The sequence below is a fragment of the Pagrus pagrus genome (genome assembly GCF_965226575.1).
Source record: "Pagrus pagrus genome assembly, chromosome: 15".
In the NCBI taxonomy this organism is placed as follows: Eukaryota; Metazoa; Chordata; class Actinopteri; order Spariformes; family Sparidae; genus Pagrus; species Pagrus pagrus.
Window position 1 is genome coordinate 22,507,588 of NC_140199.1, and position 72,013 is coordinate 22,579,600.

General features: G+C 40.3%; 3 protein-coding genes and 1 long non-coding RNA gene across 4 annotated transcripts; 2 read left to right on the forward strand and 2 right to left on the reverse strand.

The window, feature by feature from the left end:
• Nucleotides 1-9,551: 9,551 nt before the first annotated feature.
• On the reverse strand, nt 9,552-32,366 carry rassf4a (Ras association domain family member 4a). Its single transcript, XM_084376218.1, has 11 exons — nt 32,189-32,366; nt 24,588-24,656; nt 24,384-24,459; nt 15,009-15,115; nt 13,582-13,652; nt 12,588-12,757; nt 12,080-12,181; nt 11,942-11,993; nt 11,727-11,848; nt 11,150-11,247; nt 9,552-10,127 (listed from the first exon to the last, which is right to left on the reverse strand). Exons 2-11 carry the CDS (start codon nt 24,638-24,640, stop codon nt 10,058-10,060), a joined length of 921 nt encoding a protein of 306 aa, XP_084232344.1. The 5' UTR covers nt 24,641-24,656; nt 32,189-32,366; the 3' UTR covers nt 9,552-10,057.
• On the forward strand, nt 17,243-18,339 carry LOC311270944. The gene is made up of 2 exons (XR_014624324.1): nt 17,243-17,415; nt 17,687-18,339. It is a non-coding gene; the product is annotated as an uncharacterized lncRNA (long non-coding RNA).
• Nucleotides 25,545-27,347, forward strand: LOC311270517 (C-X-C motif chemokine 10-like). Its single transcript, XM_084375437.1, has 4 exons — nt 25,545-25,652; nt 25,842-25,971; nt 26,146-26,229; nt 26,786-27,347. The coding sequence occupies exons 1-4, from the start codon at nt 25,586-25,588 to the stop codon at nt 26,913-26,915; spliced, it is 411 nt and encodes a 136-aa protein (XP_084231563.1). The 5' UTR covers nt 25,545-25,585; the 3' UTR covers nt 26,916-27,347.
• A 2,128-nt stretch (nt 32,367-34,494) lies between the features above and the next one.
• tmem72 (transmembrane protein 72) lies at nt 34,495-40,923 on the reverse strand. Its single transcript, XM_084375160.1, has 5 exons — nt 40,605-40,923; nt 37,594-37,660; nt 36,679-36,750; nt 35,426-35,565; nt 34,495-35,204 (listed from the first exon to the last, which is right to left on the reverse strand). The coding sequence occupies exons 1-5, from the start codon at nt 40,678-40,680 to the stop codon at nt 34,771-34,773; spliced, it is 789 nt and encodes a 262-aa protein (XP_084231286.1). The 5' UTR covers nt 40,681-40,923; the 3' UTR covers nt 34,495-34,770.
• Between the last annotated feature and the right edge of the window lie 31,090 nt (nt 40,924-72,013).

A 72,013-nucleotide genomic window follows, 5' to 3' on the forward strand; every position in this document is an offset into this window, starting at 1 on the left:
AACGGAAGTTGTTGCATGAACAAGCCCCGACGGCAGCATGCCCCGACACGCGTGGACTGCGAGGGCCCGTACATCACTGCTCGCAGTTTTAATTATTATTATTAGGGCCCGAGCACGAATCTCGTGCGAGGACCTATTGGATTCGCTCGGATTATTATTATTATTATTGTTCCATCCCCAAAATCGCATTTTTCACTGCCTGAACATACCCCAAAACTCGCCAAACTTGGAATATAGATCAGACCTGGCGAAAAATTTTATAATCTATTGTTGTTGTGAATTTTCACCACTAGGTGGCGCTATACTCAAGGAAAGTGCGTTTTGGCTAATAACTCCCGCATAATTTATCACACATTCAAAAACCTTATATCCCTGCCTTCAGTGAATTGTGCTGAATCCCCTGATATAGGCCACGCCCACTTCCGCCTAACGTTTTTTTTCGCTAGCTCGCCAAATGTCGCAAACCTACTTTTTCGAACTCCTCCCAGGCATTTTCACCGATGTGCACCAAATTTTGCACAGAGCATCTGTGGATCCTCCTGACAAAAAGTTATTAAAAGAATTTTGATATACCAAAGAATACTCGAGTTATTACATTATAACTTCCTGCAGATTTTGCTCCAGACAGGAAGTGTTGCATATCTCCACGTCGGTGTGTCCGAATGACTTCAAACTCAGGATCCTACTTCCACATGAGGCCCTAAGGCTCTGTTCAAAATTTGGGATGATGACCACCAGGTGGCGCTGTTTAAATTCAACTATTTTATATCTCAACATCGGTTGGTCGGATTAACACAAAACTTGGTACACTCATTGCCAATGCCCTCCTGAGGATACCTGACGAATGTGTTACCGATCTGACACTAGGTGGCGTTCTGGTGGCAGTTTCATCTTAGATTTGGCACTGTGCCAACACCATAACACTTATGGATATGAAACTCATTGGGGTGGTATAGACTGGCCCCTGTAACTCACACACCAAAAATGACCAGCAGGTGGCGCTGTTATGAAGCCAAAGTCTTTTTTGGCTAGTAACTCCCACATAATATGTCGCACAGTTTAAAACCCTATGTCAGCGTATTCCCTGAATCCAGATGAATTGATTGATGTAGGCCACGCCCACGTTCACCCCAAATTTCCATTCGCTAAATCGCGCAAACTGAAAAACCTACTTTTTCGAACTCCTCCCAGGCAATTTCACCGATTTGCACCAAACTATGCACACAGCATCTGTACATGCTCACGACAAAAAGTTATTAAAACAATTTTGATACTCCAATAAACACCCAAAATATAGAATTACAATTTCCTGCAAATTCTGTTCAAACAGACAGTCTTCCATATCTTGACCAAATGCAGTCCCATTAACACACGGACAGTTAAGACATACATACACAATAATCGGGCAATGCGGCCGGGTAACTGGCAGGCCCCGACCGCAGCACACCCCGACACGCGTGGACTGCGAGGGCCCGTTCATCACTGCTTGCAGTTTTAATTATTATTGTTCCATCCCCAAAATCGCATTTTTCACTGCCTGAACATACCCCAAAACTCGCCAAACTTGGAATATAGATCAGACCTGGCGAAAAATTTTATAATCTATTGTTGTTGTGAATTTTCACCACTAGGTGGCGCTATACTCAAGGAAAGTGCGTTTTGGCTAATAACTCCCGCATAATTTATCACACATTCAAAAACCTTATATCCCTGCCTTCAGTGAATTGTGCTGAATCCCCTGATATAGGCCACGCCCACTTCCGCCTAACGTTTTTTTTCGCTAGCTCGCCAAATGTCGCAAACCTACTTTTTCGAACTCCTCCCAGGCATTTTCACCGATGTGCACCAAATTTTGCACACAGCATCTGTGGATCCTCCTGACAAAAAGTTATTAAAAGAATTTTGATATACCAAAGAATACTCGAGTTATTAAATTATAACTTCCTGCAGATTTCGCTCCAGACAGGAAGTGTTGCATATCTCCACGTCGGTGTGTCCGAATGACTTCAAACTCAGGATCCTACTTCAACATGAGGCCCTAAGGCTCTGGTCAAAATTTGGGATGATGACCACCAGGTGGCGCTGTTTAAATTCAACTATTTTATATCTCAACATCGGTTGGTCGGATTAACACAAAACTTGGTACACTTGTTGCCAATGCCCTCTTGAGGATACCTGACGAATGTGTTACCGATCTGACACTAGGTGGCGCTCTGGTGGCAGTTTCATCTTAGATTTGGCACTGTGCCAACACCATAACACTTATGGATATGAAACTCATTGGGGTGGTATAGACTGGCCCCTGTAACTCACACACCAAAAATGACCAGCAGGTGGCGCTGTTATCAAGACAAAACCGTTTTTGGCTAATAACGCCCACATAATATGTCGCACAGTTTAAAACCCTATGTCTACATGTTCCCTGAATCCAGATGAATTGATTGATGTAGGCCACGCCCACTTTCGCGACAGAATTCCATTCGCAAATTCGCTAAATACCGCTAACCCATTTTTTCGAACTCCTCCTAGGCAATTTATCCCATTTCCACAAAACTTTGCACACAGCATCTATGGACCCTCCTGACAAAAAGTTATTAAAAGAATTGTGATAGTCCAAAGAACGCCCAAAATATAAAACAACAATTTCCTGCACATTGTGGCCAAACACACAGTCTTGCCTATCTTGATGAAATACAGTCCAATTAACACTAAACTTTTTGTAATTGTGTTGGATGGCCTGATGAGAGTTTGTACAAAATTTGGTGCAAATCAACCAATAGGTGGCGCTTTTATTGCTAAATGATGAAAGAACAGCTAGTTTGAAGGAGTTTTAGCTCCTCTTCTGGGTTTATAATGGGTGTGTATTGCGTGAGCTAGAGTGGGTGACATCATCGCTAGAGTGCAGAGGAGCTGCAAAAACTTTAGAAAAAACTCTCTTCCGCTTGATTTGGGTCCCACAGCTTTTACTTCACATAGACAATATATACATAGAAATGTAGGAAATCTTGTTGGCTTTCATATGATCGTCTTATTTCAGATGTGCGACTTAAGCTTTTGGCTGTGGAAGCCCTAGAGTGACGAGAACTCCAGCAACTCCGCCATAAGCCGCAGTGTTAACTTTGAGCCTAAATCTCCGGAGTGGAGCAGACGGTACCGGTTTTGTCTCTCGCTCTTGTGCCCTCATTTTTCACTCTACAGAAATTAAAAACACATCACATGGTTCAGCAATGTCTCCTGTTACTCACTGTATACATATTTTGGCCATAACCATTACACTTTTTTCTAAACCTGCAGGTGTTTGGGAGGTGTTTTCCCATTCATTCTTATGGGGACATTTTCACCTTTGGTTCTGCTACTGCTCCAGCATATGTGCAGCTACAGAAACTGTTTGGCTGTCAAACTGTTCAGCTTTTTAAGCTCTTTCAGCCTATTACTTTCAGCTTTTCAACCTTTTCAGCTTTTTCAAAAATTCTGCTTTATGTTCAGCTATAGAAACCATTCAACTATCAAAACATTCAGCTTCATGTTCAGCTAGAGAAACCGTTCAACTATCAAAATGTTCAGCTTTTTAAGCTCTTTCAACCTATTACTTTTCAGCCTTTCTTCCTTTTCAGCTTTTGAAAAAATCTGCTTTTTCTGCAAATTCTTCACCCAAAATACGTCTCTGCATCAATACTACGTCGTATCTATAGTGCCACCCACTGGACTCAGGAAGTCACTGAAGGTGTCACTGTTGTGTTTTGTGTGACACGAATCCCATTTAGGTAGGACATTTCCACAGGCAAGGGGCAAGCACACATCTGGGCGTGCGGCTTCTGACGGCGCCACAGCCCAACGTACGTGGGGGGGCGAGGGCCCGTTCATCACTGCTTGCAGTTTTAATGTTTATTATTATTTTTATTTATCCCAAATGATCGCATTTTTCACTGCCTTAACATACCCCAAAACTCGCCAAACTTGGAATATACGTCACACCTGGCGAAAAATTTTATAATCTGTCGTCGTTGTGAATTTTCACCACTAGGTGGCGCTGTTATCAAGGAAAGTGCGTTTTGCCTAATAACTCCCACATACTTTGTCGCACATTCTAAATCCTTATATCCACGCGTTCAGTGAATCCTCCTGAATCTCTGGGTATAGGCCACGCCCATATCCGCCTACCGTTTTTTTTCGCTAGCTCGCAAAATGTCGCAAACCTACTTTTTCGAACTCCTCCCAGGCAATTTCACCGATTTGCACGAAACTTTGCACACAGCATCTGTGGACCCTCCTGACAAAAAGTTATTAAAAGAATTTTGATATACCAAAAAATACTCAACTTATTAAATTACAAATTCCTGCAGATTTCGCTCATAACAGGAAGTTTTGCATATCTCCACATTGGTGTGTCCGAATGACTTCAAACTCAGGATCCTACTTCCCTATGAGGCCCTAAGGCTCTGTTCAAAATTTTGCCCGATGACCACTAGGTGGCGCTCTTTAAATTGGAGTAATTTATATCTCCACATTGGTTTGTCGGATTAACATGAAACTTGGTACACTCATTGCCAATGCCCTCCTGAGGATAGCTGACGAAGGTCTTACCGATCCAACACTAGGTGGCGCTCTGGTGGCAGTTTCATTTTTTATTTGCCACTGTGCCCACACCATAACACTTATGGATATGAAACTCATAGGGGTGTTAGACACTGGCCCCTGCAACTCACACACCAAAAATGACGAGCAGGTGGCGCTAAATGGCTCCATAGCGCCCCCTGGAATATTTCAAAATTGAAGCCCTGCCTCCTACATGCACGTACATGAACCAAATTCGGTAGGATTATGTATCATGACCAGACGCACAAAAAACCCTCTTGGACACATACCCTCAGTCCAACAGGAAGTCCGCCATTTTCCTTCAAATTCAATCTTTTGCCATCAATCAGGAAGTCCTGATAACTTCAACATACAATTTCCCATCGGCATCAAATTGCTCACACATGTAGAGGGGCTCGCCCTGAACACGTCTCTGCATCAATACTATGTCATATCTATAGCGCCACCCACTGGACACAGGAAGTCAATGAAGATGTCACTGTTGTGTTTTGTGTGACACGAATCCCATTTAGGTAGGACATTTCCACAGGCAACGGGCAAGCACACAACTGGGCGCACAGGCCTCCGACGGCGCCACAGCCCAACGTACGTGGACTGCGAGGGCCCGTACATCACTGCTCGCAGTTTTAATTATTAGGGCCCGAGCAGGGAACCTGCGAGGACCCTATTGTAATTGTATTGTTTCTTATTATTTTAGTTATTTTTATTTTTCCCAAATGATCGCATTTTTCACTGCCTGAACATACCCCAAAACTCACCAAACTTGGAATATAGATCAGACCTGGTGAAAAATTTTCTAATCTGTTGTCGTTGTGAATTTTCACCAGTAGGTGGCGCTGTAATTAAGGAAAGTGCGTTTTGCCTAATAACTCACACATACTTTGTCGCACATTCAAAAGCCTTATATCCACGCCTTCAGTGAATCCTCTTGAATCTCTGGGTATAGGCCACGCCCATATCCGCCTACCGTTTTTTTTCGCTAGCTCGCAAAATGTCGCAAACCTACTTTTTCGAACTCCTCCCAGGCAATTTCACCAATTTGCACAAAACTTTGCACACAGCATCTCTGGACCCTCCTGACAAAAAGTTATTAAAAGAATTTTGATATACCAAAAAATACTCAAGTTATTAAATTACAAATTCCTGAAGATTTCGCGCAAAACAGGAAGTTTTGCATATCTCCACATTGGTGTGTCCAAATGACTTCAAACTCAGGATAGTACTTCCCCATGAGCCCCTAAGGCTCTGTGCAAAATTTTGGCTGATGACGACTAGGTGGCGCTCTTTAAATTGAAGTAATTTATATCTCCACATCCGTTTGTCGGATTGACATGAAACTTGGTACACTCATTGCCAGTGCCCTCCTGAGGACAGCTCATGAAGGACTTACCGATCCGACACTAGGTGGCGCTCTGGTGGCAGTTTCATTTTAGATTTGGCACTGTGCCCACACCATAACACTTATGGATATGAAACTCATTGGGGTGGTATAGACTGGCCCCTGTAACTCACACACAAAAAATGACCAGCAGGTGGCGCTGTTATCAAGAGAAAAGCGTTTTCGGTGAATAACTCCCACATAATATGTCGCACAGTTCAAAGCCTTATATCTTCGTGTTCCCTGAATCCAAATGAATTGATTGATGTAGGCCACGCCCACTTTCGAGGTACATTCCATTTGCACATTCCCGAATGTCTCAAACCTACTTTTTCGAACTCCTCCCAGGCAATTTCACCGATATGCACCAAATTTTGCACACACCATCTGTGGATGCTGACCACAAAAAGTTATTAAAAGAATTTTGATAGTCCAATAAACACCCAAAATATAGAATTACAATTTCCTGCACATTGTGGTCAAACAGTCAATCTTGCGTATATTGATGAAATACAGTCCGATTAACACAACACTTTAACTTATTGTGTTCCATGGCCAACTGACGGTTTGTGCTAAATTTGGTGCAAATCGCCCAATAGATGGCGCTGTTATTGCTAAATGATGAAAGAACAGCTTGACTGCCTTCACTTTTCATTCCTCAATGGAAGTTGTTGCATGAAGAAGCCCCGACAGCTGCATGCCCCGACAGCAGCATGCCTCGACAGCAGCATGCCCCGACGGGAGCATACCCTGCGAGGGCCCGATCATCACTGCTTGCAGTTTTAATTATTATTTTTATTTATCCCAAATGATCGCATTTTTCACTGCCTTAACATACCCCAAAACTCGCCAAACTTGGAATATACGTCACACCTGGCGAAAAATTTTATAATCTGTCGTCGTTGTGAATTTTCACCACTAGGTGGCGCTGTTATCAAGGAAAGTGCGTTTTGCCTAATAACTCCCACATACTTTGTCGCACATTCTAAATCCTTATATCCACGCGTTCAGTGAATCCTCCTGAATCTCTGGGTATAGGCCACGCCCATATCCGCCTACCGTTTTTTTTCGCTAGCTCGCAAAATGTCGCAAACCTACTTTTTCGAACTCCTCCCAGGGAATTTCACCAATTTGCACAAAACTTTGCACACAGCATCTGTGGACCCTCCTGACAAAAAGTTATTAAAAGAATTTTGATATTCCAAAGAATACTCAAGTTATTAAATTACTACTTCCTGCAGATTTCGCTCCAAACAGGAAGTGTTGCATGTCTCCACATTGGTGTGTCCGAATGACTTCAAACTCAGGATTGTACCTCCCCATGAGCCCCTAAGGCTCTGTGCAAATTTTAGACCGACGACCACTAGGTGGCGCTCTTTAAATTGAAGTAATTTATATCTCCACATCCGTTTGTCGGATTGACATGAAACTTGGTACACTCATTGCCAGTGCCCTCCTGAGGACAGCTCATGAAGGATTTACCGATCCGACACTAGGTGGCGCTCTGGTGGCAGTTTCATTTTAGATTTGGCACTGTGCCCACACCATAACACTTATGGATATGAAATTCATACGGGTGTTTTAGACTGGCCCTGGTAACTCACACACCAAAAATGACCAGCAGGTGGCGCTGTTATCAAGACAAAACCGTTTTTGGCTAATAACTCCCACATAATATGTCGCACAGTTTAAAACCCTATGTCTACGTGTTCCCTGAATCCAGATGAATTGATTGATGTAGGCCACGCCTACTTGCGCGCCAGAATTCCATTCGCAAATTCGCTAAATGCCGATAACCTATTTTTTCGAACTCCTCCTAGGCAAATTGTCCCATTTCCACAAAACTTTGCACACAGCATCTATGGACCCTCCTGACAAAAAGTTATTAAAAGAATTGTGATAGTCCAAAGAACGCCCAAAATATAAAACAACAATTTCCTGCACATTGTGGCCAAACACACAGTCTTGCCTATCTTGATGAAATACAGTCCAATTAACACTAAACTTTTTGTAATTGTGTTGGATGGCCTGATGAGGGTTTGTACAAAATTTGGTGCAAATCAACCAATAGGTGGCGCTTTTATTGCTAAATGATGAAAGAACAGCTAGTTTGAAGGATTTTTAGCTCCTCTTCTGGGTTTATAATGGGTGTGTATTGCGTGAGCTAGAGTGGGTGACATCATCGCTAGAGTGCAGAGCAGCTGCAGAAACTTTAGAAAAAAACTCTCTTCTGCTTGATTTGGGTCCCACAGCTTTTACTTCACATAGACAATATATACATAGAAATGTAGGAAATCTTGTTGGCTTTCATATGATCATCTTATTTCAGATGTGCGACTTAAAGTTTTGGCTGTGGAAGCCCTAGAGTGACAAGAACTCCAGCAACTCCGCCATAAGCCGCAGTGTTAACTTTGAGCCTAAATCTCTGGAGTGGAGCAGACGGTACCGGTTTTGTCTCTCGCTGTTGTGCCCTCATTTTTCACTCTACAGAAATAAAAAATACATCACATGGTTCAGCAATGTCTCCTGTTACTCACTGTATACATATTTTGGCCATAACCATTACACTTTTTTCTAAACCTGCAGGTGTTTGGGAGGTGTTTTCCCATTCATTCTTATGGGGACATTTTCACCTTTGGTTCTGCTACTGCTCCAGCATCTGTGCAGCTACAGAAACTGTCTGGCTGTCAAACTGTTCAGCTTTTTAAGCTCTTTCAGCCTATTACTTTCAGCTTTTCAACCTTTTCAGCTTTTTCAAAAATTCTGCTTTATGTTCAGCTATAGAAACCATTCAACTATCAAAACATTCAGCTTCATGTTCAGCTAGAGAAACTGTTCAACTATCAAAATGTTCAGCTTTTTAAGCTCTTTCAACCTATTACTTTTCAGCCTTTCTTCCTTTTCAGCTTTTGAAAAAATCTGCTTTTTCTGCAAATTCTTCACCCAAAATACGTCGTATCTATAGTGCCACCCACTGGACACAGGAAGTCACTGAAGGTGTCACTGTTGTGTTTTGTGTGACACAAATCCCATTTAGGTAGGACATTTCCACAGGCAAGGGGCAAGCACACATCTGGGCGTGCGGCTTCTGACGGCGCCACAGCTCAACGTACGTGGGGGGGCGAGGGCCCGTTCATCACTGCTTGCAGTTTTAATTATTACTGTTATCTGATTAATCAAATAACAATAATGGTCAACTGGCTGTCGGTCAGTGTTTAAGGCTCCACCAAATATTACAACAGCCTTGCTGTTTCTTGAATCTGTGGGAAAGAGGAACAGCACTCCTATCTCAGGATACCCCCATTGTGTAATGTTGATAGGTTCTCACACACACACACACTCACACACACACACACACACACACACACACACACACACACACACACACACACACCCTAACACACACGCACAAAGCTCATGGGAACAAGCTGGCAAACAGGGTCACTCAGGAGAACAATGCTAATCTTTGCTCCAGTCACAGTGGAAGTACAGGAAATAATAAAGATGACTGTTTTCTTTGTGGGAAGTCCGAGCTGATTATTATTTTTTGGTGTCAGCAGAGATCCAACAGCAGTTATAAAGGCCACACTAAAATTGATTTATTACGTAAAAAGGTCAGAGAAAACATTAGCAAAAACAGCTTGTATAAATATCCACATTTGCAGTAAGAATTGAGTTGTCATACAAAATGCAAAGATATGAAAGCAGTGATACAAATCCTGGTAATAATAACATTGAAAAAACAGATCATACAAACTGTTGAGATATGTAATTCTAGTAGAAGCACATTGGTGTACGATGTTCTATGGTTCTATCGCAGCCTTTACTTTTACTCTTCAACCTTTACCTCCACATTCACTACAGCATCTGGAAAAGTTCCCATCGTAAATCAACAATCATTAGTGTTGTACCCAACCCTTCCCCTTGCACACACACACACACACTTTCTCTCTCTCTCTCTCTCTCTCATGCAGACACAGACACACACACACACACACACACACACACACACACACACACAAACACAAACACACACACACACACACACACACACTACACAGGTTCACGTGTATACAGTAACCCTCATTCTCGGTCGCTGGTGTTAGCTTTGCATTCGAGCTGATGCTGAATCATAGACCTCAGAGCACTGAACCTGCAGAGGGGAGAAAACACACTTGGTTAATGACTCTTCAGACACTCACACACAGGCACTCAAATACAACTCATAATATTTATTTACATAAAAATAGAAAAAAACATTTCAAATGACTAATCACAACCTTCAGAACAACAGCTGCATTTATTACTTTAAAGCATAAGGTTGATTCTATTTTTCTTATTGCCGACAAATTAAAGACAAAAAACAACAGTGTGTTACTTGGTCTCCTGTTTGAAAACCTGTCTGTGGATATCAGCCAAGCCCGTGCAAACAGTGCTGAGCATTGAGGCCAATTTGACATAGTGGCTAAACCATGTAATTACATCTCTGCATGAAGCATACTGGCGCCACAACACTTTTCCCCTTAAGCTTACACTGGTAAAGATGCAGTGATAAAACGTTACATACATTTCTGGAGTATCACAACCCCTGTGAAATGACCCATTCTACTATCAGAATTTGATGTATTCACTTCACTTCCAACACTGTATCCAGATTTTCATTTGACAGATACATGATCTCAGCCCCAGACACCCACTTTTATAGATATTTAAGTTCCTGCTTACTGTAAGACGTAAAAACGTAAAAGATGGTCAACTGGGAATTGTAACTTTTAGTACACGTTACTCAGATAGGAGTATGTGAGCGTAGCAGGCTCAATTTGCTGTTGGTTGTCAATAAGAACAATATATAAAAAAAAAATCACTAGGCATATCTTTCAATGCCAGCTGTTACAGTGAGTGTGTGGGTGGTAGATTGTAAAATATGCCAGCGTGTGTACAAACAAATAGAGCCATATATCTAAAGGGCACAAACAGAGTAAGGGTTACAGGGCTGAAATCTCAGTCATATGAGGTGACGATAACACAGTTGTGCAAACAGTGAGTAATGAATGTGTCAGACAAACACTGTCCTCATTGAAATGTTGGACGCTGTAGTGCCTGGAGGAATCGGCTGCACATAATGTCATTAAAGAGGATGCCGTGGAACAAGTATCGTAACTCTTGTTGACTTACTTTTTGGTTAGTTTGTTTATCTCACGTTCCTCTTCCTCTTTGAGTTTCTCTACAAAGCTGTCTAATACAGGGATCTCAAACTTTATGTACTGGGCGACCTGGGGAGAAAGAAAGATTAAAACATATCAGCATGAGCGAACAAACAACAAACAAATAAATTGACAGATTTTTTCACAACTGGAACATCTTTTAATGCTCTGAGCAATACAAACAAAAGTCCGTTCACCTCTGCTGTATTGAGGCAGCAATATTAGGTGGATAGTTCAAGATCTGGACAATAAAAACAAAACTGTGGCTAGATAGCACTAAAGGTAAACCATCTAGAAAAGTCCTCCAGCAACAATCAGGTTTTATTTATATCCCACAGTGCAGTCACAACACACTGTCGGTCATCTTAGCCTATTGTTACATCAGTCCTGGAACAGGATATCATTCCTCAGCTCGCTAAATTTAACCCAACTGTCTGGTCCATTGTGCGTCTATGCTAAGGACTACACCAAAAAATTAAAAACGGACCACGTATTGTGAACAAGATGTCAGAACAGAGAGAGAGTGGTGGCAGCAGGCCCAGACTCACATCATATGTGACTTCCTCTCCCAGGTCGGCCTCTGTGATGAGGATCTTGGAAATTTTCTCACAGGGTCCGTACAGCACACGGGCCACCAGCGGGTATTCACCATCCCTCAGTCGGGTCCTCTCTACAAAATCACAGACAAAGAAAATAAATGATCACAAACACACTAATACACAATGTTTTTAGCCACACAATCACAATGAAAGTTACGACTTACCACCAGACTCGTGCACCAAGTAAAGGACAAACTCTTCAGATTTATTCTCCACCTTTATAAGACACATATACAGATTATTTATAGCTTTATAGCTTTAGATTTTAAGACATAACACTGGAGGTGTAACCAGTGTCTTACCCTAAACTTGTGTAGCAGCAGGTTGAGGACTTGTATAGTTGTCATGGAGCTGTTTACTCGCACGTTAGTGACCGAACCATAGCCTGGAGTAAACACAGATGTCTGGAGGCGAGACAAAGCAAACATGGAGAAATCTTTAACAGAGAGGACACAAAGTACCGGGGACTTTGCTTCATCAACACCTGTGGCTTGACATTATTTGAGTAGGGAGTCCTGGACATGAGAACCTTGTACATTTTGAGCAGGAAATCTAAAACAGAAAGGAAATCTGTGCAGCTGGAATCCGTTCAATGGCAACACACACACATACTGTACTCTGGAGAAACTGATGAAGGAACTCATTGTACTCTGTGGAACATTAATGAAATCAGCTCAAGGCAGGCAGGCTGTTGTGAAACTCAAAGTACAGGCTCACCCGCACAGGAAACTTCTGCCTCTGCACCTGGAGATGTGTCAACAACGGGATACACTAATGTGTGTGCGCGTATGTGTGCTCTGTTTATTGAACCTTGTGGTTGTAGAAGTGTCCGTTGATTGAGAACCGGTGTGTGCGCAAGCGCTGCAAGTCTCGTGCGGTGTGTGTCTTCGCCCTCCTCTGAATCTGCATGAAGGAAGCATCACTCCTGGTCCTCAGCAGCTGAGGAGAATCCTCTTCCTCCAGACCGACCACATCATCAGCTGGGGAAAAACAAACCTCTCTTACTGTGTGCATGCTTTTATATACATCAGCAGAAGTGGTGGAAGAGGGGCGAAGTACTGGGCCTTTACTTCTACTACTTTATTTTATTCAGTACAACAATCATAAAATACTCCATTACAAGTAAAAGCATCTACCTATGATTTCTTGATTTCACAAAATTTCACAAAACTCCCTATAAATGAATAAGTTCCACTGTTTTCATTCATTCTCATAATAAATTATCTTGATTAATGTATAAATTGTTTCTATATTTATTGATAAACACTTGCCTCTAGAAGTGTATGTGTTTTTTTCCAGTTCCACACAATGTGCAGTGTTTTTAGCCCAGATGCCAATGTTAGGCCTGATTAAAACTCTGCTGTAATATACACACATCTATTAACTCTTCTGCTCTCAATTTAAAGTCGAGAGAGTGCAATCAAAATACCTAACCCTTTCAGCTTTGTGTGAGGGTTCAGTCTTCCCATCAGAACTGTAAATCCTATAAAACAGCATGAAGATCATCATGTGACAAAACTCTGTTTATCTTTGGTAGAGATGACACCCAAAAATTGTCAGCAGGTGACAAAACAGCCTAAAGAAACAATCCCAGATTGATGACTGAGTAGTCTCACCTTGGTTATTTATAGTGTTGGTGATCTGATCTAACTGCATTTTATGGTAATCTGTGCTCTCCACGTGAGCCAACCTTTCCACTAGGAGTGCTGACTGAAGCACTCGCTGAGCTCTAATCTGTTTCAGCATGTGTACCTTAATCCACCACGTGTTTGTCAGAGAATGACAGCACCTGTGTGTTTCTCACCAGCTGGTCCGATCTCTCTGACAGGGGAATTATTGTTGGCCTCTGATGATAACTGCTTTTCCACATCGTTTCTGAAGGAAGGAAAAATGTGTTTGTTAACATTCTTGACACTTGAAACAATACTTTAAATGCACCCAGGTGCTAAAATAAGATTTAGTAGATCTGAACTCAGTGTTTACTTGTAGCTTGTTTAACTTAATCTCACAGTAGATTAAAAAAGAAAAAACGCTAATTTGCCCAATTACAGAGAGTTAAATGAGAAAATCAATATCTCTATCGGTTAAATACAAAACTATTGACAGTTAGCCTAACTTAGTAGCCTAAGCATAGACTGGAAGCAAGCTGAATGAGCTGGCAGATTTTTTTTTTTACCTTTGGACAGAGCGAGGCTGGCTATTTCCCCTGCTTCCACACTTTATGCTAAGCTAAGCTAACTGTCTCCTGGCTGACAGATACGAGGGAGTTATTGATCATATAATCTGTCAAGAAACCAAATAAGTGTCCAAAAATGTCAAACTGATCCTTTTTTGTCAAACTACAGTTCCCAAGGTTTAGGATAGACTTTCATGTTCAATATTAAGAAGGAATTTAAAGATATAAGACCTCAGGTTTCACAGCAGGTGGTTCATCACTGTGACAACGATATATTTTAAATGCACAGTATGTCATTTCTGCTGTAAATGGTCTCTCAAACAAATCAAAAGACATTAGTAGTGTGGAATCACTAGAGGTGTTTTCTTTATCGTTAAACAACCACCACTGATGACAAAACTCTATCTATGTGATTCAGGTAGCAATGTTCACAGATGAGGTAATGTTTTACAGTTTTATTCACGTATGTTTAGTCACGTTTGCTGACTTCCTTACTCACTCTCTGACTCTCTCCTGGAATTTATAGTAACAGACGACCAAATGAAACGCACCATTACCTTGAATTAACCCTAACTCCAAACCACAATTATATTCACTTTAATACGTTGTAACTATTGAATGTTTTGGCCATTAAAATTATGTCTTGCCAAATGCAAAAAAAAGTAAGTAAGTAAAAAAGTTATGTACATAGAATTTTGTTTTATCAATCTAAATTTATATTCAATTCACTTCCTCTTAAAACTGTCTTGTACTGTAATGTCGTCTTTAGTGATGAATAAAATCTTCTCTTATCTTTCTTTATTGAAAAGAACTGCCAAAAACCTAAAGTTGACCCAACCTTGAGTATACAAACATCATGTTCTGCACTGGTAAAATATATTTTCCCAGTTTCCTTCACTGAATAATACAGGGTGGGGATACCGGTGAACAAAGAGGTGAGTTGTTAGAGTTTCTATTGTGTGTGAGATCCCCTTTGATTCTGTTGTAGTTACAAGGCACACATCTGTTTATTCAGCACATGAAGACGTGTGTGTGTGTCACTTTGCATCAGGTACCTGTTGAGACGAAATCTTTCATTGTCATCGTACATCTGAAGCCTGATTGGTCGGCGCAGACCCCAGTAGATGTTCAGTAACCCCTCGAGGATGAGCTCTCCATCCTCCTACACACACAATATGCACAAGCACACACACATATAACAATAATTATCAGGACTCATGGTCAGAGGGGAAATCCTGCTGGCAGCCCGCCACAGCGGCTCAATATCAGGTGTACGTGCAGAAGCAGACGCTCGCAGCGCTCACAGGGTGAACCCTCTCATCTTGGAGAAACCTCGTCAGGTTTGACCCACCCTTTTATTTATACAGTACAGGGGTGAAGTCACGTCTGAGGAGGCAGAGAATTGACTGCTTTGGGTCACGTACACACGGCGGCGGGGAGGTGTTTTGATTTCACAAAACTGAAACTCTATTGGAATAAAATGGTCACATAGCTGTACGTGTTCTGAATACAGGAGGAAAAACTGTGTCGCCATGTTTAAGATGGGTGAGAAAAAGGAATTGAATAGTGAATCACATTTTTTGTGCATATATTACAACTGAACCAGTTTATAAATCAAATATCAAACCAGAACTGGGGCCTTGTGTAAACAAACACAAAGCAAATACTCTTGTTAGTGTTCCTTCAAAACAGCTTGTTATATAACCATCATATCTAATTTGGTACCACAGAATACCATGAAGATCTTCTCATTCTGGCGACTCCAGGCTGGGAGTGTGTATTAATGAAGTCATTGTTATTAGCTGAAAGTTTGTGGTCACCCTGTGGCAATTTATTTGAAGTCATTTCATGGACAAATTAAGTGCAAACACATGAATACTTGGAAATACAAGGAAAAGGGCTGCTTTCATTGAGAAATGGGATGGAAATTATGTAAATTTAATCTATTTTATTTTGCCTTTATTTAACCAGGTCGGTCCAGTTGAGACATAATGGTCTCTTTTTTCATTTGAATTAGGTGTATATATGGTTGTGTGTAGTTGTGTTAGCTGTGCCACGATACTGGTATTGTTGATAATCATGATATTAAAAAATGTAATATGGTGTTAATAAAACACATATTAAAATACTGTGTAAATAATCCAACACAGATTTTCAGCCTTGTTGATCTTTTCTTTTTCATCTAGTTGCCTTTTCCCCATTTGTTAGGTGTAGTTGTTCTTTATGTACGCTTCTTTACAGTTACAGACTCTCTTCCACCTCCTTACTCTCGTATTTTGAGCATCACTTATTTGCAAGAAAGAGAAAAAATACACAGTTAACAAAGATTAATTAGCTTTTTTTCATATTTCTAGCAATAATATTTTGATAACTGTGTGGTCAAAATCTGACATTGTCACAGCTAAGATGTATATATATTGAACAGGATGTGGAATTCAAGGGTTTATCTTGCACCAGATCTTCAGCAAAAGTCCTCAGTGATAGATTGTCAGTTATGGCGTCCTTTAATACAAACATTTGGTCTCAATCAGCTCATGGAAGATATATGTTTAATTATCTGTGAACAATTTTTCAGGAGGCAGAAGAACAGAGGAGAGGTGTCAGGTTCCAGAAAGTACAATAAAAGGTTCATAAAAGGTGAATGTGTAAACCTTTTTTGGGAATTTCTGAGCAACTCTTCTGACAGAGAAACTGACAAAAATGTATCTGACTTGAACAATAAAAAGTTGTCTCGAAACTGAAACAACAGATCAAAACTTAGGGTGTAAATATAGATTGAGGCAGAAATGCTGTAAAGAGTTCCTGTTAACTTGAGCGTAAGGACACTCACACACTCTGAATGAAAGCAGTTGAAAGTAGGACCTCAGATTGCATAAGAAAGCCACATGAGTTAAACTATTTCATGGGAGCTTTCACGTTTCCTGACTGGTAACGGTCTAAGTTGCATGGATAACTTGTGTCTGACATACATTTTACTTTACACATCAGACTGTTATTTCATAATTGTACAGAGCTGGGTCAAAAGGAGGCTCTCCAGTGTGAAATGATTGAAATAATTATAATACTGGAGGCAGTTTTTAGAACCATCTTTAGACGACCACAATCATTTTATGACTGGAAAGTCAGAGAGAGGGGAGAAGAGGCAGAGAGTGGGTTTTTGAAGGGGAGGCAGATTGCTCCCAGGGCTTCATTGTTTCTGTAATATAAACATTCAGAGCAGCTGCAGCACTGAACCTCGCTAACCCACCACTCCTGAGCTTCCTGAACAGGCATGAACACACCCTCACAAGAGATGTGAGTAAGGTCAGCTGAGCTATTTTTGGAGGAGGCAGTTAATCGCTCTCCCTCAACGTGCCACTATAAAGCCTGGATACGTGCTCTGATCCAGTCAGACTTCACTGAGCGTATGAGACATCACTCTGCTTCACTCTGCATATCAAACCTACAGCCAAAGCATCAAAGGTGAGAATACTTCTACTGTTTGTTCTTCATTACCAGCTATTATCTATTACCAAGGGTGTACAGTATAGCCATCACATAGTTTACTTGATAAAGTAGATGGAAACAAATTATGATTAAAGTTAAATCAGGACAATTACAAAGCAAAAGGCTAAAAGACTTTAGGTAAATGTTTTAGCAGCACAGTGACAGACCCTAAAACTAAAAGACAGAAAATTACAATCGCTATCTAAAATCACTATCTAACTATTTTACTCTTCCTCCCCCGCTTCAGCATGAAACGCAGGCGGTTGTTGCTCTCCCTGCCTCTCTTACCAACAATCACTGAGACGCTCGAGGACTTGCCTGCCCTTCCCTCATCATCGCAGTCTACCCAGTGCTCCGAGTCTCAAGAGGACTACATGAGCAGTATCCAGGCCCTGGCCTGCCCTGCTGAAGCCCCGAGCTGCGGCCCCGTCAGACTCCAGAGGTCCCCCAGGCTGCGGAACTTCTCAAAGGCTCCGATGAAGCCCTCCGTCTCAGCCTCACTTCCTCGCGGGTCTCCCCGCACACTAAGGACTTCCCGACCTTACAGTCTGAGTCTGAACAGCTCGGAGGATTTTTCTCTGAAGATGAGCAGAGAGAAAGACTGCAGGGGCAAAGACCCCATGGACTGGCTGTTTGGACAGATAAGGACTTGAAACAAAAAGCTGTTGTTGTTTGAAGCCCTGAATGCACTCTGGCGGAGTACCTCATAATCAAACAAGGCTGGAAGAACCTGCTCCGTTTATGAAGATGAAAACAACAGTGTATGATGGGACTTATTACGATGGCCTGAAAGAAAAGTGGAGATCTATTTATTTCTATGCACTGAGGACTCAAGTCTACATGTTTACATTGTTTGTAAAGATGTTAAGGATATTGTTTGTAATAAAATACCAAAATAATCATGAAAATGTTTATTCCTTGCTGATTGGAAAGTTACTCGACAAAAGAGCTGAAGATCATTGCGTCTCAAGTGTAGTTACAAATAGAGCTGAAGTGATTAGTGATTAATCAATAAGAAAATTATTTGTCAGAATTGTAATAATTGGTTAATCCTTTAAGCCATTTATCAGCAAAAAATGCCAGTTATTTGTCGTTCCAGGTGGTCAAATTATTTTACGTTTGCTAAAGTAAACTTGATCTTAGTTTTGTGTCTTAGACAAAACATTTGAAGACATCCCCTTCAGCTCTGGGAATCTGTAACAGTTTTTATATTTTCTGACATGTATGATGTATGATTAATTGAAAAAAAAAAAATCAATAGCTTAGCTGAAACAAGTTATAAGTTACAGCCATAGTTGAAATGCTACTGCAGGTTTGTGTCTATGGATGTATTAAAAGGAGGAAAACTAAGCTCAAAAACTTACTCAAATACTACACCTAGGTAAGATTTTGAGGTACACCATTTGAGGTATTACCATTTTATAATACTATCTAATTTTCCAATTTACTCCCCTTTGACTATTTAAGTCTCTAGCTAATTTTCATACAGCCATTTTATTAGTACATTTACTGTACATTGGTAACAGTTCAGAGGGACATATTGTACTTTTTAATCCAATACATTTACTTGAGACCTTTAGTTAATAGTTACTTTGCAGATTCAATAATACATATAATAATCAGCAAAGACAATATTCTATATAATTCTAGATAGATACGTTTTTAATAATTCCTGGAGTAAAATTCACAAGCTACACAGCAGTTTATAAAAGAGCTGAAAGGAACCCTAACTTTACCAGCTGCAACATTAAGTGTTGCACACATCACACATCATCATAATTATACATTTAATAATGCAATATATATTACTCTGAAATGAAGTAAAAAAATAAAGTAAAAGTTTTTCTTTTCAAATTTTTACTTTATTTTTATGCTACTTTTACCTGTAATGGAGTATATCTGCATTGTGGTAGTCTTACTTTAATGAAACGAGTTCAGAGTATTCTTCTATTATCTTACAGATCAACCCCCTGAACAGTATACAAAGCACCTATAATTATAATAAATAAATATATTACAGCAACAGTTTTATTAATGCAATTTGCAACAAGTCAATACTCACAGGAGACATTTAAATGAGTCCTTAATTCAGATGTGTTTGCTTCTACTGACTGTAAATAAAGGATCTGAGCCGACCATATCAGTGATTGTTAGCCCAGCATCTCACTGTCATCTAGTGGTGGTCAATGGTGCTGCAGTGGTAGTCTTTTTTTTTGTTTTGTTGCTACAATGTACTTGATACAGCCACTAGAGGGGGCTGCAGGCACATTTGATATTTGATTTTATTGAGCAAACAAGCACAGACAAGCACCTTCACTCTCTCCTGTGTTTTGCTGATCCCAGATAAGACCCAGATCGTTTGACTATAGCACATTATAATCTGAAGAGATTATTTAGTGGAAGTTGGATTTGGTAAAAGGACATCCATTTAATCAGACGATTTAGCAAAAATCCACCATGCTGAAGTGCTCTTGAGCAAGACAGTGAATCATTACGGGCCCAAGAAAGGCTGCTGCTCTGCAGTCTGAGCAGTGAATAGAGAAAACACCTCCAGCTATCCGCCTGATCTACATCGTTACAGCTGATACAGTTGTACTCTTAGTAGGGATACATGTTGGAGCTTGTGTTCTCCGACAGCATTCTGGGTCAGTTTACAGTGAATGGTGCAGAAACCTCAAAGCACCTGACATGTGTTCCCACGGCATGACTAACACACATCACCTGACTACACCTGCAGAGGTGTGATCATGATGTAATCTTCAAACAACACCACCTGTAAATCCTTGTTCGCTCTAAAACCACAGCCTCCACTTTTCTTTTTCAAACAGACACCCAATTATCAAACAATAAAAACAAATACTCAGATATGTCTGGTATATACAGAGGTGTAAGAAGTACTAATATGTTGTATAGAAACACTGTAATTATATGTAAAAGTCATGCTTTTAAAGTTTTACTGAAGTAAAAGTACAAAAGCATCAGCATTACAGCCTGAACGACAAACTGTCCTATCATATATCATATCTGCAAATATGTGCCAATATGAAACCTTAAGAGTGTGATAACAACATTTGTGGATCATTGCAAAAAATCTGTGTTAATGAATACAAAATATCAGCAAATATATAGATAACTGTATTTTTACCAGCTAATATTGGTATTAACAACAGCCCCAAAAGGTAAAAAAGGTAAAACCAGAGGATATTTCATTTCCAACATTAATGTGTCCATCACTCCTTTATATAGTTTATCTGTTGGGTAGCTTGTTAATTTCTTCTCAGGGAACAATAAAGATTTATCTTAATCTATATTAAATCATAATTTATTTTTTTCTCATATTTTGTATTATTAAACTAAATCTGTAACTATTAGCTAAATTAAATATATATCAAATATATGTAGTGGAGTAAGAAAATATAATATCTGCCTCTCAATTGTAGTGAAGAAGAAAAAATGTAGCCAAAAATGGAAATACTCAAGTGAAGTACAAGTACCTCAAAATTAAAAAGTAATATTGTTTATTTTCATACTTGAGTAAATGTACTTTGTTACTCTCAACCACGGTGTATATATGACCGCAGTAAACTCTTTCTGGAAATGATGGTGATCGTCTACGGCTGGATTTCATCAAAACTCAATCACACAGGAATGTCACTGCTGAGTAATGTTTTGACCCTCATTTCCACAAAATATCTACTGAGTCACTTCTCAGTAACCTCTGGCCTCAATGCATCAGCTCTAACAACGTCACTAGATCATGTCAAGTAGAAATTATCTGAGTAAGAGAAAATATCATTTTACATAAAGGAGCTCATTTCAACCTGATCATGTTATATTGCAGTTGTCTCCATACTACTACAATGTATTTTGTAGGATATCTTCTAACCACACAAATCCTACCCCATAATACTGTAACATGAAAGTTCATTAGGCAGCTGTTCTGAAGCTTTTGATCCAGTTGTCACGGGACAGTTAATGTCTAAATTTCCGTTTTTGTGAGCTTGTTTAAAAGTTGAGACTGAGCAGCTGTAAGATTGTTTTGTCAGCTCAGAAGAGGTCAAGAAATGAACTTTCAATCCCCTAAAAAGTTTCGGTAGCTTCAAAATGGGATTCCAGCTTTTTTTTTTTTTTTTTCAAAATAGTTGTATGTCTTTGTTTTCTAATAATATGTTTTAGAAAAGACAACGATTCTCTGACTTTTGTAAAATACGTCATACTGCCACTGTATGGCCTACATCACCATTTAAGGTACAGATGGACTGAATCGGAAGAGGTCCTTCAAAAAAGACAGCAAAACAATTAAATGTGATGCTCTAAATACAGAAAACTACCCGTATATTACTTATTTCGAGTAAGAGAAACAGAATTTTAAAAAAGCTGAGACGCTGCGTAAAATGTAAATAAAAACAGAAAGTAATAATTTTGCAAATGAACCGTGTTTACTGACAATGATTTTACAAGGTGTTGCCAGGCCCATGTTATATCCTCAATAAAAACATGTTTTTTACAAAGTGGTGAACCTCGCCCCATCCAGATTCACGTTTCATGCCCAATCATGATACAATCACCTGTCAACAATGAACCCGTTTACCTGTGGACCTGTTGTGTCTTTGGATTGTTCCACAACTCTCCCAGTCTCTTGCTGACCCTGTCCCAACTTGTTTGAAATATGTTGCTTGGATCAAATTCAGACTAAGCATAGATTTTTTAAAATCAATAAAGTGAATTATTTAAAACGTTAAGTATATTGTTTTTGTGCTGTTACAGTATATGTCAAGAAAGGATTAACAATTTGTCAAGTTTATTTCATGCTGTCCCAACAGCATAATATATTGAAGACACATAGTGGTTACTGTTTAGTGCCACTCATTCTTGTAGACTACAAACAAGTGAATCAGTCAGAAGTTGTAAAGGAGTAATGTCACAGTACAAACTGAACGGTGGCGCATGAACAAACTTGTGTTTTTTTTTTTTTTTTTTACTACAACAGAATGTTTATTCATCAAAATTTCTATTCAACGCTCAGATGATCAGATTGTGTTGGTGCAGTTTTGTGGCTGCAGGTCTTTTTTAGTCACACTAGACCAACCTAACAATGCTGTCTTTGCACAATACATGCAGACACAGATTTCACAATACCACCACATTTTGCACATAATGATTTAGGATTGACCGACATGCCTTGGCCCACAGTTCACATCAGGTGTTTTGTTGCCTTTAAGAATAGAGGCTAATTTATGGCAACCTATACTTTATAACGTTTTTGATGAAGAATATTTGGTTACTGCAAGACTAAACTGTTTTTAAGTAATCTATGTGAAATTATTTAAATTTGGGCAACATTATCAAAAAAGTGCGGCTAAAAGTCTGCAATGATACTGTTACACAGCCATTATTTTATATTACCAACAGTCTGAATCACAATTTTTGTTTACAATAACTTCTGGGTATAAACCCCTGCATCAGACACTAGTTTACATACAATCTAATTAACTGTTTTTAATGATGTTATTTCAAAGTATGTACATCTCATTCATGTAAAATGCATATTTAATGCTTTCATGTGTCAGTAATAACTCTTTCACTGAGACACTACAGCGTGAGTTACCCAAAACTAGCAGTCCAAGATGTTGCTGTTGTGTAGATATCAAAGATGCTGGCGAAGCAATTATACTATATATTACCATATATATTTGAACATTAAAGTTACAGCTGAAAATGACAGCAGAAATTAGAATTCTCATATCTCTGTTATGTTGTCTCTCTTAACTCTTTCTTTGCCTGTTTTCTGTAGTTTTCACAAAGCTGGAGCCTTGGACAGCCTGAATAATAACACAGAAAGTAAAATATACTGTGGAATGACTCTTTTTACAGCCATCACAGTAGACAAATATATGTTTAAGTTATTCTAAAAGTTTTGACTGAATCTTTTTACCGATTAGTGACAACATGTTTTGTCTGAATAACTGACTCGTGTTTTCAGCAAAGTGAAAAGAAGACACCCACATAAAAACCTCAGATGGCCGATGACAGGTTACAGTGGTGTAGTGTAATGTGTTGAGTCACTGTGTATAATGAGGGATAATAATGAGCACAATCTGTTTCAAATTTCCTCATCACACACTAATGTTCACTACAAATTACCCTTTTAATGGGTTCAAGTCATAAGTCTGGTTCATTTCATGTCATTACTGTGATATCATTGGTGCCTCTGTATATCTGTGCATGTGTACTGTATGTTGCATGGAGACATATTATGTGACATGTTAGTGTGTGGGATTTTCCCAGAGTGTAGTGATGTAGTGGGTCCGGCTGGTGGGACAAAAAGAGGGACAGATCATGACCACCCGTCCAACACCCCACACCCCTACACACACACACACACACACACACACACACACACACGCACACACACACACACTCTCTCTCTGAAAAACCTGCTGGTGAACACATAGGGGAACTCCCGACCATAAAACCCATAGGATGATTATCAAACAAATAACCAAGCAGCTTTACAGACACACCACAACAGCAAAACGTCTACTGTGGAAATACTTGTCTGAGTGGTTAGTGTATATGACTAAAATCTGACATCCCTCCCTCCCTCCTTCCATTTCCATTTATTTTGAGGCAAAGGGGGGCTTTTTGTGGTTTGTCAGCCCATCGGCATGTTGGAAAAGAAGCCAGGAGTCGCAGCTTCTTGCTCAGAACTGCAGCCACATTGTTTGGACTCAGACTCTTTGGTGCTCATTGTCTTCCTGAGAATCAAAGTGCCAGTTTAACTGGTTCCAGTGTTAGTATGTGTGCGACCCATTTAACAATGTCCTGCAATCCAGTACGCCCACACACTCACCGGTGAGCTATTGTTAATAACTCTACCTGTTTATCTTTCTTATTTCCTCCAGTCAGGTGACATGTCTGAGGCGGCTGAGCCTTTTTCTTACCTCGCGAGTCCTCAGCTGGAAGTTTTTCCCTTCGTGGTAACAGTTGTAGGTTCTCAGCAGTGATAAGATGTCAGACCTGAACATGAAGACAAGGCCGCAGATGGTAGATTAGCGCTGCAAGAAATGATTAAATCTATACAAGAAATCCCAGATGTACTTAATCGTGGGTAATTACTGTGCAGTGACTGAACTCAATGGACTTACTTGGGTATAAGTTTCTCTTTGCTGAGCTTCACGTAGGTCTGACGCTCACTCATTCTGTCTGGAGCCCAGCTGAGTCAAAAGAACATGAGACAAACATTACAAATAACATAATGACAGTATTATCTGTAAACTAATCTACATAAATGATGATGTGCATGTACAGATAACCTTAAGGGTGCTATTTGTAAGAACAGTTGATTTTTGAGTCTCATTCCCAACTCGTCAAATACTGACGCATTAGGAGTGTAGGTCTGGCCGTGTGCCATCCCTGTGTTGGGAATGACACTCAAAAATCTACTTTTCTTACAAATAGTATCTTTAATTCCCTAAAAAGATGATGGAAAATCACACAAAAATATCACAAAACCAATGATTTATAAATACTAAATATGAACATTGTGTTGCTATATTTGTAACTCAGTTTGAGCCCTGAATATTTTTTCTAAAACAGACACTGTTGGACAAATGGCTCCTGTTAAAAGCAGGGACAGGGAATTAGAAGAAATCACATGGTGTTGTTGACTCAGAGCTGCAGACTGATAGAAGAATGCCAAGGCAACGCTGAACAAAGCCCGGAAAACTTTCATGTCATTCGAGGATACCTCCTGCTACTGTGGAAAAGATCTTACAAACAATTAGCATCATTAAAAATGATTGGAAACACTCCTTGGTCATGTGAGTGGAACAGTTTATCAAGAAAACAACAAGTCTGCAACATCAGACTTGTTCTTCTATGTGCAGTAAGAAAAAACAAGGTTAGCTATCAGTCAGTGTGTCCTTCAAGGTGTCAGGTCTTTTCTGACAAAGCCTGAGGAATGGTGTCCCTGATCCCTGCATCCTAAATCCTGTGTCTTGGTATTTTCTCTGGATAGTGCCAGGCATGGGGAATTTCCTGGTTTGGAAAGCCCAGCTCCGAATGTGTGGGGGGAGGAGCAAAGGGTATAAAACAGCAACATGTGGCTCAGGGACTCAGTGTCAACGCTCAGCTTGTCTCCAGTATGAAGCTTTATCTCCAGTCGGTCTGTCAGCTCGCCTTCTTCAGCCTCTGCTGTGTACTGATCACAGGTAAGAATCTACAGATTGGATGCTTATATATATATATATATATATATATAAATGTGTGTGTGTTTTTATTTCCTAAAATCTGCATACGGTAAACGTGTTGTGATATTTGAGTATTTAAACTTGCAGTAATCACAGCTCGTGTTGCACTCTATTGAATTAACCCGTAATCCTGTTACTGTGTCTGTGCAGTGAGGGAGTCAGACGGCACGTTTGTCCCGGGAAGATGTTTGTGTCCAGACAGCCAACCGGGTGTCAGAGGGCAACTGAAGGATCTCGCAGTTTATCCAAAAAGCCCCATCTGTGACAAAGTCACAGTAATGTGAGTACCAAATCCTGCACACACACACACACACACACACACACACACACACACACACACACACACACACACAAACAAACACACACACAATAACATACACATTGACATTAATGTACGCTGACACACATTCAGACGAGTGTGAGTAAATGTGTGGTTTTACATGTGTTTTTTCAGTGTGACACTGAGGAGTAACAACGAGCCAGTGTGTCTGGATCCAGTGGCACCCATGGGCAAACAGCTGATTCGCTGCTGGAACAGGTGAGGGCATTGATCTGTGAAACTAGAACTGAAGCCTAAGGGACACTATAGCTGTGTCAACATAATGAAAAAATGAAACCCTGCAACAAAAAACCAGCAAAATACAGTCATGTTTTTACAAGACAGGTCGCAGTTATAACTGGTTATAGAGGGTAGAGCTGGAGTTCCACCCGTCTTCATATTTCCCATTAATCACGGCCAACAGTATCTTAATTGTTGCCAAGCCAGTTCTTGTCTGGACAAAGCACCTAGTTATGCAGTTTTTTTTTTGTTTAACTCTCCTCCACATGTTTTGCTACTTGTGAGACAGAAAGAATAAAAGTTAGAGCCTCTCACATAGTCGTACTCCACTAATTCTGTATTGGAACCATAACTTCCTTACTGTATTTGATATACAAATATTTGACCAACTTAAAATGGATTGTGGCCAAGTTCTTAGTGCCTTATCTTCTCTGACTCAACTGAGAGATCTCATTTTAATCGTCAGGCTCTACAACAATATCATTCACAGACCTTCCTCCAGGCTAAAGTTCTCTTCTCTGTGTGTGTTTTCTAGGGCTCAGAGGCTGGGTCGTGACACGAAGCTGTGCCTGAGGAGGAGGAGGAGAGGGAAAGGTCAGCGCCAGCGACCTCGACAGAGGAGCCGTGGCCAGAACAGGAAAGCCTCATCCTCTAACTCCCAGTAGTGGAGCAGCCTGACCAAAGATAGGAAGCTACTGCATGGAGAGAAATGTGAAAGCTGATTCTGGCCACCAGAGAGACTGTTAAGATAGAGAAACAGCAGGCTACCACTTTTCTCGCTGTAAACGTCATGCAGCTCAGACGTCAAGTGCCCCTTAATTGTTTTCCGAGTATAAATCAAACTCAGCAGTGGGCCTTATGTTTTCTGTGCAGATGACTGATGGAACGTTGAAAACTAAGCCCTGGAGGCTTGTCATAAATGTTGACAGTTTGAGCTTTAAAACACTGTTAAATGGTCAAAATGGTCAATGTATTGTTTGTATGTACTTCTGTGTATGCAGCTGGAAAAGCTAACTGAAGAGAATTAGTTGGATATTTATTTTTATATGAATATAGAGGATTTTTTTTTTTTTTTAAATAAATACATCAGAACAACAGTTTGACCCTGTGTGCAATTCATTGTTAAAATTCCTGATTATCTTCACACTCCAAGATGGGAAGGATGATTACTTACTTGGCAGGATATGAGAGGTCGCTTAACCCACAGCTTCAACTTTAGTTAATGAACTACAGGATGTGAGTCAGCGAGCGGCGACACAAAGTAAACATGTCTCCCTCAAAACATCTGAACAAATACCTCTAAGCTCTAACAGGGGCTTGTTGTGTGTTGTATTATCATTATATCTCTTTCTATAGCACAAATATACAGAGGTGACCACTCGATGTAGGAGCAATTGCTGGTCGGTGTTTCTGAAAAGCACAATAGCGTTAATTGGCGTATCACAGGTTGTAGCTCTATACTTTTATGGACTATTGATAGTGTTGCACAACTGAGAATCAAGGTGATCAGGGTGTGGGCTGTTGAAAGTGAACGTTTTATGATGGCTTGTAAACCGGAGTTACGCCAGCTCCCATTTCTTGTAAGTCATGTGACAGGATGGATCCCAGTTGAGCCTCAAGGGAGGGAAAACAAACAGACGAAATATTTTGCCTGTTTTTGAAGAGCACCCACATCAATCTGTGTAATGGAAAGTTAATATCCGAGGCGTGTGCTGACTGGTTTTTGTTTCCCATCCAATTCACCAACTGGCACTGATTTGGACTCTAATGGCTAATCTGATCCTGATGTTATCACTGAATGCTTGGTGGCACTTGGTGGTAATATGGAAAGTGAAAGTTAACAGCTCAATAGAGTCCTTTGTCTCAGGCCGGGAATTTTAAGGGACTTTTCACAGGTAGCATGTTATTGATTAATAATAGAAAGCAGTTGGGTGACCTCAATGTTAAAACAGGATACTGGTTAGGAGGATCAAATAACAGCTGCCAAGACACAGTAACTGTTTTGACACTGGAAGGCATGTGAGCAACACATACTCCCTTAAAATCCAATGTTATATAATGAACACATAAATTCACACACATTTATATTTATCCGACAGCTATAAATACTTTGCAGATTGAGACGTTGCACACCAAATCTAGACATACACTACACTTAGTAATTAAAAATCAGCTTGATCTCAGCCAAATACAACAATTAAAATACTGTTGTTTTCTTGTTTTTGTTGGATTATTCTTCATCAGATGTATTAAAGAAACTGATACTCAAATAGTGGAAATCCACATAGCCTCCTACAAAACTACACTGGAGAAAAGAGACGTGTTATCATTTTAACAAGGAAAAGATAACAGCTATTGACAGGAAACCATACGGAGAGATGTATTATCAGCACTGAGTACATAAAAACATGGCCTTTGCTTGAGAATTCTGGTTTTACACTTGTTTTATCCTGTGAAGGACAGAGGGGATTATATTGTACCTAGTTGATTTTTCTTTTTTGGGGGGTTAGTGACAGAAAATGGACGATATACTGAGGCTGAGTTGTTTCATGTGTGGTATACAGTAAATGTCTGTTAGTTTTCCTTTGTTGTGAATTATAAATAAAGAAAATCTAAATAAAATCTTAAAAAAGCAAAACAAAATACTGCTTGATGCATCAGTAATACCAATACAATGAAACTGAAGTAGAATCTGGCATGCAGGACTTGTAATTGAGTAATGTAACCTGTGATATTGCTACTTTTAAATCAAATAATAATCGAATAAGCATCTGAATATTTCTTCCACCACTGTTGAAATCCCATTTAAGATTTACATGACAGTTTTTTCATTATTACACATTACTGCTTTCACCAACAAATCTTAATATGAGCTATCAGCTACGAAAGACTGTTCACCAAACTTATTAAGACATTCACAAAAACTGCAGTTTTGCTGAGCCTTTTCTGCAGCACACACATGTCGTGTAACCACATGATTAAAATGTAGGACAAATCATTAATCATTAATATGTGGTGGCAAATGACTGGTTACCAACTTTTATAGCAGTGTATTTTTTTATTCCTTTTATCACTGTGTAATTGTGCCAGTATAATATAATGTTTTTGTGGCTTCTTGAGTATTATGTATCATTATATTGCCCACGTATGATGTTACAAATTGTTTCAAGTTTCTATTGGAGGCCCACAGTGCCATGTAGTTGTTATAGTCTACATACTGTATGTGTACTGTCTGATTTTCGGTCAGTAAGCGTGACTTTATTGGTCCTGGTGTGATTCATAGTATTTTGAGCGATGTCGGTCTGTAGTGTGACCTGATTGGTCCAAGCGTGTCAACCTATTGTAAGGTGGCCTCTCGTATTGTCTCGTAAAATAACCCAATGGTGGCCTTTGTACCGAGACGATTGCAAGTGAGATGAGCAGTGTGTGGGAGTCTTTTGAACTGGCATCTTAAGTAAAAGTTTGAGGAACATGACGTCACGTGATGTTGGTATTTGTATTAATGATATAAGTCTGTGCTTTGGTCTGATAACTGGAGGTTTTCTGTTGACAGAACTGAGAAAAAGTAGCAGCTATTGAAACTAATTAAAGAGTCAAGGAAGGGAGAGGAAATGTCTCATTAAAAATGCCAGAACAGGTCATCAACTACAGCTTAATGTTTCCTACAACTGATCCTTAAACTGTACATCTCAACACTGGATTGTGCTGCCATCTAGTGTCTAAATCATTATGTACATCTGATTTGTAGAGTGTTGCTGCATCGCTGGGTCTCGCTCAGTGGTAAGAGACAGTTTGTCTTGAACTTGGAGCGTGAACTCTGACACCATCTGCAGAAACAGAGCCTGCAGGACAGCGGACAGATGGATTTTGAAGCTTTTCATTTAGTATTTAGTCCAAAAGTGCTCATGGCTGAGTTGTTGGTTGGGACTCCCAATACTTTCTGAGATGATCCATTTAGTTGAACTGCATTAAGTTCACCCAAAATGAATATTCAGTCATTATCTACTCACCCTCATGCCGATCAAATGTCAGTTGAAGTTTGTTAGTCCACAAAACATTTCTGGAGCTTCACAGCAAAACAGTGTCACAGCATTCTCCCAAACAACTGAAGTAGATGGAGACTTGTTTTAAAAACATAAAATGGCACCATACAGCTTGTCTGGTGTAATCAAAGTCTCCAGAAGCCCTGAGATCCCAAATTGATTTATAAGACAATATTTACACTGTTGATGCACAGTCAAGCTCATGTAACCACTTCAGACGCAGTATGCATTACAGCTACAGTGAAGATTTTGGCTTAAAAAAAAGGTGTAAATAACGTTTTTTTAAATCAAATGGAAAAAAGATCTTGGGGCTTCTTGAGACTTGGATTCCACCAGACGAGCTGTATGTAGCCATGTTATGTTTTTTGGGTTGTTTTGTTACATTTTAAAACAAGTCCCCATCTATTTGAGTTGTATAGGAGAAAACTGGAACTCTGTTTTTCTGTGAGGCTCCAGAAATGTTTTGTGGACTACGAATCTTCACCGATATTCCATCGACATGAAGTAGATACTGATCGACTGATTTTCATTTTTGGGTGAACTGTTCCTTTAAGCATTTATGTCTGACTTATTTAATGTAAAGGTACTGTAGTTCGACTTTGATCTATTACTGACCCATTTAATAAATGTAACCTAGTTCATCAAACCCCTTGGTGGCTGCTATTCTTAAAAGCAAATGAGGCAGAGCTTTGCTAAGAATAGGCTCTGATGGCACATGGGAAGTGATTCTTTTGCATTTCCTGCAGCTGAGACATAAGTTACTTAGGAAGAAAAAAAAAATGCTTGCATGAGCAGCGATTGTCACCACAAAAACCAGGAAACAGACTTCCCAGTACTGACCACACCACCGCCTGACTGGGAAGTGATCTCTGGGAGATCTCTGCAGATTCAGCTGAACAATGAACACTGAGAACGAAAGATGGAGAATGTTTTAGCTTTCTGTCACACCGCTGCCTTTCTTATCTCTTAATACAGCTGAAGATTCAAATCCAATCACCTCTGATGCACTTGTTTATCATTCACATGAAACTGTTAACTACTGAGGTAACCTCACTACCCATCAGCCCTCCTCCCTCCCTTTAAGCACCTCTCTGCCCACCTCCGCTCTCATCCAAGGAATCTGCTGACAGAGTAGGTGCATAATGGGATGGTCAGTCTACCTCTCATGCATATTCATACATAATAATGGCAGTATAAATATTCCATAACTTAAAAGATTCCAGTCAGTCACCATTATTATGAATTATTCAGCCAGCGCACATGGCTGCACAGGAGACGGACTGAAGGCTGAGAGCTGTGCAAAGAAGATAGGGGTCAGTCTATGGGTGAAGTGAATTTACATAATCTGTCTGTCTCTTCTCTCCTCTTTTCTTCTCTCCTCTTGAGACTAAATTGTGCATTAGCCCACCTCTGCGCTCCCTCGGTGGACAAAGAAGCTTCATTGCGGGTCTGCTAATTGGTTTTGATCATCGCGAGATTCGTATCCAATTATCGCACCTACTCGGGCAGCTGCGCCCGGAGACGACCCATCCCCACGCGTAAAAATGTCCAGGACAGCTCCAAATGACGCACAGGGTGGCAATTTTTAACAAAAACAAAACCTTTCTAAAAATGTAGACAAACGCCAACTGGAGACATCAGAAAACCACTTGCTGATAAGTCATGTATTCCTGTGTAGTTTTATAGGAATAAAATGATTAAATCTGATGAAAAATATTCCTAAATGCATGAAAGGAAATCCCAGCGTTATAACCTTCATCCAACTTCACAACACCTCTCCCCATCCTGTTGTTTTCAGGGTTTAACCGCAGAGTTACATCGCTGAAGTTCACCGCTTCTTCGTGTTTTCATATAAAAACATGTCGCAGTAAATCTGAGTAGTTTGAGGGTCCTACCATAGCAGAGCGCGTCCTCCGTCTTCTTCCGTATAGCCACCACCGATGTATCCCGCTGCTCGCTTCTTATCAGGCTTTCATGCCTACCCGGTCGTGCGGTATTCAGAGATGGGAGATTAAACTGACAGCAGGGTGAGCCAATGGAAGGCCGCGCTGGAACTCCTCGGCCAATGAGCGTTGGGGAAGGGCGGGGCGAAGACATCAGGGATTCAGACTTGTCTCCTCTTCATCAAGGTGCCTCAGTGCTCTGCCTCAGTGTCATCAGTCAAAACAGAGTCTTGGATTCTGATCTTCTCTTCACGATTTAAAAATGGTTAGTTTGCTTAGAGGTTACACTGGAGTTTGTTTATTGATGTGTTGTGTGCAAAAAATGCACATAGATTATGTTCATTTGATTTAATGTATATTTTGGATCTTTAAAATGTATTTCCTTCTTGTGCACTTTTATAGATGGACACTCAAGAATGTTTAATGGACACCCAAGTCTTTTTTGAAACATAATTCTTATTATGTTATGTTATGTTCTCTTATCTTATCTTGTTATTAGACATCACAGTTTTCACCACCTTTTCTTTTACATGCTTTTTTTTATAGTTTGTTGTGTTTTAATTCTTTTTTATATTTTTCCCTTTTTCTGGCTTGTTAATTTTAATGAAAGTCTGAGTCATGTGTATGTTTTTTTGACAGAATTGAAGCAAACCAACTGCACAAACAAACAACACAAAGACATGTTTGTCTTCTTTTACATATGCAGCTGTAAGAAAACCCAATTCCTTCAGCACAGCCACCATTAAAGCACCTATCCTGTTTGTTTTCCCAGCTCAGCAGTAAAGGAAGAAGTCCCTGTGAGTGACCTGTTAAGATTTATTTCACCCATCCTGTTTTTCAGCCTGGATGTGCCATCTAGGAAACTATTGTACAAACTGTAGGAAGTCTCCCTCTCTCTCTGTCTGAACAGGATTTATGATTTAACATGCACAGAGGAAGTAAGTTGTTCCAGCAGCTGAATAACTTCCCCCACAGAGAACAGCTCATTCTGAAGGATATGGCTATGACAACGTTGGTGGAACATTTATGGAAGCGGGCTGGAAAAACTGACGTTCCCTTCCTCTATTACTGGGTCACTCAGCTGCTAATTGACCCAAGATCATTGTGAAGCTGATAATACGGCCCTGATTACAGGACAATGAGCGTCCTCACTGAACTCTGGACAAAGACTCTCTGTTTTCCCCTCATCTCATCCCTCCTGACTGGATTCACATGCTGTTATACCTATTTAAATAGTGAAAAGAGTTTACGACATCAGTATAGCTGCCGGAGATGTAATTGGTGTCAAATAAAGGGGATAACCCAGTTATTTAACCTGCAGGCTATTTATGCGTGCGTGTGTTTTCACGTGTCTGACCCCAGACAGTGAGGTGTTTTCTGATGAATGAGCCTCTCTGCTTTTATTGATTCTCTCTTTAGCTTTGATGCTGCGGAGAGATTGCCTCTTAAGGCTGCATGCAGTTGTATATCTGCAGTTCAGTGAACAAAGGACTGAGGAATACAATGTGTGTACAGTCTGAATGTGTGTGTGTGTGTGTGTGTGTGTTTTGACAGAGCAAAACAGTATTGATTTATGACCTGAACAAAAGATGAATGTCTGTACGGAGAATTGTATTCTTTGTAGCGTGATAAAAACAAAGACATACAAATGAAATGCTTTTCATACATCCTTTTGTATCACAAATATGCTAATTTCAGGGTGATTTATGGAGCCTGGGTGTGATCCAAACAACCTATTAATATTATCAATGCACAGCGTCTGACATATTATTAATGCATGAATAATAAAAGTAATTGTGTTTGGTTTGTTGGCACATACGGTATGTTGTGTTGAAACACAAGCCTGATCTGATGCCTTTCTCATCACCATAATAACGTGAGCACTCCTCCCAGAGCTCCGTCTCCATGGTCACCACTCACACACGACAAACACACAATGAGGAGACTTGAATGTGACTAACACATGCACCTGCACAAGCTCTTAATTCCTGCTACTCCCGGTCACATTCACGCGTATTTTTTCGTCTGACGCTGAATGGACGAAACAGTTGATCTAATTTATTGCCTCATGCATAATGCATGCTGCAGTAACTGGATTGGATTGCTCCACGTTAATGTTTGCTTTTCAATCAGTGCTAGCTGTGCAAAAGAGAGGCAATCATGCTAAAAGCCACCCATGTGCACATGTGGGTACAAATGGTTTAATTTCTTTCCATTTATACAGTTGAAGATCAAATTGTGCTCAAATACATGCAGATTTCACATACAATACATTTTTCTTTATGTACAAATAGATCTTTTTTAAGTTAAAAATACAAAAATCAGTCAGACATTTTATAAAAAAATCTAATAATCTTCAGTATTTAGTTGAGGAATTTCATAAAATACACAAAACCTTTTAACTGAACACTCAAAAATGCTCAAAAGTCTTATTTTGGCCACCAGCTGGTTGCTCTCAGTCAGTATGAACACATTGCTCATCTTCTCCTTTGTGTGATATCAGTAAGCAGCTCAGTCTGAGCGCAGAGTGGCGTTCAGTCTGTAATCATGGGTGCAGTGTCTGAGGTGGTGTCTGGCTCACTGTAGCAGTCCATCTCCTCCATCTCTCTCTCCACTGGCTCCTCCTTGTTGCCTCTGAAGCATATCAGCCTCCTGTCTTTCCACCTCCTCCTCTCCCTGTCTGCAGTGGCTGCTGTCTGCTCCAGCTCCAGCATGGCCTGGACGCTCTCTCCTCTCTCCCCCGGGTCGAGGCACCGGTCTCTGGTGGCGAGAGCCAGTCCCCCTCCTCTCCTCCCCGGAGCCATGTGGAGGAATGCGAAATTGCTGTCTGAGTCTGCTGTTTCCGTCACACACACAGTGGTCGGGCCTTGGTCGCTGTGGCTCTCCTGAGGCCTTTTGGGAGACTTGTTGGTCTTTGATTTCTTGCTGAGGATGAAGTTGAAGAAGGCCGTCACGAGAAGCATTGTCCCTGAAATCAGAAAGTATATTTTATTTTATAATTCTTCTTTAAAAGAGACGTTTTGAAATATCACAGTAAGAAAAGCACATGTAAAATAATACAATTTCCATCTACGCCTGTGTTTTTCCTACTATGTGACAATTCAAAATGTCTGTTGCTGTAAAAGTTGATGGCACTAACAGTACAGTAAACAGTACTGTCATGTGTTGCAGCTGCTGGTGCTGTTTTACCTGGGATAATTGCATGCCACACTAACACAGGGTGCAAGAAGCAGACCACTGACATTATGGAGTAGTAGAGGAACTTGTGGAAGCCTCCGATACGAGCCATCTTCCCCCACAACTGAAACACCTGCCAGTCTGGAGGACAGCTACAGAGAAAGACAGGAAGAGGAGAAGGATTGAGATTCATTTACAACAAATTCTACGTGGTCACAATTATTCATGGGAACTTATTGTTTTACTAATGAACTGTACAATGTGCTCATTTCACTGTGTAACCAGATACCCTTTCACATCCTATTCTTAAGAGCAGATATTGTGTAAGTTCTATGTAAGCATAGAGGAAGCCTGATGTATGTCATACTCATCAGTTTGTACTCTAAATGTCCAGTATGGATGACTAACTACACAAGGTTATGAAGTCAGCGAGAGTCTCCTCTGTATAAAAACGCACATACATTGTACATTCCTCTTGGGATGAGTCCACATGCATATGTCTGGTTCTAGGAATCAGAATTAATCTTGTGAAAGTCAAGACGCTCCCCCAAGACCTTGGGGTTTTCATCAATGTTTTCATAAAGTTTCTATTTTTTTTGTTAGTCAAAAAGGAGTTAATTTGTTGCTTAAGGTAAGGGACTACAGTTTGATACTCTGGGCGAAACAATTGACTTTAAGTACTTTAATTACATGTATACATTTACTACCTAATAATTACATAAGATCAATGTAAGAATCACATATGATGCAAAGCTTTTCTGTAATGTTGAGTCAATGCATTTAAAATCGATAACTAATCTAATTAAATTTAATTCATGCATACTTAAATATATACCTTGTTTATTTAATTATTACACATACAGTTATGGGGAATTTATACATGTTTTTCAAGTGTTAATTATTCAAGGATTATACATCAAAGTGATGAATTTCAAATTGGTTATTGGGTCTCTGTAATAAATCATACATCTAATTATTTAATTTATACATATTGACTCAACATGATAAAAAGACTTTGCACTTTGCTCATGAAATAGAATTAGAAGGAAAATATACATGTAATTAAAAAGATTAAAGTCACTTTTTCAGGTAATTATTATTATTATTATTATTATTTGTGAGATCAGCCAGGCTTGGAGTCAAGCTGTCTGTGCACGTCAAGCCCATCCAACTCCTGAAAGCTGCAACTAGTACGATCATTTCATACCAGCAGCATAAGACAGACGCTTGTATGTGGTTTTCCTTCTTTGCTGTACTGTACTCACGGCAGACACATGAACAGAAGAGTATCCAGGAAATAGGCCAGCTCAAACACCATGATACCAACAGATGACACTCTGGAAGGAGGAAAAAAAGGTTGGAGCCACATGAAACTGATACAGTCTCATTGATAACATCAGTAAACCGTTTCTAAACTATGTTAATAATCTAAATATTTAACTTTCTGTGTATTTTATCTTGGGCTGTGGGCGAAGATTGCATTTTCTAAGTTGTGCAAGATGCGGCAGAAGGGTTAGGTTTCAAGTGCCCTATGACAATAAAAAGAGGTATCACCTTCATATGGTGCAAAAGACCAAAAAGGCACTGAGGGATTGTGTTTGGTGCTACTATATAACCTCCCTTTGTGTTTAAATAGTCTGATAACCATCTGATCAAGTGAACCAGAAAAATGCCCTCATACTTATGTCGTACACTGCCCTCTCTTTGAAGAGTTATCACTGATTTGTGTGTGCGCATGTTTCTGTGTGAAGCGTTCATCTGCATCTGTGTGTACTGACTGGATAAACAGTCATGCATTTCTCGTCTCCTTTGGGAGATGTTTTCCTGTGACTCTGTGGGAGTTTGGCTGTGAGCCACAGAGATAATAACACGTAGGTCTGAAGGATCGCTCTTCTTTCTGCCCTCTTCACCTTGTTTCATCCTTCTGACTCCTTCCCAACATCCCCTTGCAAGTGTGTGTGTACATATGGTGTGAAAGCGATTATACAGGCCAGGTACAGTATTGTAATTGTTTTCTACAATCCCTCAGGCCACACATTCTTTACCATATTAAAATCGAGGCGGTCTGTTTGTAACTCAGGAATGCCACCAGTTCAGTCTCAAGCAGGCCGGAGTCAGGAGTGCTTTGGTAGGTTTAAATTCATACTGTATATCATGAGGTCGACCGTAATGCCACTTACAATAAGTAGATGCCGAGGCTGTTGAATTCTCCATGATGTATGGTCTCCACTCCCACAGCACACAACACTGAAGAAGAGACAGAAAGATAATTTCCTTGTTTTTATTCAGGCTCAGGTACTCAGTCGCTGGTGAGCAGATTCTGTCCAGCAGATGTCAGACTTAGTTCATGATTTCCTCAATATTTGGTCAAAACTTGGAAGATTCAATGCAACCAGTGTAACTTGTTCAGATACTTTTAATGTTGCCACTGTGATGCAGCTTTGTGTTGTGCTGCTTTGACTTTTTTTTTTTTTGCATATTTCTACGTATCTTTGTCGTGCTGCTGTCATTTTATTTTTTCCTGCAGTCTTGTAGCTGTGATGTTTTAGGGTTTTCTCCCCTCATTGAGCAATAACGATTTGACCTGAGTTGACTTGAAGTGACTCAACTTGATTTCAGAGTTAACACCCTAAGGTGTAGTAGTCATCTGAAGCTGATGCCATGAAAAGCTATATAAAGACAATAAGGGCAATTTTTTAAATTGTTTCCACCATGGTCACAACATTTTTGTAATAGCTTACTCATGCTTGTAATTATCATTTCACTGCCGGCAGTTTAGGTTGCGTTATTTGAGTGGGCACTTAACACATCACAGATCTTCTGCCTCAGCAGAACACCACTTGTCTGTGAAGTGGTTCTTACATGTCATCAGGGTATGTAGATCCATTCTCTACATCAGTATCAATATTTCTTCTTTTCTTCCATTTATATTAATTCACTGTAAATGAAAGCATACATTTATTGGTAAAAGGAAAGCTGGGCTGCAACTGGAAGCTGCAGATTTGATCCTTTTTGTTTGTGAGATCAACTTTGCTGCATTAAACTTCAGCAGGTTGACTCTCTTCTACAGCTGACCTTAACCTCTGACCTCAATGTGGTGAGAGAAAACCTCCAGAAGAGATCAATAAGATTATTTATTAGAATATTTTAAAGGAATAATTTTACATTTTCAGAAATAAACAAAGTAATAAACACAAAGTAGTGGAAACAGCTAGCCTGGCTCTGTCTTTATGTAACAAAATCTGCCTACCTATTATATATTATGATATCTTTTCATAACTGTTCAGGTTTTGGTTACAGAGGGAGTCATGTGCCAGACTGTTTCTTAGCAGGCACAGGAACTAGGCCTTCCCTTAGGTCTTGTCCTCATGGTGAGGAGCCAGACAACCAGCAGATACCATTGGACCACCCACATGATATGGGATAAAACCACAATATCATTTAAGAGACATACATGCTGCCTTCATTTGAAAAACAGAATGCAAGGAGAGCTGTTCAGTTGTGGAAAATAGTGTCCCTCTGGTGCTCATCAGTTTAGGGATCTTGTTCTTTCAAAATCATAGAAAAAGTCTGAGGCACTCAAGAGGGTGATGAGTTAAAAAGCCTTTAATTAATCACGGCTGTTGAATCACAACAATAGTAAAAACATGCTGCCTTTAAATGGGACTTGTGAGCTTGTCGTTATGACTGACTGACTGCTAGACTGCTCTTGTGAACACTGTAAATGTGACCACATTTGAAGGCAGCAACAGTATAACTTTAATTTTTGTATGATGTGTAAGAGGTGCTGGTGGACTGATGGGTTTGTCACCTTTGGATAGATACAGGCTAGCTATTTCCCTCTGTTTCTAGTCTTCATGCTAAGCTAGGCTAACAAGGTACTGGCTTCAATCTTGATATGAAAGTGGTGTCAATCCTCTCATCTAACTCTCTGCAAGAAACACAAATGTCAAACTGTATTTTGAAGGTTCCCAAATGCACTCGAACATATGGGACACCATAAAATTAGATGACAACAAAGTCTTAAAAACCATAAAGAACCGCCTGTTTTACTACCCATCAAACCATCGACCATCAAATATATTTCTTCTTTAATCAGTCGTTTTCCTGTGGGGTCTGAAAGAGGTAAGCAAGTGCTGATCGCCACTAAACACATGGAAGCAATTTCTCTGGCGTGCTTAGCTGAAACTCTGTGATAGAATCTGCACCAGAGGGAAATCAAGGGAATGTTTTCTGGTAGTTTATAGACTGTGAGAGGAATTAACGCTGCATATAGAGCAGCTGGATATTAACATATATGCGCTCTCTGCATGCATGTCTGTTTGGAGAACACACACAGAGGCAGACAGGCCAACACAGACATAAAGACGTGTAAACAGAGACAGAGGCATACCATAAACATACACACACACATATAGAAGCAATGCACTGAAAGCTCCTGTAGGTGTGAATGTATAACAGCTTGTGATCACATAAGCCCAGTAACCCAGCTGGATACAGAGACTTGGTTTCTGGTGTGATGCGAGGCACATGTCTCTAAGTAAATGTTCAGTGTCTGCAGCTGTTGGGAGTTTAAGTAGAGGGGTCCCATATTTCTTGAAAGAGGCAGCAACCAGAGAGCTATTTCCCCCGTGATGATTTAATGTGGCTGAGAGAGCTGCGTGCAATCTGTCCCTGCGTGCCTGAGAACAACAGCAAAGGGGGGGACACTAATAGCAAGGTCATGTATGATCAAGTATGTTTTTAAATGCTCCGTATATCAGCAGAGTCGAGTGTTCTTGGAGGTCAAGAATACAGTTGGCCAACATCACCATCTGACCTTCTAACATTTTGGGTTTATGAAATCCTTAAAAAGTCCAGCTGGAGAGCTCCTTAAAAAGGTGACACTTTCAGCACAGGCAGGAGTCAGATATCAGCTTTACACAACAGGTTGCAACACTTCATAGCAGATAAAATGTATAACTTCTATCACTACTCCTACTTCCAATAATCCTATGTTGAATTTATAAGTGTACAACAGTGTGTAAGCTCTGACTGCAGAACCTATCAGAGAGATGATCTGGAGTCTGTTGTGCATCAGCTAGCACATCCAAAGAACTAAATCAAACTCATACTGAGACAATAAGAGATACACATGAGTTACAATTGAATCTTTTCATGTTTTTCTGTTTGTTTTTTTATTTTTACTTACCTGTTGCTGTAGAAACACCAAGAATCCTGCAGGCGCACTCCACAACAACCCACCAAACGCTCTCTGAGTTCCCCATGACCTTCTTCACTGTTTAACAAATGTAACCTTGACGCTTCTCTAACACTCGCTGAAATAGTCGGTGTATCTAGTAGTTACCAAAGCAGCAATTTAGACGCATCATTGAATGTTGGCTAGATGGATGGTTGTAAAGAAACTGGAATAATCCGTAAGCGCCATGATGTGGAGCCTCTTAGACTGTACGCTTTTACTTCTGAAAGGTTTGTGACTCAGTGCCCCTGTTGCTCCATTAACTACTAATCACACACACACACACACACACACACACACACACACACACACACACACACACACACACACACACACACACACACACACACACACACACACACACACACACACACACACAATAACAATGCCACTTTCATTTAGCATTCCACCTTGGACGTCAAGGTGAAACAGTTCAGTTCGAGGTCATTTGTATCACATTTGTCATTAGAGCTGGTTAAAAATTGTCCACACACACTGCATAAACACACACTTATTCAGAATTAGCAGTAATTTGCTTCCCTACCAAAGAATTTCTCAGCCTCTCTCTACAAACCTCCTCTTGTTTTTCCTCTGTTCAATTTCATCCTGTTGTGAGGACGATTTTGTGCGATCGAACAAACAGAAACACTTTTTATCTTTCAAGGACACAATCACACATTCAGCTTCCAGTTTGGCATCCATTTAGTGGGAAAACTCTGTTTGAGCCAGAGTAAGGATTGTCAAAATAAGGCTGCAGCTTGCGTCAGTAAACAAAAATCAATGTTTCATGCTCAAACAAAATATTCCAAACAAGTTCAGTTTAGTTTAACACTGACGTTCTGCACACAGCGAATTGTGTCACACTGCAATGGATATGGGATAAAATGCTGCAGGGGCCAACAGAGACCCTTTGACACACTTACACATGCGTAAATGCAAGCCCGCATAATCGCTTGACGCAGGTTTGGCTGAGGTGTAATCTTGTTCAGGCACAGCAGAGTCCTATTGGAACAAGTCACAGCACTAACACACACACACATACACACACACTGACTCCTGGTAGGGGCCAAAGTAAGCTACATAAATCTCCTTAAATCTCTAACAAAGACACTTTTGTTTATGTGCTCTACTTGTTTCCGGCTAAGCACCCAGGTTATTTGTGGCATTTATGGTATATATAGAGTGAAGGTGAGTGCGTACGAGCAGAGCCGCAGGAACTGAAGATGTTAGATGTGTAATGATTAAACCATAACTTAAGTGGAACTACTTTTCTCAAGATGGCAATTTCACCCTGTCAGGTGGTCCAATATTTTGGTCCAGACTGAAATCTCTTGGCAACTATTGGATATTTGTAATATCTGCTGACTTTTGTGATGCCCTGACCACGATGTTGACATTTGATTGACATTTGTATTTAGTTAAATGTCAACAACTGGATGGATGGATTGCCATGACATTTGGTGCACATGTTCATGTCCCCCCTCAGGATGAATTTTAATAACTTTAGTGCCCATGAATGTTATTTGGTACCGTCATCAGGTTGAATATTGTAATTTTTGACCAAATACCTGTACAATTATTGATACTCAGATCAGCATCAGGTTTAGTGCTTATTAGTGAATGCTAGCTTGCTAACATGCTAAACCATAACTGAACATAGTTCACTGTAACTTGAACACTGTGACTGCTCAACATCAGCATTTTAGCATTGTCACTATGAACATGTTAGCATGCTAACAACAGCATTTGCAGTAGCTTAAAGCACAGTTGTGCCTAAGTACAGCCTCACAGTGTGGCTATATAGATATTCTTTGCAGAGTTTGTAATTTGTAAATGTTGGCATAACTCATTAAATGCTAAAATATCTCCAAAAGTTCAATCTGTTATCTTGTTTGTCCTTTTGCCTTATTGAAGGATCATGAAAATAGCTATGCAAAATATGTGTCATTTCAAAAGTTTGACTACTTCACAGGAGACGTCTCCTACTTGACTGTAAAAAGTCCATTCTCAGTGTATGTGCACTGGAGATCAAGTTTCCACATCAAAGCTCTGTGCTGAATATTGGACCAGGATTGGCCTCTAAACTGTTTGTGATGTCACAAACCATGTTCGTAGGCCCACTTCTTCAAATTAGATTTTCAATTGACTTTCAGCAGATGAATGTGAAAACAGCCTTCTAGTGTCAAACTCTGCACATAAATCATTTTACTGAGTGAAGCTCAACATTCTGTAGTATGAAGAAGAAAAATCATTTTTGAGTGGAGGGGGACTTCAATCGAACGTTTAATGCTCAATAGATCAGTAGTAAACTATTGTAAAAACATCTGCTATGAACAATCCCTTAGGTTGATGTAGCAGCTCTGGCATGCTTTGTCTTTTTTATCTATCTGTTTCATTCATCAAGAAGACCCCTGCAAAGGAGCGTTTGGAGCTGCACAGCATCAAGACAACAATTTACAGCTGCTGGACGGTTTATTAGCTATTCTTTATTTTGGTAGCTGGGATGCATTTATATAATAAATAGTTATTTGGACTAAAGAGATTTACAATGTGACTTTTATTACCCACGCGTACTGACTCACACACATGGTACCTCAACCATGTGAGCCAGGAAAAATTGGGGCTCAGTGCCTTGCTCAAAGACACTCTGACAGGAAGAGAAGAGGAGCCAGGGAGTGAACCACAAACACAAATGCATGCATATACATGCAATGTAACATAATGTAAAAAAGTGACCACCCACTTCATGTGATTAATTGATCGAATAGAAATCTTAGAAGCCTGAGGAAATCTTAATGAAACCACGCGTATGTTTATACTGCAGTGCATTATTGCACATGAACGAGACGTTCATGAGCCAGGAATGTGTACTGGGCATGTTAACTGAGCCTAGCCACCATGGCCACAGTGGGCTGTGTGTTTATGTTTATGTGACTTTCTTGGCCCTCATGATGACATTAAAAACAACCTTATAAAAACACAATTATGGTAATAAGTCAGTGTGTATTGTGAGGGGATCATTGCTGACATTTACTGTACGTTGTGAGTTTTATGGTAATTGTCAGGCTATATGCCAGAGGGTGGAGCAGTTTAGGTAATTGTGACTGATTGCCATCTGGTGGGACTGTAAATCTGATGTTACAGTATAAATACAGTCTCATGTTTTCATTCAGTCTGTGCAGAGACGTCCACATCTCCTCTCAAGGTTCACCCAGCCTGACCCATGACCTCTCACCCTCTTCCCAAACCTTCACTCGCCTGCTCACATGTTCGTTCACCCCGTAATCATCCCCATGTTACACCTCCTCACCCTCCTCCTCATCACGGCTTCACACCATTCTCCCCCTCACTCAGCTGTGCCCACGGGCATGGGACCAGAGATTAGCCATGCCTCTCTCTCCCTCAACTTCCTCCCTCCCTTCCTCCCCATCCAGCCCTCTCTCAGTCCAGCGTGGGTGTCTGGTGCCTGTCAGAACCAGTGAAAACAGCTCTAATCTTAATTACACCAGCAGCTTTATTACCCTGCTCCGTTGCTTTGCTCAGGCAATCTCTCCATAATCACTTTCTACAGGCTGTTTTATCTAAAGGCCGAGGGAGGGCTGTGAAAGACACCTGAGAGACTGAATTAATTTCAGCAGAATACTTGAATATTTCTGAGAATATGAGGATATAAAACTAACTGGGCACACTGTGATATTACACCTCACTGCAGTCTTTAACACCCCACCATGGTGGATCCTAATTACTAGATTTACAAATGAATGCAGCCACCTAGTGGTGAGAGGTGTTGATACAATGCAGCCCTGAAGCGACTTCATGGTCATGATTTATGAACATGCTGACACTGATCCGGACAAAAGTGTCTTGTTCCCTTCTGTCTGATACCATTTATAACAATACCAAAAGGTCATGAGCAGAACCCAGAGAGATGAAGCACCGACGTGGGAAGGAGAAACAGGGAAAAGTACGTGGTTGTGAAAGAGATTATGAATCATGAAGCTTGCTGGAAGACATAGGAGGCATGTAATCCCTGCCTGCTTTGTGTTTTATAGTCAGCACAGATTATATACGTCATTACGAGGTGGTGACATGTATTTCAGTGTTCAGACCCCCTGCAGTTTTATGAAGAATTATAGTGTTTTTGGGAACTGTAATGAATCAAATGAGGTTTATGTGATCACATCACATTTCTGCTTTGCTTTTACGTCTCTGTAGGAACATCATGGTGCAGGGCCGAAGCATGTAGTCAAACATTTTTGAACATAATTTGAACACAATTTTAAACCGCAATAACAGATTTTTTGGCCACTTGGGGGCAACAGAAACAAGCAATAAAGATAACACTCACCTTATGAGTTATGTGATAAATAAGCAAAGAGTTGATACGTTTCTGACACTGATTGAGGAGGGGGAGCTGTGTCTCATAATTTCTGTAACTTTCTGAAAGCGAAAGCGTCTTTTTTTTCATCTTTTCACAACAATTTCTTTCACTTTTGATGTGTACAACCAAGTGCAAGTCTATGAATAGGAGTCTAGAGGGGAGACTATCTGTAAAATGTACACTATCCCCATATATAAAAGATGTCACATCTCTATTACTGCAAGCTCTTCACTCCACCTTCGAGTGGAGTGGAACTCTACTGACATCAGTTGAAATAATTGTAATTGAGCCAAACCTTACACATCCAGCAGACATGGAGCAACACTAGCATTCAATCAGAGTCGTGTTTATGTCCACCTGAAGAATGTACGTCCAATATTCACTCTCCATTTTAGCTCTGTTTTGGTCTCCACCACCTCCTGAGGACAAAAATCTATTTCTTTGGCTGCTAAATTGCCGTACAGTTGATTTTCAGAGCTCATCTCATCTCATTGTCTTTTCCGCTATTTCCCTGGGGGGACCCCTGGGGTCGCGGGGTGTTGCTGCTTTTATCCCCCCTTTCGGGGGGTTGCGGGGCTACTGGGGCCAAATCCAGCTCTCACAGGGCGAAGGCCAGGGTACACCCCTGAATGAGACGCCAGTTCATCCAGGGCCCTCTGTTGGCAGAGGCTGCCTTGCAGCTGCAAGGTGCCAGCTGCACATCAGAAGCAGTTTAGGGGTTCAGCATCTTGCTCAAGGATGCTTCGGCATGTAGCTCAGTTCCGCCCAGGGGAGCCGGGGTTCAAACCAGCAACCTTCTGGTGGCTGGTCACCTGCTCTACCCACTGAGCTACAGCCGCCTCAGAGCTTTCTCGCTTAAAACAGCTGCCTGTTGCAGCTGAGAATGACAGTAATGACAGAGGCACAGTGAACCACAACAGTAAAAGCAACATTATGTAACTTATGCTGAATAACAGCTGTTTCTGTTGTCACAAGTGGAAATAATTACAGGATGCTGGGGGTATTAATTCGATTGATGTGGGAGCAAAGAAAGTGAAACACTGTTGTACTATTATTACTAAGCCAATATACAGTCTATGATCTGGACCCGAAGCAGCTTTATGTTAGGATTCAGTTTCTAACACTAGAGTTACAATGATTTAGTTACTAGTGGTGGGTAAAGATCTCGCTGCCCCTCTCTTTTCTTCTTTTTTGCTTCATATATATGTCTTCTTCAGTCTCTTCGCCTTTGTCATGATGTCAGTACTGAGAATCCTCACCTACCTTTTACTTCTAGAAAACTTAACACATTTCTCCCAAGTATTAGTCTGTTTGTTTACCCTCAAAATGATGTTGTTTCTTTAGGATGAAATAGCTGTATAATGTTGCATTAAAAGTTGCAGTTCAGGAAACCAAAACAAGGAGCTGAAAGATGCTAGAACAGGAGATCTGGAGAGTCGTGTGATAATCCGCTGTTGGTTCATTACTACAGTGACCTCTCTCACATACATTTAGTCTAATGATCCATTGTTAAAATAAAAATATTGACATTGCTGATGGTGTTCCTTGGACTGCTAGCGTGGCTACAGTGAGGAGACGGCGAGCAGCCGCATATATGGTAAGGTATTTACCATGTGCTTAATTTTGATTGGCAGAGCGTGACTTGGCTTCACACAGGATGCAAATAAGCTGGCTGAAGACAACATGGAGATGTCCAGTTAGCATCCATCAAACCAGATTCTCACACGCCAGTGTATGTGTTTGCATGTTCTACGAGTGTAGTTTGGCTTCTCGGCTGTGACTTAGAGGCCAGCATCGCTAATACATAGTCAAGTAAGTCATTATCCCCAGTTTCTCCTCCAAAGCTAATGTTAAACTGTCCTTTCTGTTTCGGGTTTTGATTTGAGAGCTGCTGAGTCAGGACGCTTACATCCTCTCCAATGAGACAATGTGACTTTGATCCGCTTTGTGTACTGAGCAGATACCACAGAGGTCATCAGCCATTTTTGTGGTGATTGCGTTGGCAGATGACTCTTTGTCCTTTCACTTTAGCAGCACACTGTGATGAGTTTAAAAAACAGAGCTCCCTCGTTTTCATCTTGCGGCTCATAACCTGTCTCCTCCTTAATATGAAGCTATTTAGTCTGCTCGCTTTCATCAGTCCATCTTGTCTCCTCAGCAGCTCATAGACAGGCCTAAGGAACAGAAACAACTTTTGATTCTGACACTCGTATGAGCCGTCCACATGAGAGAGGAACGTCTTTTCGGGATTGTATCCTTTCGATGTTTTTATATTTTCTGAGCAGTTGCAGAGCGCACTGTTCTTACACATCCTCTAGCAGATGTGAGGTTTAGGAATGCAGTGTGAAGTGAGAGGGCAATCTCTTCCGACTGTTGGCATAAACACACACACATGTGCGCACACAATTAGATTCACACAATGATAGTGAACAGAGAAGGGAACTGTGAGCAATTCAGAGTTTGGCCTTGGTACTGAGGAGTTCTGAGATTCTTTTCTTTATTTCTTCTTTCTGTATGAAACAACATTTCTGTCCCATGAGAAGTTATTCTGTGGTTAGAGTGCAAAGTCTTTAAAGATGGAGCATTTGCCCTGTAACCAAGAGGTTGCAAAACCAGGCCCCACTGTTCCCTCTGGACTGATGGCAGCCTCCCATGTGGCCGGTTGGCCCATGTCGGCTTTGCTACACATGCTTTCTTCAGCAACTCAAGTCCCACAGAAGGAAGTGGATCTAAAGTGATTTAAGAATATGAATAAAAGATTCTACAAAAGCCGCAGTACTCTTCCTTCAATACACATAGCTGTGTAGCATCATCTGCCCCATGATAATATCAGAGACGGTGCAGTATTTCATTGTAAATAGAAGAACCGTTTCAAAACCTAGCTTCTTTCACTGACATCCAAACTTTAGTCATAAAAATCTGCTCTTCATTTCTTCCTTGTTGCAGCCCAAGATTAGAAGAAAAGCTTTCACGGTAATCTGGCCTGGCTGTAAAGATTTTCTGAGTTGGTCCACAGAGACAGAAGTTCTACTTTTAAGAACATGGAGAAGCCGAAGTCAACAATCCTAAATACACCACTGAGTGCAATAGACTGTAAGAGCGTGACAGTGAATATGGGAGGATTTTCCTTCCTGAGGAAACGCTGTTGTATATCATAGCACAGTGTGTGCATTTAGGGTGATGGACAGAGCTAATCCTCAGGTGTCGGGTGGCCTCCTATCACAGAGCACATTGAGGGTCTGTTTGGAATTAAGTGAAAAACCCTGTTACTGTCTTGTCCATGTGGGAGCAGTAAAATGCAGACATGGTTCACATTTATCACATGAAATAAGGTGAATTTAGTGAAATAATACAGGCAAAGGTTACATAGACACACTATAAAGAGTGTGTTGATCCCAATGCAAAGACCCCCGTATCCCAGTTCATAACTGGTTGTGAATATGAAAGGTTAAGTTAAGATAGAAAGAATACAAATTTGAGGAACATCACCCAAATTGAGGGCCTCACCTTGCCCCCCCCTTTCTGTTTCTTTAAGGGCCTTTTTGGACTTCAGACTTGGGTTTGAGGTGCAGGTTGGACATGAAAAGGGGATTTGGGGGGTTTAGGGAATGAATGTTATTAGTGAAGGCCTGCACAGATATAGTTCAGATTTTCAGGGCCTGGACCAAATGCATGATCTGATATTGCTGTGTTATTGTTCATGGAAAATCATAATTAATGTTGCTGCAGGACCACATCAAAAAGATTGGAAAAATATGCACATGGGAGAAATTATCCTTTTCTAACATGTGGTTAAAGTTGTGACAGGGTTGATTTAAGGCCAAAGCAACCTTTCCTAAACCTTACCGAGTATTGTTGTCTAAACTGTGACAGAAAATTGGGGGGAAAAAGGGAAATAACACGTGAGCTTATATCTGTGCCAAATGGAATACAAACCCCACTCTCATGGTTGAGTGTCCTGTATGTAAGCAGTTCAACCACAAGAGATGTTGGCTTTCACTTTTTCATAAGCAAAAGCGAAATTAAGAAACATCAGCAGTGATATCAGATAAACCTGGATGAATCTAAAAACCTCAGTGAGAGGGACTTCAACTCTAAGTAACCTAATCCCAGTTACAAATACTACAAAAAATGTGGGTCTTATCAGGTTGCAATTAACAACATTTCTTAGATATGAAGGTCTTTTCAGTGCAACATACAGTAGTGACACTTCTACAGGTCCAGGTTGCAGGTGTGTTGGTCAACTCATAAAAATAACTGTAATAACTGTAACTAATAACTGTAGTTTTTCTAAACCCTGTTAGAGTACAGACTTGGGTTTAAGGTTATGGCTGGACATGAAGAGGGGATTTTGGAGGTTTAGCGAATGGATGTAATTACTGAAGGTCCTAATTGAGTACAGATTTTCAGGGCAAAGACCATAGACACAATCTCATATCGAACCTTATGTTGCAACAGGACCATCATTGCAGCTGACCAGTCATGTTTTTGTAATGCCGTAGATTTGTGACTTGAAAATTTTTTTTAAAAAAGCATGGAAAAATACACACATGGGAGAAATTATCCTTTCTAACATGTGGTTAACGTTGTGAAACCACCTTTTCCCAAATCTAACCAAGTATTTATGTTGTCTAAACCTAACCAAACTGTGACTGAAAAGAAAGGGAAGTAATAAATAAAAAGTAATAAAAATCAGTACGTGAAAAGTATAAAAATATGGGATACAAACCTCAGTCTCCTGGCTGAGAGTCCTGTACGTAAGCAGTTCCACCACAACAGCTTTTTTGACAAGGTGAAATGATGTTCTGGATCAACAATAATCATCAGGTTCTACAGACAACACCAACACAGACCAGGGATACCAGCTAAACCTGGAGAAAATAATGTAAAAAACTCAGTGAGAGGGACTCTCAGCAACTCATCCACAGTTACAAATACGATATTTGGGTCTTATCAGATCTTATCAGATTGCAATTAACACAATTTCTCAGATATAATGTCTCTTCAGTGCAACATAGTGACACTGTTACAGGTCCAAGTTGTGGGTGTTTTGGTAAAAAACAAAATAAAATTATAGCATAAAAAAGTATATAATAAAAAACAAGCAAGCAAAAGATTGAAATTGTAAAGGAAGTCTTGAAAATCGTGACAACAGTCAAAGTTAAACTTAACCAACAGGGAAACAATGGACCTTTACACCTGGTACAAATACAGCCAACAGGTATTGGCTGCATCTTATGTAAGTTTGTCCAACTCTGCGTGTGTGTGTTTGTGTGTGTCGAGGCCACAGACAATGAATGAATCTAAATCCTCAGTGGTTGAAACAGATGGGGATCAGTTTGTTTCTGGACCAATGGAAACCAGAGAAACTGCCGCTCCTGTTTAACTGATCATCATGGATTTGGATGGACGCATGTAGAAGTTCAGGATTCCTTGAAATAAAATGACTTTGATTGGCTGTAATTGGAATAAAATGGACTCTGTCTGTCTCCTGTCTACAGTATGTGTGTTCTTTGTCCTTCAGGCAGTAAAAACAATACGACCCTGTGTCTTTCCCTAAAACACAGTCCCTAATCCTGTGGTCGACTTTTACAACTGCCAGCTCTGTCTGAAGACAGCTAATAAATTGGATGATTAAGTTCAAGATCCAGGTTAAGAGAGTGGAATCATGTCTTATTACATGCCACATTATAAACACCATGTCATTAGTCAGGCCTCATACTGGATATCAAAAGAGAAGTCACCGTCCTCCCAATCCGTCACACATGGCTGTGTTTTATGAGTGTGTGCAGTGGTCAGGGTGAGGGCCATCCTTCAGCCTGGTTAAATGCTTCCATGCAGCCGAGTTTCGCTAACCGCTACTCATTTGCCCTAATGTACAAACGATAGGAGGCCTTGATCAAGGACAGCCTGCCAGGAAGATCGCTTCGGCTGATAGTTTGCTAGTATGCGAGCTCATGCTTCATGCATACGTGCAAATGGTCTCATTTCCGTGGAACAGGTTGAGTTTTTGAAGAATATAATGAGTCCAGAGAGCAAAGTGAATGCTTTTGTTCTATTTGTGAGGCAGCGAGAGCCGAGTCAAACATCATAATGAGACAGATTTGTTAACTTTATTATTAGATTGGTTGAAAAAAAATCAAATAAAACATCATGAGGCCAATGTGCTGCAGTTCAGCTAAATCCTCTCAGGGTGCTCTGAATGTTGGCCGACACTTTAAATCCCAAAACATGAATATAAATGACTTTATAACAAAAGTAATTATCTGCAGTGTTATGAGAATAGACAGATTTGATGAAAGAAATCTAGGAACTGTTTATTCTGGCACCGACAAACTTGTTGGTCTAATGAGAGGGGAGCAAAGGTTTTGTTTTGTAAGACTTTGACTTTACGGTAATAACTGCTACAGCACGCCCCTGAGTGTGTGTATACCTGTCACATACATAAATCACATCAGACTCACGAGTGGACACACAGGAAGAATGCTCTCTAATTACTCTGTTTCCATCGGTGGGTGTGCTAACAAGCTATGAGCGACAACATATGGGCTCTAAAAGTGAACCAACATCACGCTATAAGATCCAAATAACAAAAAGAGGTCGATAATAATGTATTTTCTATGTTTAATGTATCCACAGACTGTTTTTGCCTTTTCACAAGACCAAATAATACATAACTGCTTTTTAAGATGTTTCATATGTCTTGATGTGGTCACTGAATACACTGAATTGAGAGGGAAGTGGTGAATAAATGGAACCATAATGAGAAAAGAGTCAGAGGACCATTGAGACAAGATGGATGAGAACGCGACCACTGTCAGAGTGATGTGTTTTGCTCTGGCGCTGGATAGATGCGATGCCTTCATGCTCCTCTCCTGCCTAACCTTTTCGCTGCTCCTCTGTGAACCCGTGACCCCGTTTGACCACACAGAAGCGCTCCATCAGCAGGGTCATGGCCGCACGTTAACCCTCTCTGCCGCTCCGGCCTCGACATGCGTGGAAGTGCAAGGACGTGCTTAACACTCAACAGTCTCCTCGTGACCCTGACATCATGGGTCATCCTCGCTTGGGCCGGTCGCTGTGGCAACAATTGTTCATGGGAGGGGTTAATGATTTAAACAGTCTTCATGACTTGAATATGTAAAAGTGCAGCGGTGGGAGGACATGATGTGCAGCGAGAAATCGAAGAGGAAAAGTGGAAGAGGAAAAGATCAATTGAAGTGATTGGTGGAAGGTTAACAGTGAGGTCAGAGGGATTTCATAAAGCTGAGTGCTTGAACAGTGTAAAAAATGCAAAGCTCTCGTTTCTATGTTTTAGTGGAAGTGGTGAAAATGAGGTGCAAGATCCCAAGAGTCCCTTTTTCAGCCGGGGTCATTTGTCTAAATGGCGAAACTCAGCACTGTAATAAGTCATGCATGAAATGTGTGTTTAGACTTAACAAGACGCAGCAACAAAACACAAGGGTTTAACACGTCCTCCATACAAACGGCTACATAAATATGAAGGAACACGATTCTGTTACTATAATAACACGAGCAGTAATGACTGTAATTGTGTCAGTTTATCCCAGCAATTGAAAGTTGGTAGGTGTTACTCACTGGGGGTGAATGACTATACCTGAAACCAAAACTGGTTTAACTTGGAAAGAAAAATAGAAAAATGTGTTCTGTTATAATGTGAACCTGTTGCACAACTCCAGACCCCTTCAGTGCTGAAATGTCAGTTTCTGGTTAGAGCCCTGTTTCCTGTCCAGACAAAGAGCTGTGATTTCCCCCGTAAATCATTGCTGTAATTACACTTTTGGAATCAACCAGAGCTGAAAAAAAAAAATCATTCTCAGAAATCGAAAGGCGGTTTTTCAAGCGGCATGAACACCTGATGACTTTATAGTTTGTCCTCTTCCCAACTTGCTCTTTGCAGGGTTAGAGGTCAGAGGGTGATATGTGACACAGCAGAGCTGTTAACCCCTGCATCTGCTGCAGTACACGTCAACCTGACTCAAACAGCTATAAAGATGCCTACGAGGTAACAGGTATGAAAAGCTTGAAATTCTACAAACAGCATAAGTTTCAGCTGCTTTCACGAGGCCAGTGAGATGTGACCTGAGGCCATGACAGCGTGTGTAACAAGATGAAACATGGAGTGCAGTGATGAAAAATGCTCTCACTATTTGGAGAGTTTAGACAGCAGTGTGAAATAAAAAATATATCTCAGACAGGAATTCTGCAACTGGCCAGGGATGGACAATAACTACTTACATTTATTTACTCTGTGCTTGAGTACGACTTTTGAGTATTTAAAAATGAGACTGTTCATTGGGTATAAAAATGACAACAAAGTGCCATGAAGACTGAGGGAGATGAAAGGCGAATATGCAGCTAACTAGCTAGTAATAGCATGCTGGCGCTTAATGGCCACGACGTGCCAACAGTGGTCTGTGCTTCTTTTTTGGCAAGATGCAAAATTGCTGCTGTTGTCTTCATCGTGTCCTTTTTTCTGGTAGACAGTGTGGGTATATCCCTTTCTGTGGTAAGGTGGGAGAAATACTTCCAGGTGACAGCAGTTCCATGTTTCAAAATAAAGGATCAGAACATTGAACCGTTTTTGGGGGGAACGTTAGTTTGTTCTGTTTGTTTGAGTTATGTACTTACATTACTTCAAGTGATTCCACAAATCCTCAAACCCAGAGAAAAACATACATTCATTGAAGGTAACAGAGCATTTCATTTGGTTTCCCATCACTGTAACTTCTGGAAGAAATTCAGGGAGAATCAAGCCAATGTGACTAAACAAACCGTGTAAAATCACTTTACCTCCCACGTGAACATTTCTGCCTGAGTCAGGTAGTTTTCATCAGAAAAGTTGGTTGCTTAACAATGAACACAGCAACACCCATGATCCCACACTTCTTCTGTATTTTGTTTTGTTTTGACACTTTTACTTGTAATGCAGTATTTTTTATAGTGTTGTATACCTACTTCTACTTAAGTAAATGATTTGAAGACTTCATCCACCACTGCCTCTAGATACCTTTCGGTATGTGCTGGTATTCATTTTGCAAACTCCATAAAGATAATCAAATCAAACTCTGAGTTTATAGCATAAGTATCATTTAACTCTTCAATCTGAAGATTTCCTTGACATGCTCAGTTCCACTGACCTCAGGGAAATCCAGCACGCTTCATTCAATCTCCACCTACCACACTCTAAGAAAGAATTTGTCGATTAGCTGTCCAGTGATGCCTGACACTGCACCTTGTCCAGATTTCACGGTCACTTTCTTTTTGATGCAGGTCGCACTATGATATATCCTCACAGTCCTGACCTTTAGCACTGTGGCCTCTGGCGACCGCACACAATCTGTGAAAGAGCGATCCAAACATGATGTGAGATTACAGCGGGAGGTTCGCTGTCGACAGTGCCAAGCGGCCGCATCTTGACTCAGCGTTGTCACTCCTCTGTATATCACTATTTGAGGCCTGACTTCAGTTTGGAGTGATGTGTTATATACCAGATGTATTGAAAGTGTCAATGTTAAGTCACAATTATACAGACTTAACGGTTAATCACTTGGAGGGAGAAAGAAAGCAAATGCACATAGAGCCCCTTTTCTCTTCATACAAACGCCAGAATGTGTCAGACCTGATGCAGAGGTCATGGTTTCTCTTATAAAAACACATGTACTAATTGGTGTATGCATCATACCATGCGTCACACAAAAGCACTGATTATAAAAAACGGAGGTTTTTAGACACTTACGTTTTTTTCTTTTACCCTTTTTTTGTACTGAGAGAAAAAAACAATTGTGCTATCTGCATCTTAACACAAACACACTGTGCGAGCTTGATGGAAAATGACTGATCGAGCTCGCTGTTTTACGTCACCATCGTAAACAGTGGTCCCCTTTGTTAACGCTGAGTGTTGAACAAATAAAAAAAAAAACGGGTTCATAATAGTTGCAACTGTTTTTTTGGCAAAAAAAGATGTTTATCTGCTCTTGAATATACGTCAGAGTTCATGTACTAACTGCAGATGGCATGGCTGATTAAATACTGATTATAGACAAGACAGAGACAGTCAAAGACAAGTCATCAGATACTGAACTGTGTGATTCTTATTAAAAACACCTATTTAATTTAAAATACACTACTTGTTTTTCTTCAGGCATTGTGCAACTGCTGTCTTTATGAGTCTGCATGGTTGATGTTAACCATAGACCACACCTGGCGTAGACCAAATACACAGAGAGGCAAACAATTCTCTTTTATATGTGAAAAAAAGAACAGATTTGCTTCACAAATTGAGTCTGCGTTTGAGAAGCTTCCCTGAGGAGCGCATGAAGCAAGCCGGACCACAGTCTAAACAAATACCAGACAGATAAACCTGCTGTGAACGTCCCTCACTGACACAAAGACACACACATACTGTGCGCTATTCACACAAAAGAGATATAATGAAAAAGTACATAGAGGCTACACAGAAAGACAGAAAAACAGCAATACAAGTGAATAACACAATTGATAATTGGATCATGGTAGGTACATTTACTTTAACTGTGATTTTATTTTTGTATGTATGTGTTTATTGTTTGTCACAGTTTGTGTCATAGTCATGATAATTTGACAGATCATTTAGTAGCTGAACATATTCAGAAATTTTCCATGTGAGTTTTTCAGCATAGATCAAGTCAGGTTCAACTGTCAGGAGTCACTGAACGAGTGTTTCTGTCACTCTGCCGCTGAGGCGGTCACACTGTGTGTGTAACAGCACTGATTAACACATGTAAACCACGGCTCAGGTAGTTTCATCGGACAAAGATGGAGAATGTCTTGTGTGAGGGGAGTAGAAAATACATATATTCACACTACTGTGACGATAAAAAAACATCTAATTTATGAAAGTATGAAAGCAGATGAAATGTGTCTAAGTTGACAATGAAATCTAAAACATTATGTTTTATATTATGTTGTAATTACATAAACAAGGACATTGTCAAACAATTTTTCTAAAATCTAGTATTATAAACAATTAAAGTTCATACCATTGTGCAAGGGTTTCACTTTGTGTTGTGTGTGGTGGGAACTCCATAACAGCTCAGACTTTTCAAACAGTGAAATTTAAGGTAAGATCATGTTCGGTTACAGTAAGAAATTATGGTATGGATACATAATTTTATTTATGTGGATGTTACAGGATAAAGTATGCTGGTCACATGTATTAGCCAATGAACAAAAAATGTTGTCGGCTGTTGCTTAGCTTTACTGTAGGCTACTTTACATATTAGGTCCTGGGTTAAAAACATTTCATATTTCCCACCAGAATCAGCAGCAGGAGGGTTCAACTGCAGGTACTGATGGAGGACAAAGCATTTGTTCTCATTTGTTAGTTAACGTTTTTTTTTTTTGTTACAAATTTTGCTTTGAAAAAGTGATGTGGAACTGACTATTTCAAAAAGTGGTGGGGACATGTCCTCGATTGTAAATGACACCTACGCCATTGTGTTACTTTCGACCCAAATGACATGGTCAAAGGTAAAAATACGCAGCTCGCGTTCAAAGTCAAATAATGTTCCACATCTGGTCTTGATTGAACAGACATGTGAATTGTTTATCAAAAGGAAAATGAGTTTCTCCCTGTGAAGTTATCTTTTTAACATTTATCTGAAAAGTGTTACTTTGTGATGGTCTTCCCTACACAGTGATAGAGGCAGTAAAAATAAAAATAAAACAATAAATCCTCCTTTTGTTTTATTTTACAATCAATCAAGTCATCTTTGGGTTATTAAAACAATATTTTCAACTGTTTTCAATCTTAACTTGGCAGACATTTTATTTCTAAACAGTGAATCAGTGGATACTTATTACAATGTGTAGCACTCCCCTCAATAGACCTTTTACTAAGGGCAGGCTTCTGGGTTCATCTATTATATTTTTAACCCTATTTTTTAAGTAACTGTTCACAAGCAATTTGGATTTCAATGCTCACTCATCTAATAGGCAATAACTATGCTCTCTTTTAACTCTGGCAAAGAAATATCACAAGACTCTATTTTAGAGAAAATAACAAATCAATGATTTACTTCAAGTAAATGCATTCAAACAAAACACAAATACATTTTAAGTGAAAATATGTTTAAAAGTAAATTCTCTGTTGTCTCTTTTTGTTATCACAACACTTAGACTAGATCATGAAAGATCTGATTCACTGTCAGGTATAAAATTAACCAAAATTACCAAAACTACCGTTCTAGTTAAATAGAACACTTTTAACTTCCCCAAAAATATATGGAACACTCCTTTAAGTTTCAAGATACTCCTTTAAGTCGCAATAATACTCTCAAACACAAAGCAGTGGGCCCACACTCACACACACATACACACAGCCGGCAAACAAAATAACCCCGTTGCAGGCCTGATATGGTGACTTTTGAGTGCGAGGAAAATCCAACTTTAATCCCAATGATCCAGGAACAATAAAGGAAAATGTTACCTCCAATCCAAAGAACAACCTTTACCAGGTCCAAGTCCTGAAGGCGACACTGCAGGTAGACTGAAAACAGGCAGGTGAACAGGCAATGGGTTCTCCCTCGCAGCCCGGGACGATGTCCACCAACGAAGACGACGACGACGACGAGTCACACACACTGGCAGCGGCCGAGCCGAATCCTTATGCTCCCGCGTTGAGACCACAAGGCACAGCCAATGTCAGTAGCTGGTTTAGCTCCCCACGGCTAAGTCCGTTCACTTTGATAGCGAATGCTAACACACACTCCGAGTTAGCTTAGTAGCTAGGCTAAGCTAAAATACAGTGCAGCTTCGCCAGGAGCTCCGAGCTGAAACTCCTCAAACTGTACACCGAACAGCAGCAGCTCCAATGTCCAAGTTCTGAGTGTCGAGCAGACAGTCGCTTGAACACTGAAACTACACACTTAATTATTGTCTCTGTAGAACTTTACACTCGCGGCCATGCGTCTCTTGTGTTTCGTCACGTCTCTCTCTTTTTCTCCGTCAAGTTTTTTCCCAAAAACACACACCTCTCACCTTCACTCACTTCCAGTCTACACCTGTCAATCACACCTTAACCAATCAATGACCAGGATCACACTTCTTCTCAATCAGTACTTCCTCTCTCCCTATGAGTTCCTTCAAAATAAAATAAAATATTTAACCATGTACATTTGTGTCATTTTAATCTCATCTCTTACACCTTACTCTTATCACACTATTTTAACCTTCATGAAATATTCCTTTTACATTTTTAATACACTTTTAATAACATTTTCAAACAAATATGAACTTTTTTAAACCATAAATTATTCATTATTTATTTTATGAGTAAGGATTTTTAAACAGGGTTACAAATGTATTAATAAATCACACTTATTACAAGATCTTCATAACATCACTGATGTTATGGTGTCACTGAGTGGAGCTTTTTTCAGCCCACTTACAATATTTTTGTAACTGTCTCTATAATTCTTCAGACCACCACATGCTGCTATTCATTTCCAGAAATGCAACATTCACAGGATCAATGTGAAACGAGGGTTTTCTGTAAACTAACACTGGTAGTACGTAGTTACACGAGAAGTCTCATATGCTTCTATCAGGAAGCTCATCATAAATCATACAGGGGACGAGGTTTATCCCCGCTGGAAAGCCCGTTTAACCACATAAGCTGTGGTCGTGAGGCCGGAGTGTGATCCCATGTAGCCCCAAACTGCTGCACGTGTGTGTAAGCTGCATTTGACGATGTTTGTCCTAAAGGACATGCTGGCTTATGGCTGGATAAAATGGCCCGGGGCTGTCTTAACAAGTCATAACTGCTTGAGTAGTGTGTTTGGGGGGCAGGGGGTGACAGGAAACCAGCCTAATCCATCAGGATCAGTCCATTAAGCCCCAGACAGATTCAATTAAAGGAAAAAATAATTACCTCTGCCACAATAACATAACACCGCAAAAAACAATACTGTCTCGGACACTTAACGACTCGCAGACTATAATACAGGAAAAATATTTGAACATTAGAGAACAAACTGTAGTTCAATCACTGTTTTGTCTTCCTTAAAAACCATGCAGTAAAGTCCACCATTGATTGTGATTTCACGCATGAAAATGTAAGGCGAGTCTCCTCAACAGAAAACAAATGCTACTCTCTGCGCCTGGTAAACGTTGAAAATATCTTCCACAGCTCGAGCTGAAGTAGAATGTTAATAGGTTTCAAATTAACATTGTTTAGTTGTCCAAATACTTCTATGTCTTTCCACGTACCTCTCACCAGCTGCACAAATATGAGCGATTTACCCACAGGGAGTATAAACTTTCATTTCATACATGAGCCCTGTGGCAGAAACACCGACGGACAAGCCAATGCGGATAGAGTTCAAACCTTAGAAATAAAAGATGTAGAGGGGACACCTAATATATCAGGACGTTAGAAAGGGCCAAGTGGAGCCTCGACCACAGATATGGAAGCAGTAGAAGCTCTGTAATCTCTTCCAGAGGTAGCCGTCATGCCTTCACATATGATCAGAGTAACATTTTTAGCTTATTTTGGAGTGGGATGAGAGAGATGTACAGTAGATATGATAATGAGCCTCTTATGTCTTCAAGACTTTGAATGTAATGGTAACTGTATTTCTTCACTGACTGTCCACAGGGCTGGATCATCACTTTGATGCTTCATTGAACGGCCAATAACTGCAAAAGACGCTTATGAAACGAGCGCTAGATGAGAAGATTGAGACCATTCCAATACTCGTCAGCCAGCAGTAAACTTAGCATGGCATAAAGACAAGAAACAGTCATCCAGTTCCAGTTCAAGAAACACTCTGGCACATAGTAAAATGGCAAATTGTGATTTTTACACTTTACACAGGTGCTGATAGGTGGATTTTGTTACCTTGGACAGAGCCAGACGAGCTGTTTCCCCCTGTTTCCATTCTTTATGCTGAGCTAAGCAGCTGCTGTCTGTAGCTTCATATTAAACACACAGTATGTCATTTCTGCTGCTCTCAGTCAGAACAATGACCACGAAAGACTAGTTTGATGACATTGAGAAGTAGCTCGGACTTATGGGCATTGTTGCATTTGTTGTTAAACAACCACCCTTGCCGATGACAATCTATATGATGTGAGTCTGGTGGAAATGTGCATGGAAACATACTTACTGTCCCTCCCCATTTTGCTGGGAGACTCCATTTTGTCATTGCCCTCACCTGGTTTTCCTCTCCTGTATTTCTCCGATGTGTGACAACACAGAGAAATAGAGAGGAGATAGAACATTTAAACAAATGTCAGATGCCCTTGAGAGAAAAATTCCTGTTTCTTATGTAAAGTTTTACATTGATTTCGCCCCCACGATTTGATCTTGTCAATTGTGGGGGTCGCACCACGTCAATCCTCATTGAGAGGCTGACAAACATAGTGCAGTGGAGTGCACAGACTCTCTTAAGGGCTGGGGCAAAACACTAGAGGGCGAATTATTCTGTATTGTTTTCTGAGAATTAAAATTGACATCATTTGACATAAAAGCGCTATTTCATTTTACTTAATAATTTGTTACATTTCACCAGAATGCAGGAAACACAGTCTTCGATTCTCAAATTTTTCAGGGGTAAGTCCCCCAGAGCCCCGCTTTTGTTTCAAAATCATCCCTATTTTTGAGGTCTGAAGGTCAGCAAGTATGCATGGACGAGGTAATGTATTAAGGTTTTTTAAAAAAAAACCTTTTGAATAGCCACACTGGCCTATTTCTTCACTCTCTGAAGTATCATCTGATCTGATCTGTCATTTGTTTCCCTGGTTGCATATTACATATCTTAAAATGTACAGATATGAAGGTGGAATCAATCTTCTTATTTAACTCGTTGCAAGAATTAGAATGAGCAAATTTCCCAAATATACATCTAAAACATTAGTTATTCAAATAAATCACAGATTGCAGGGTACAGCAGAGATCCTTCATTCGCCCTGTCTCTTGCACTGTTTTAAAAAACCCCAGCAGACATTGTAGCCAACAAACCGTTGAGCCATGCAGCCCTGGTTCCTCTGTATCCTCATACAGTCATAAAGAGGGTCACAAAGTCCGCCCTGCTCCACAATACCAAATCAATTCCTCTTATCTCCTTTTAAACCTTTTATAGCTGCCATGAGTGTTAAAATGTGGCTGAAATGTGGCTGTTCCTATCCCCTCTTCCTCTGCCCTTTCCCTCGCGTTATCAGGGTTTTATAAGGTTCGAGATAGCGCCTTAAAGCTCAGACGCTTCCCAGAGGCCCCCTGTCGGTCCTGAGTCTGGTCAGGCAGATTGACAGCAGGCAGCCAATACAAGGTCAGCTGGGCGCTGCCCCGGGAACAAGACATTTCTTATCAAAATCACAGCGCGACACGGACCTGCTAACCAACCTCACCTGATAACAAGGATTCAGAACAAGCAGAGGAAGGGAAAGGGGTATAAAGAGGAGCTGCAAGGAACTGTAAAATATGGAGAGGAAGAGATTCATCAAAGAGGGAGATTAACACTGAGGGTTTTATCTGGGTAGTAAATTCTAAACCAGCAACTCAAGTCCAGACTTTCCACTAAATCCTGTGACACCGCAGCTTGTCTAGTGAAGCAAACCAAATACTGCTCTTACTCCTCGGCCTGGATAAATATTGCGTATGGAGGCCTGCTGTGATTGTTAGGCATGTCTGAGAGGCAGACGGTTTAATGTGTGTATGTTCACCGCAGGGTTCCTTGTAGAAAACCCTCACTGCAGTTGAGATTTACACAAAAACCCTATAGAATGACGTTCATGCTGCTCTGTGTCCCATATTTTTTTACCTGAGTGTGTGTGGGTCATGTAAATCCAGGAAATATGTGTGTTCTCCACTTCTATACTATCGTCACATAATAAATGTAGGATTGGTTGTTGATATTAAGTGTTATAGCTAAAAAAACAAAGTGAATGAGCTTTCTGAGGGAGGTTGGCTACACTGATTGGTCTCTGTACTTTCATTCTGCGTCTCCTCCTTAATAGGATTCAAGTGAAAGCCACATTAGTTGAATAGCTGCCACACAGAGCCCCAGACAGACATACAGGTCCAGTCAAAACCAGCTCAGATTTCAACGGCCAGCCAACATCTGAACCAGCGGATTATCACAGCTTCTTGACCATTATACACCTCTTGAATGGTCTTGATTCCCCCGTTAATGGCATCCGTGCATTTGTAAAGCGAGGAAGTGAAAGAAATCCTCGCAAAGGAAGAAAAGAGACAACCTTATTTCACATTCACCTCCCGAAACCTTTTCACTGCACACACAGCTCCCAGACACAAAGCTGCTTTTGTCTGAGGTTAACAGAGTCCTGCTAAGGTCCAGAGGCAAGACTACTGGGAACCTCCGTGCCTTCTCACACACACACTACAAAGATATGTCTCTATTAAAGAGACAGTTAACCCCAAAATTTTAAAACAGACATGTTTTACCTTTTACATGTTTTACATGCTATTCAATCATCTAGATTGTTTTGGTAGGTGGCTGAGTTTTAGATGTATTGTGAGAAGAGATGTCTGCCCTCTATTGAACATAATGGAACTAGATGACACTCAGCTTGTGGTGCTCGAAGCACCAAAAAAAAAATGTATTTGAAAAAACTCAACAGCCATGTCACCTTCCAGAAATCATGACCCAGTTACTCAAGATAATCCACGACCTGCGCAGGTTCATTTAGGAACTATTTTCATTCCTTATTGTCACACAGAAAGAGGCATACATCTACTCATGGATGAGAGGTTTGTGCTTGTGACACACTGTAACCATTATCATTATTAATAATTATACAGAGAGAAAATAGTTCCGACATGTAACTGCTCACAGCAAGGTCTGTGGATTATCTTGAGTAACGGGGTCATGATTTCTAGAAAGAGACATTACTGTTGAGTTTTTCAAAATATATTTCTTTTGGCACTTTGAGCACCACAAACCAAGTGCCGTCTAGTTCCATTATATTGGAGCGAAGGCAGACATCTCTCGGCTGATATCTCCAAAACTCAGCAACTCAAACCAAAACGATCTAGATGGATAAACAGCACAACAGGTAAGTGGAAAAATACGTATTTCGGATTTTGAGATGAATTTTTCTTTTAAATGTATGAAAAAGGTTTCTATCCACTATCAACTAACTTCCTTTAAAATCCCTTCTCTAGTATTATTTTAAATCTTACTTTACATTAATCTCCCCAAGGCTTTAACCTCTATCAGTATCTCTTAATTCGTTGGAACTATATGCCACATCTACATTCCCCACCAGCCCTTTCAGATAGTTTCAAAACATTTGCCATCCATACACTTAAAGAGGAAAACACTGAAAGGTCCACTTGTTTTTCCTCTTCTTTGAATTTATTTGTGGTTGGAAAATGCTGGTATGCAGCATCATCGCTAACAAATGGGAAGAACCACGGATAAATGGATTGGACTTAAAAACAGATATTTGGCTCTGTAAACCTCTGTTCTCTCTCTTTCCTGTCTGCACAATAATAAAATAAGGCGAACGATAACTTTGGTAACGCTGCATTGAGACTCTTAATCAAATCAATTTACATTTGTTGAACAACAGGAGCAGAAAAATATGTCGGGGGAAATAACTCTCCACAGAGACCCTGAAGCTTGAATTCTTGAGACAGAAGACCAAAAAGCATCTAGATTAACACTGACATGGTCTAAAACAAATATTCTATTTTAAACCCCAAATCCACTCATAACTTTGAATTGTATCTGAATAAAACCATTTCATTTTCAGACATGTGGTTCTCGTCAGGACAGAAAAACAACAACACAGACAAAGCTGATGTACCTTTTTTATAGAGGAGCATTATTGTGAATCTTATTGCCATGAGCACGGCCATTCCTTAATTCTGTGCGGTTGAAAAGACGTGACAGGAGTGTGAAGTCATTGTCGCAGGAGAGCAGTTTAGAGAAGATGGATGATGAGGGAAGAGGAGATAAACTGGCGCATGAGCTGCAAACCTCTGTATACCTCACTACACTGGTCCTGTCTCTCTCTAAATAGCCCATCACATTAGTTTGGCAAAGATGGAACAGAACACCAAAGACACTGAAATTGGCCCATTGTGGGTTTGGATGTCACGAGCAGAAATTTCTCATCTGTCATTTTTTTCCTCTGAAGTTCCGGATGAACAGATCTCGTTTCACCACCAGAAAGAGAAATCCATTTATTTCTGTTTCCATTCAAGAGGAATCATCAAAGTGTGCACTCAATCCTGCAGCTACAACAGAAACAAATTAACTCCCAATGAAAGTTTAACGGTCTCTGTTGCACTTTATCACTGTGTTTGGTAACACCTGCTTATATGAACAGAACACCGACTCCTTGATGTGTCAACCAGAGCAGGCGTGCTGAGAATGTGTGTGTGTGTGTGAGTGTGTGTGTGTGTGTGTGTGTGTGTAAGACATGTTAGCAGTTTATGACCTTTAAAGCATAAAAATGCTGGTCAGGCTCACTCAAGTGGTCCGGCCACATGTGGAGAAAGTTGAAAAGAGCACTTGTAGTGGTCAATGTGAGTCCTTCAAAGACCACCCATAATTGGACTTCATGTTACGGATGACCCGGATTATAGAACGACCCTCTGTTTTCCAATAAAAAGACTTAACAAAGATGTGAAACACTTTCAGACCAGGCAAGAAGAGAAGAGTGTTGTCTTTACACATAACAGATTATCTTATCTTCTCATATAAATAACCATCAAATTAAAGCTTAATAAAACCATTAATGATTGTTCAAATCGACGCCAGTATGAATGAACAATTATAGCTGCTAGTAAATTAAACAACAGACTTAAAGTCTCACTTCCAATAATATATACTGTAAATATGGACTGCACAGCTCTGACCTTCCAATTATGGATATGAAACACACACACAGAGAATTATCAAGTATTTAACTATTTAAAGGTACATAGACGTTTTTATAGTGTGTAAAGCAGCTTAAAGGTCCCATATTATGAAAAACTCACTTTTTCTGGGATTTGGGGTGTTATTTTGGGTCTATGGTGCTGCCACACGCATACAAACTTTGAAAAAAGACCATCCATGCTTTTTTGAGTGAGATACAGATTTCTGACGGTGTCTTGCCTGCAGTTTCCAGATGAGCGAGTCAAATTTGGCTTCGGTCGTCGACGTCGGTAAGTGTCACCACGTTTTGATAGTATTTACAGTTGCCTACGAGTTTGGTGAAGTCAGCTTGAAATTGGCTAACTGGTTAGCGCCGCTTCGGTCCGCTATGCAACGGCGTTTGAAGCGAGTTTGTATGCGGACAGTGTCCAAGAGTTTGGAGACAAACACAGCTTTCGCTAGCTGTTTTTAGATGTTACCTGTTGCAGGTCAGTGGGGGATGGGAGCCGGGTGGTTGTGTTGGGGAGTCCTGCTGCAGCCGCAGAGTCTGTATTTTTCTGAGCCTCTTCTTCTGGGTCCGATTCTGGGTCAAACTGGTGTGGTTGAACGACAGCATCTCGCGAGCCATAGTGATACATCCACCATAAACATTAGCACATGCTACACATGCTAGCGTGAACGGCATCCTCTCCCTGAGAGGGGCGTGTAGTAGGACGGAGCTCATTAGCATTAAAGGTGCAGGCACAGAAACAGCTGCTCTCAGCAGAGCTCACTTGAGCCACTTTTAGACAGCTGAAATTCAGGACCACAGATGGGTTTGGGGCAATACATTTCGAATACAGTGTTGTTGGACCTCTGACAGCTGTGTGAAATTGATGAAAAACAGTATAATATGGGACCTTTAAAGGACACTTTATCACATTTTCTCCACTAGGAAGGCTTGGACTGATGCATCTTTACAGCAGCAACTGTATTACACCAAACCTTATTTCATGCCACAACTGCAATATGCGTATAAAAAATATTAATGTTGAACCCTTTCCAATTATTGTGAAACACCTGATTTTCCTTTTGTGTAAATCATGAGGAGCAAAAAACACCCAACGAACAGAAAGAAAAAGTGTCCAGAACTGACTTTCCTTTTGTTTTCTGTCACCTTTACTGGAAAAAAGGCAACATTTTTTGTAAAAAGGTAAAACAGATTGATTTAAAGGTGCACTATGTAATTTTGGGGAAGAAATTTTAATCAGAAGTGAAAAATCTTCATTGACAAAATAATTAACAAACTCTCTACATTTTCATTACTGAATATACTGAATAAACAAACTGACCTTAAAGGACAACATCATTTCAGGATGTTTTACTTTGTTTATATGTGGCGGACCCTGCCACCTTTCTAGCTTCAAACAGTGTTCTGGGGACCTTAGCTTCCTCTGAGAGCAGCTTGTTTATTCAGTTATGGAGAAAATAAATATTTCTGAGTTTGAATTCCCTCTCCAAAACTACATAGTGCCCCTTTAAAGAACATACATGAACCAAAAATGGAATGATGTTCATACGAGTCATTAAAAATGGCCAGTTGAAGATGAGGAAAAAACCTTCGTTAAGCTCTAGATGAGATCTTGATGTTAGCTCCTGCCAATTGCTATTCCACGTTTTAAGAGCTCTGTCTCTGTTTGTTAACAGGCCTGTAAAAAAGTTGCATAGAGTACCTTTAATGAGTATTTGACTAAATGTGAGTCCTACATGCTCATTTTTATTATGCCTGTGTCCAATTTGCTGATAACAAAAAAGTTGGTTGTTGGTCAAGTTTCTCTCCAACAAATTTCAGACCACCATATTTGATAGCAGTTCTGCACTACTTGCGATAGTACTGTGTTAATGAAAATTATGATTTTAGATCATTAGATTTTGGTTAATACATTTGTTATTTATTATCTATATAGCTCTTGTGAAAAATTCCAGTGTTGGCCGCTGACCAAGCTGCTGTATTTGACGAGTGGGAGTGAGAACATGTTGAGATGATACACACCAAAAGTAAATTTTTTACAAAAAAATAAATCTTATGTGAAATAATCACATCTGCAGGTCACATCTGTCACGTGGATATTGTACAGCTTGAATAGTTAAAAGGCGGTGGTTCAGGAGTAAAGGGACAAGGGTGGAGCCGGGAAAGACAGTTCCTGGCACAGAGGTAGACCTCAACCCTCCAACAAAGTCTTTGTTCAGCACACACAATCATGTGCATGTACAGCCACTTTAGAGGATTTAGAGGAGGTTAAACCGAGAGCCATTGCAACCACCTCCAAAACCCAAAACAACCACTTCAAGTCAACAAAAAGATTTTCTTTCTCTGAGGCTGTACTGAGATTCAAAAGGGTTTGGAGATGAATGCTAATTTCTGCATATTAACATGGTCATGATGTGTGCTAGCATGATACATGGTATCATCATGGTTACACTTTATATTAACCATCATTAACAAATAGTAAATGCATAGTTAATTAAACTTTAGTTAATTGTTATTTCACTGTCAACAAACAATGAAATGCTCATTTATTAAATAACAGTTTCAACATTATTCAGATGGCTATTATAAAGCTGCAACTGATGTTTAGAAAACTTACAGTTGCTCAACAAATGGTTTATATAGCATTTCATTGTTTGTTAATAGTAAAATAATGATTACCTAAAGTTGAATTAACTATAAATGTTCAATTTATTAATGATGGTTATTATAAATTGCAACCAACCAAAGCACTAGACAAGATAACATTTCAACCTGATGATGTCGCAGAACACTGATGGGATCATTGAAGGTTTTCCAATTCATCCTCTGGGAAACAATGTGCCAAATTCAATGGCAATCAATCCAATAAATGTTGAGACATTTCACTCAGAATCATGCTGGTGTGAGGAAAAGTTAGGGAATCATCAAAGTCATTAGTATTATATGAGTATTATATTATATGCAATATTTACTGGTAATCATCTGTTATTTCAGTCTGGACTGAAGCAGAGTTGGTGTTCTGCCACAACTTCACCTACTTCCAAGGTTCATGGAGAAGGGAATAAGTCTAAAGAGGTCAAAACTACAAGCAACACTTGTGGTTATTAAAAGACTTCATAGTTAGACAAACCCTTTCATCATATAGATCAACACACATATTAGCCAGGGGAGTCATGTGGTCATGTGGCTTTGGTCCAATCATTGTCTCAGACCGACATAAAGGTAAGGGGAGTGTCCAATCAGGGACATGGGTGACAACATATTTGGTCCATAAACTATAGAAGAGCAACTAAGAGGTTGTACAAAGCAGAACATTTCATAAAGTGCAATATGTAGAAAGAGTAAGAAGAACAACAAGAAACAAGAAACAACATAAAAACTAATTCACTGGAAAGTCCACATTCATACCCCCTGGCAATAAACTGTTTGGTGCTGGTCTAACAATAAAATGTTATATACACGTATTGCTATAAGTGTTGCTGGTGTTCTCACAGAGAATACATTGCAATCCGTATGTTGTGCAGCTAAAATGTCAAACAGTGTGGACAATACTGTCTTACAATTGAAATGTTTCCGTGCAGAAAAGCTCACAATGGAGGTCTGAGCAGAGAAAATAGAGACTTCTCCACTCTTTTGCCTCACTGATGAAGACACCAACACATTTTATTGCAGGTGAGGCCTTTTGCTCTCCAGTGATGATCACTTTATTCTAACACACATATATTACATCCAGTAAAGTGGCGTAACTCCCAGAGTGGAAACACCAATCAGATCAGAGGCTGTTGTTGAATTATGGTACTGTTAGTTTGAAGGGGGAATCTGCAGCGGATGAATTTACAGGTCTCTGATTCACTCTGCATCGTCTAACCTCCCAGAAACACTCAGCCCCTCCTCCCTCTATGCTACACCTCCACGCTGTAGTGCCTTAATGAGGAACAGAGCTTGGTTACAGTCACTAATCAAAGCCAGCTCTGGAAACAGACCTTTAGCTGGCTGCTCGTTTCTCACCCTCACTTCTCGTTACTTTGTCTTTCCTCTACATCGTCTGTACCTCTCGTCCTTTCCTGTCCTCTCTCCTCACCTGTCAGCGACTCCGCTTCCTGTTTTCTCCCGCCTCTGCCAGTCTTCTCCTTCGCGTCCTCGACTCATTTGTCACCCGCTCAGAGAACATTGGTGACGTACGAATGTTGCTGATAGCGAGTCGACAGGAGGCCTCTGGGTTCACACGGCCCATTTAGAATAACTCCAGGCCAACCAACTGCCATGTCAACACACGTCGCACATTTGCAGTTTCACAACTCTGTTGAAGTTTCCAGAGTATTTGTTCCACATGAACTCCATTTTTATAATCTTTATATACATCCATGCTTATTTTTTCCTGTCTTTGTGTGATTAAACGCATGTGTGATCGTGTGTCCGAGCACATGCAAGTCAATCTGTACACATAATCCCCCTTGTGTTCATTTATGCCTTCATGAAAAATCACCCTACGTTTCCCAGCTGGGGAATCACTTCAAAGGCGCCACGCAGGATGAATAGCATGTAACAATATCTCGTATTTGTCCAGCGAAACAGGACAAGATACTCTGTCTTCACTTCTCTGCTGGTGCCGTTTCTTCTCTCTGATTAATAGGCCTTTGATTGCAGCGACAGACCTGTGCCCGAGCACACCGAGCTGCATGCCTGCCATTACAGCCTGCGACGTTACAAAGAGAGCACATAAAAGGGACAGTCATGTTTAGCTGCTCTGTCATTCTGATTGACAGCTGTAGCTTTAACTCTCTCTTTAAATGCTTTTCAAGTGTTTTATGTAATGACCTGGGCATGGAGAAGCAGTAAAGAGACAGCAGCTGTGGTGTTACGGCTCAGCGGAGGACTGAGAATAGAAAGACCTCGGGGGTCGTCGCTAAAAGGAGGGTGGGCGAAGAGAAAGGAGAAAGACGTGGCTAAGTTTGGGGAAAAGTGCTTTCTTTATAATCAAGCAGTGATTCCACGATAATTGATCAGTCTAGGAAAACATGATATGTTGAGTGCACTTAGCAAATGCATAATGACTCCTCCATGTTAAGCTTTGAGTATTGTCAGGGTGGACAATCTTCAGGTTTGGCAGAAAATCTGAATTGCGTTTTGTTTTTACCAACAAATATAATTTTTCTCAACCTCCTCATTAGGCTGTGATGAGTTTCGGACATGTATTCCAAAATGTAAACACATCTCTCTGGGAGCCTGAGGATGAGGACAGCTGTAGATGGCCTCATACTGTCATATTAAAATCAGAATACTGATAAATTTTTATGGTCTGGGACAGTTTTACTGAATATTTACCGCTGCTCCCATCTGCCAGGAATCAGATCCAAGATGCTCTTTTGCATAATGAACAAGAAAAACGGGGAAGAGCAGAGGTTAGAAGAAAACCGATGTCTTATGGATTCACTTTAAAGCGCAGAACTGTGGTAATGATATTACAGTATATTATTATCAGGTGCGGGAACTCGAACAAATGGCCCAGCTGCAGACTGCTTCTTTCTGTTGCTGTGATTACAAGAAAGCACTAGCACTGAGAGACCGTTTCATATATCTTCAAACTTATAAAACTATGTTGAAGGAATTTTATATTAAATGGTTTTTCTGTCAAGCAACAAGGCTTGTTAATTAATTTGATTTAACCTAAACTCAGAAACACTTTGTGATGATTTATGTCCAAGTGGCTTTCAGCTGTTTTTGGCACTCACTCACCTGTTTCAGCATCCCAGAAACATGACATGGCCCCATACCAGCTTGATGACAGACAGGATCAATCTGCTGGATAACACTTGGGCAGTTTGACACACAGGAACGAATGACTAATGAAATATTAACAGACTCCATGTGTCTTTAATGCTTTTTTATCACACAAATGGATCAGGTTTAAGGACGGGCCAAAAACATCAAGTGTGTGAGGATGCTTTGACTAATGTAGGAGCCAAAGAGGTTCAGAGATATAAGGAAGAAAAGAAAAGGGGGTGTACATGGAGAAAGGGATTGTGTGTCAGTGCCTTTGTCAAGGATTAAACATGTGGTGGAGACTACAGCGGGAGGCATATTGTTTGTGTTGTGGTTTTCAGTTTCAGTGACAAAATAAACTGCAGCAGTTTTTGCTTGTGAGAAAAATTGTGTTTGCATATGTGTATCTGTCCTGGCATTTAGTGTGTGTTTATGCACGGTTGCAAAACAGTAATCCACACACGTGGAGAAACATGCGTATATATACAGGTTCATGGTTCGCTGCTTCCAGCTTAGACAGAATTGAGAAACTAGAATAAAGGAACACAACCAAACCAACATGTTTTGCAGATGAGACCAAATCAAGGACATTTTCATCCAAATTATGCCCCAAATGTGAACTTAATGACTTACCCTCTAAATGTTGTGAGAGTGAATCACAGAGCTCTATGACCCATTGAAAATCCTACTCCAGAGACAAAGAATCAAGATGATATACCGCAATGGCATTCCTTCGATTTGCAAAACCCGTAACTGCATGACAACAGTATATCATCAGTCTTGACTTCAAAAAGCAGAGTCAGCAGTGTTACCATGAACCTTAATGCATCTCCTGGCTCCTCCTGGGCAACATCACAGAAGCAGCTGAAGGGTTTTCGTTCCCGTGGCCATACTCCACCAGGTGTCAAACTCCATGGATCAACCAGCAGCTAAGGCTCGACACCAGCTGTGGTTCATGTGGTTCGTTCTGGCACAATCTCACAGCTGAAACCATAAAAGCTGACTTTAAAACTGACTTTATGGTTTAATGTAAAGTGACTAGATTCCTTTTTTGTGAGAAACACATTTTTTTGTATTCCACATAACTCATGAAGTATCAAACTGCAAAACTAGGACTCCAGCACTCCAGAGAACATGTTTTTGTGCAAGGCAAGTACAAAAATTAAAAATATCATAGAAGTATATGTGACGACAGCTTTGTGACGCAAGAAGGCTTTTGTGTGGTTTACAAAAACGCTTTTAAAGGACAATAAAGAAGATCAGACTTGATGATGATTATATCTTATTTGAAATAAGAACAGAGAAGCATTAATTA

Excerpts from the sequence above, each read along its gene's own strand:
- LOC311270517 (XM_084375437.1), top strand. The coding sequence starts at position 25,586 with ATGAAGCTTTATCTCCAGTCGGTCTGTCAGCTCGCCTTCTTCAGCCTC. Across the intron at positions 25,653-25,841 it reads CTGCTGTGTACTGATCACAG|TGAGGGAGTCAGACGGCACG; the intron begins GTAAGAATCTAC and ends GTGTCTGTGCAG. Across the intron at positions 26,230-26,785 it reads CTGATTCGCTGCTGGAACAG|GGCTCAGAGGCTGGGTCGTG; the intron begins GTGAGGGCATTG and ends TGTGTTTTCTAG.
- rassf4a (XM_084376218.1), bottom strand. The coding sequence starts at position 24,640 with ATGAGTGAGCGTCAGACCTACGTGAAGCTCAGCAAAGAGAAACTTATA. Across the intron at positions 24,460-24,587 it reads AAAGAGAAACTTATACCCAA|GTCTGACATCTTATCACTGC; the intron begins GTAAGTCCATTG and ends CTTCATGTTCAG. Across the intron at positions 11,248-11,726 it reads GAGAGGAAGTCACATATGAT|GTCGCCCAGTACATAAAGTT; the intron begins GTGAGTCTGGGC and ends CTTTCTCCCCAG.
- tmem72 (XM_084375160.1), bottom strand. The coding sequence starts at position 40,680 with ATGGGGAACTCAGAGAGCGTTTGGTGGGTTGTTGTGGAGTGCGCCTGC. Across the intron at positions 37,661-40,604 it reads TGGTGTTTCTACAGCAACAG|TGTTGTGTGCTGTGGGAGTG; the intron begins GTAAGTAAAAAT and ends TCTCTTCTTCAG. Across the intron at positions 35,205-35,425 it reads GTGGCATGCAATTATCCCAG|GGACAATGCTTCTCGTGACG; the intron begins GTAAAACAGCAC and ends TTCTGATTTCAG.